The sequence below is a fragment of the Camarhynchus parvulus genome, chromosome 8 (assembly GCF_901933205.1).
Source record: "Camarhynchus parvulus chromosome 8, STF_HiC, whole genome shotgun sequence".
NCBI classification, from domain to species: Eukaryota; Metazoa; Chordata; class Aves; order Passeriformes; family Thraupidae; genus Camarhynchus; species Camarhynchus parvulus.
Genome location: NC_044578.1, coordinates 18547545 through 18619633, shown reverse-complemented (window position 1 = coordinate 18619633; position 72089 = coordinate 18547545). Strand labels below are relative to the sequence as shown.

The 72089-nt window shown below is 36.6% G+C and overlaps 3 protein-coding genes across 3 annotated transcripts; all 3 read right to left on the bottom strand.

Annotated features, from left to right (window-relative positions):
* Positions 1-5895: 5895 nt before the first annotated feature.
* On the bottom strand, positions 5896-23689 carry SLC35A3 (solute carrier family 35 member A3). Its single transcript, XM_030953792.1, has 8 exons — positions 23604-23689; positions 13587-13791; positions 12591-12745; positions 12376-12498; positions 11088-11259; positions 8924-9042; positions 8308-8441; positions 5896-6225 (listed from the first exon to the last, which is right to left on the bottom strand). Exons 2-8 carry the CDS (start codon positions 13771-13773, stop codon positions 6135-6137), a joined length of 981 nt encoding a protein of 326 aa, XP_030809652.1. The 5' UTR covers positions 13774-13791; positions 23604-23689; the 3' UTR covers positions 5896-6134.
* A 1613-nt stretch (positions 23690-25302) lies between these two features.
* Positions 25303-41533, bottom strand: LOC115906429. The gene is made up of 24 exons (XM_030953587.1): positions 41508-41533; positions 40988-41029; positions 40321-40359; positions 39276-39314; positions 38557-38595; positions 38270-38308; positions 37955-37993; positions 37653-37691; positions 36934-36963; positions 35031-35069; positions 34220-34258; positions 33926-33964; positions 33525-33563; positions 33122-33160; positions 32514-32552; positions 30910-30972; positions 29896-29931; positions 29329-29428; positions 28326-28364; positions 27869-27907; positions 26644-26682; positions 26068-26106; positions 25779-25808; positions 25303-25401 (listed from the first exon to the last, which is right to left on the bottom strand). Exons 1-24 carry the CDS (start codon positions 41531-41533, stop codon positions 25303-25305), a joined length of 1050 nt encoding a protein of 349 aa, XP_030809447.1.
* A 120-nt stretch (positions 41534-41653) lies between these two features.
* Positions 41654-71679, bottom strand: LOC115906426 (loricrin-like). Its single transcript, XM_030953585.1, has 44 exons — positions 71641-71679; positions 68923-69118; positions 67897-68033; positions 67509-67603; positions 66369-66477; positions 65709-65735; positions 65310-65345; positions 64504-64548; positions 63476-63517; positions 63275-63316; positions 62732-62770; positions 62018-62053; positions 61337-61375; positions 60686-60703; positions 60097-60132; positions 58641-58682; positions 57568-57597; positions 57305-57340; positions 56945-56995; positions 56310-56345; positions 55060-55095; positions 54689-54739; positions 54044-54079; positions 53612-53653; positions 52825-52857; positions 51324-51356; positions 50831-50872; positions 50615-50650; positions 50455-50490; positions 50081-50128; positions 49466-49495; positions 48313-48348; positions 47640-47681; positions 47394-47435; positions 46468-46506; positions 45920-45961; positions 43503-43544; positions 43362-43400; positions 42921-42962; positions 42780-42821; positions 42400-42441; positions 42259-42297; positions 41818-41859; positions 41654-41719 (listed from the first exon to the last, which is right to left on the bottom strand). Exons 1-44 carry the CDS (start codon positions 71677-71679, stop codon positions 41654-41656), a joined length of 2109 nt encoding a protein of 702 aa, XP_030809445.1.
* Positions 71680-72089: the final 410 nt, after the last annotated feature.

Here is a 72089-nt window from a genome sequence, read left to right as displayed (position 1 = left end):
CAATTCTGTCCCACTTCTACATGAAAAGGAGAGGGGTCCGAAGATGCTGGCATAGTTTCAAGTCTGTTCATCAGAGTGCTGTTAGATTTTGGTGGGAAAGCCACACACAGACATGTAGGTGATGTGTAAGGGATTACATAAAAAGCCAACACAACTACAACGTCAGCAAAGCCATTTAGTAACTAGGCTGACAAGATGGTTTTCTATCCACAACTTCATATTAGACCAACACCTGTTACTGATGTCATTATCTCAAAATGCATTTAAGTATCAAGTTTGCTCATGTAGACAAAGCAGATGATTCAAATAATGAGAATGTAGAATAAACTCAAATAATGAGAATGTAGAATAAATTTGCTGTTGCTGTCATGAAATTAAGCCAGCTACATATTTTCAAATATTAAACTCCACTCACCTACACAAGTCCCGACATAATCTGCTCATTATTTAATTTATATATTAACATTAACCTTCATCTTTAACATTATTTAACACAGACTCCTGAGGAAGAGAAACATGAATTGTCTGTAACACCTAAACACCCACAGTGTTCAACCCTCTCTACTAAGTAAATACTACTACCTGCTAGCTGTAGAAGTCATTACCATCATTTTGGAAGAGGGATGAAAAAGGACAGAGTACTTATCTCCCTAGGGGTATTCCAAGGCACAGGCAGATGATGGTTTCACTATTTTCAGGTAAGATTCCTCAGGGAGTGCCTTTACACCAAGCTTGAAGAACAATGTCCCTAGATAAGGAATCATTAATTTGTTACCTAATAGCATAAAACTTTCAGTTTAAATCGTGTTGCATGTTAACATTCAAAGCAGGGCAAAATTGACAAAAGAAAGTGATAGAAATGAGATGTCCTGAAAACTGCTGGTGAAATGACCCAGTTTTATTATATGAGTCTGCAGACCAGGCAGAGAAACATGTTACCCATCATCTATAGAAACTGCTTGTGAACTCTGTTCAGGCCTTTGATATATTGCAAATTACAGCTATTCATGGCTCTTACAGTGTTTTACAGCCACACCCCACACTATAACTTGGTACGGATACTCAGGTGCTTCCTACCATCCCGGTTCAGGGCACATCTGGGGTTTCAAACCAGAAGAACATTGCAAGAAGTCATGACACAATGGTCAAAAAGAAGCATGTGCATAAGGCAAGCCTCTCCTTTTAACAAAGCTCTCAAACAGTTTTTAATCATATTCTTAATAAAGCCAACGCTTAATTTCAATCAGTTTATTACTGTAGTGGCATTATCTACTTATATAGAAGAAAAAAAATACCTCAACATGGATTAAAAGAAGGACTGTGTTAGGTCACGTAAGATGCATTCCAGTGCTCAGCAGTGTTAGACCAAAAAAAAAATAACCTTTTCCAAATTGCCTGGAAACACCATATATTAGAACTGTATTCAGTGTAATCACGCACAAATACCAACAAATAAAAAACTAAGACTACCTTAAAAATTTTGATACAATGTTTGAATAATATATTTGGGCTCATATATTCACAACAAGGAGAAAGTTTAAAAAAATCTAAAAAAATAATGGCAGCAAATACAAACATATGCTTAGCATATAAGCAATTCTTAATGAGCTATAAATCACTAATGAAATGAATATGGCTAATTACAGTCAGAATGATGATGGGAGACTGCAGACAAATTAATGTGTCACGTCTACTCTTGGATGCAAATGTGCAGCAGACATTCAAGAGCAAGAACAAGCACTGAATGGCAAGTCACGACACTATTTTTTCTTCTAGAAAGAGTTATAAATTCAGCTGAGAAATACTTACAAAAAGCTAAGAATTCAGCTGAACAGAACTTTGGATAGTAACTGAAGCAGAAGATACGATCTAATCAATTCCACATATTTTGTTGCATTTTGCCCCAAATTTTTCTTTATAAAATGTCTTAATTCTAGATACCTAAAAACATACAATGAGCTTACCTGGAAAGAACAGGACTCTCTTCCTATGGAAATTAATCAGCATTAAAAATGAAAAGAACAATTAAAACACAGGCAAGGAAACAATATTTGGACTTTCTCACAGTAACGCACCATCTTAGGTAATGACACATTACACATATATGGTATAATACCATGTTATACATAACTGTTACCTTTCTAATACACAAAAAACCCCCTTTTACTGGTTTTTAATAACTCATTCTCACAAACATAGATTTCAGATACGAAAGGAATGCATAATCCTCCTCAACACAATATCCAGCAAGAAACATTGTCACCAGGAGGAAGTGAGCAACAAATTCAAATTCAGAAAATGACAATTTCTTAAATACAACAGAACATGCAGGGCTGATCAGGAAATACATTCAAATATGAAAGTTAATGACAACAAAAACCAGAAGAAATGCAATGTTTCATGTATCAATTTAAAAAAATGAACAAAATCTATTACAGTATTTTGAATTACAGCCACAAAAATAAGTTAGAAACACACACAAAAGAATTATGTACTACTAAGAGCCTGTGAGAGGCCTGTATGCACATGAAACACAAGCAAAATGAGATTGTTTTGTCTTTTTGAGGAAAAATAACACAATAGTTACTAAAACATTGTAGTAAAAACCAAAGGTGTTACACTATAGAAGTCTAATCTAGAACATTAATCTACCCTTTACTGAAACAAATAGGGAGGTTTTCTTAAAGTTTGTCTAAAACAATGAAGTTGAATAAAACTGTACAATTATCTGAATTCTTTGAGAAAATACATTTTTGGGCACTTGTGGATTGCTTAGAAACACAATGTTGAAAGAAAAGTTTATCTTATTTTATTAGACTCAAGTTTTTTCACCACTGAACTGATCTATTTTGCTTTGAAGATAGTCCTAAGTTTATCATTATTTGACCATTTATCATGTATCCCAGAGATTCTCAAACAAAACTACCAAATATCCAAGTATTCAATAAATACTAGTACACCCAATATATAAGTCCGGAAAGAAAAATCACATAATTCAAGTTATTGCAAATAAATACGTAGCTATAACTTCTATAACTTTATAAATATTTAAACAAAATTCTGCTCTAGGTATAGGTTAGCCTCCTAAATATACAACTAAACTAACAAAACCATTGTCTAAAAGTCAGAAAATGGTTCAGAAAGACAAGTTTATTTTTGGGAAGTTAAGACTCCTACACCATTTGCTTTTAGGGCAAACTCAAAGCACATTATCCACTACCTCCCAAAACTCTGTGCTAGCTATTCCTCTTTGGTTAGTTAATGAGTTATAGACTTAAAGCTACTTAAAAAAAATAAAAATCCAAATACAGAAGTATCTCAGTGAGAAAATGTGCACGTTTCCCGATGCGAAGGTTACAGGAATCACTAAGCCCTCCTGAAATCCCTTCTGTTCTTACAAAGCAAGTGCTGCCTCCCCTTGTCCAGAGTCACACCTCAGAGAAGAGCCTTTCTGTGAGGAAACACAGATAAAAATGCAAATTCATTTTTCCTTTTCAGCAACAAGTCTGTGACGAGATCTATCCTTCTGCTGGAAAACTGAATTGGGCTGTCAAGTGAAAGCATGGAAGTCATTGATTTACAGACAGGAGCTACTTCCTTTACAGAAAGGAGCTATTTTCCTCAGTACAGCAGGCAGTTTTCCAAAGCTGCAGGGCATTCTATTCCAAAGCAAAGAGGGAAAAGGAAAGACCAGGACATACGTCTGGTCCTTCCTTTAAACATCCTGGCAAATATTGACAGGTGCACCTGAAACATTAAAACCAGGCTACATGTCACTGAGCTCCAGCCACACGTTAATTATTTGGCTTTTTTGGTCCCTTCCAGTACAACTGGCTTTAAAGTGTTCTCAACCTGCTTTTTATGTTTTTTGGAGACTTTTCTTAAGAAAGTAACCAATTATATCACTTGAACACTCCCATTACTGTGATTCACGAAATCAAAAGTATTACTGTGTAGGGCCCAACTCCAGTTGAGAGATTACTACCAACACTTCCCATCTCATTCCAGAGCCGTGCAGGTCCCATTCTGTGCTTGGCACCGCCATGAGCTGCTGCTCTACGCACACATCTTACCTCAGGCTGCACTGCAGGGGGCAATGCCTAAATGTGACTTTTCAAAGATTGTGCCACATTGAATGTTATGTGTAAAAGATTTAATATTAACACAGAATACCCATTTAGACAGCTTTGATTGCAAAGTAGCAAAGCTACTGCAATTACAACATGCTGGGACAGATTCACAGTTCAAAAAGCTTAACAAGCCCTAGGCAGAGCTCTGATATTTCTTTAATGTCTTGCTCTGATAAGACAAACAAACAAAACGTTGATAAAACATGTAATTGCCAACAGAAGAAAGAAACCATTTTTACTTGACTGACATAAGTGGAATTCTTCCTTTCCCATTTACAATACTTCACTAAGACACCTCAGAGCACTCCTACAGAATCTCCTTGTCAATCAGATGAGGTACTTTGGTAAACATTTGAAAACACCTTTCTATTACACATTTCTTTAGTACAAGACAGATGTGAGAAAGAACATGGAGGGGGTGGTGCCAGGGAACAAAGGAATAAAGACATTTTTACCACTTGCCAATCTACTGGTAAGGGACTCCCAAAATGCTTTTATATAAATGCACCATCACAGGTGTCACACAAGTCACCCGACATTAACATCCATTGTGAACCTGAAAACCAATGATTTTTAAGACAGTTTTTTTGTTTATTAGTTCCAGATTTTTTTAGTGTTTCTGACTATATGCAGATACTTCAAGTGTTCATAACAGTCTAATTAATCTAATTGCAGCACGGTTTCTTTGTGAAGTTTTTTTTTTTTGCTTTAAACAGAATAACAGCATGCTTTTATATTTACCTATTGCACAATTAATTGCTTTTTAATTATATTTCCTATTAAAGTAATTCCACTACTAGAACAAATTAGTCCAGAGAACCCATTTTGGTCTGTTGGCTCAAGGACTCTCAGAACAAAATAATAATTTAAAAAACCCCACCAAAACTCTAATTAAACCATTACATAGAAATATACAGAAAAAGCCTGGAAGAGTTCATGAGTAAACAACACTTGTTTAAAAAACACCTCTGTAATAAAGTACAGTACAGTATACAGATGCCATACCATAATATCTCCAGATGGAGCTGTTACAGACCATGATAATGCCTTTAAAATGCTTATTATGAGCTCTTTGTTTTTTTGAAATAATTGTTTAAAAAAAATCTTCAGAGGCTATTTAAAGCACAAAAACTACTTTTAAGGTTCTACCAAAAAGCTGATTTATAATCAGTAAAAAAAAAAAAAAGAATGAACATCACATCTGAGCAAGCAGCCATCACAACCCTACTGCTGCTCCCAGGTTAGCACAGTAACCTCCAGCCTGTGTTCCCAGAGTTATTCCATCTGCTCTAACACTACAGGCTGATGAAGGCTGGAGTATTCCTCCCTTTGTATTTCAGTGAGAATGTTAACATTCTTACAACAGTTTTATAGAAGCAACAGAATTAAAATACTATCATTTAATAACAGATTTCTGTTATTAAATCAGCTTTCTAAAAATATAAAAATATTTGATATTGTGAAAGTGTCTTTCAATCATACTTCAATTTTCAGTTTTAATAAGGAGTACCTAATTAGAACCATGACATTAGAACTATGACTTTCTGCTCGTTTCACGTAAATAGACAAACAGTTAAAAACATATTTACTAAGATTAAATAGAATTGAATAGCAAAAACATACAATCTGACAATGTTATCGTGTGCTCTTTCAAAGAGTGCATAGGACATATTTCTGCAGCAGTCAATACAGTAATTCTTGTGATGCAATCTCAGTCAAAGCTGTAAACATTCCTAATTGTAGTTTCTTGGAAACTTTTGGTTCCTTTCAAGTTTTTATTAGCAAGTTGCACTGGGCATTCCCCTGACATCTCCCCCCCACCAGTTGCAGACAGCTTCACCCTCCACCTGTAACCCCTCTGGCTGTTCAGAACTACTCTTCATTTCTTCAATATATGCAGGGCAGCCATCCTTCCCTTGCAGTGCACAGTGACACTTCCCACATGCCAGTGCTAGCAAGGCCCCCAGTGCATGATCTCGAGAAGCAGGTTGATGAGGAAGTCTGCTATGCCTTAATGGGATTTCCTGCAGGTTTGGGATCATAACCATATAGAAAAGTAGCTGCTATTACAAGGATGGCTCCGAGGAAAAAGACACTGAATAGAACAGGGATGAAAAAAAAAGTTTTAGTTGATGCAAATTTATTTATGCAATACAAGCAAAAGAAAGGACATTTTTCCATGAGAAAAACAGAAAGATAAATTATATTTGTCCAATTTATAAAGAACAAAATAACTTGTATGTATTTATTTTAGAGGGATGCAGAAAGTTGTTGAGGTAAGAAACCTGTAACCACAAATTAATGTATCATTATACTAACATATTCTGAAAATTAAAATTACACTTTCATGGAATTTCCAAAAGCAATCAGATCAATCCTTTTTTTCTTAAACTTTTACCTAAAGATGTATAAAAATTGGAATCAGGAGCTGAAGAAAAACAGCTTCTGTGGTTACCCACCCATTCTTATATTACATACATCAAGTTGTTGGAGCTGTGTTTGCCTTGAAGTCCAAAGCTTATGTCAAAACAAATTACTGCTGCCCAAGAACCAGTTTGCAAGTCAGTATAATCTAATTTTTGTCAGATACAGAAAGATCTCGTGAAAACACAATAAAAGCATCTTTTCTGTTGTGACATTTTGGTCTTTCAAGTTTTTTTGATGGTTAAAGTCTGATACAAAATAACCGAAGCCAGCAGACAATCAGTACATATTTTAGAAAAGAATCTCCTCACACACATGACAACATCAACAATTTCATCTTCTGAAGCAAATGCTAAATAAACTGTGGCATATGATATGATATGATTGATATGATAATCCTTCAGAGAATACTTTTAACCTGTTTTGAGACATGGCCCCTTGCAACACATTCAAGCATTTAAGTACTTTACATCTATTACCCCTATCAAAACTGTTTGTGGATGTGACAGAAACAATTACACAGTTTCAGTTCAAATGCATTGTTAGCATAAGCAAGGTACTAAAGATTAAGTTTGATTAACTCAAGTTAGTCAAGTTTTATTAAATGGGATCGCCTCAAGTTCTACATTCTGCTACTTGGCTGTATTTAATTTTCAACGTTTGCAGAAGCTGTTAAGTTACTTATTAATTTTCCATTTGAGTACACAGAAATTCTTAAAACACTTTCTACATTTGTTTTAATGGGACAAATATAATCTACTTATAATTTAAGTTCAATGTCTTCCACTTTTTAAGACTAAACAGCTATTCAATTTCCTTTTTTGAATGCTTAAGTCCTGATAATACAGAATCACAGAAAGGGTAGGGATAGAAGGGATCACAATATTGCAAATATATATTTTTAGATAAAAATATGTTTCTTTGTACCAGACACAAAAGTCGTAAATACTATTCAAAATATTTTTGTTACGAGTACATGTAACATATGCAGAGAGTGTTGGTCAGTCATAACTAAAATCCTCTTCCTACACCTGGAAGTGGGATTATTCATTCTACACTCCATACAGGAACATGCACTGCCAAGACAAGCAGTGTTCTCAACCTACCCGTGTACAAAACCCATGGCACACAGAGCCACCACAGTCTGATCCCCAAAGCATCAGGACACTGTACGGGGCCTAGAAGAACGGAGCAAGCACTTCTTTTTCTTTCTCAGCTGTTCTCACTTATACCAAATGCGGCATTGCCTCCAGAAACAGCTCTGCCTTTGGGGTTCTGGGCACCCTTGGGCAACTCAGTGCTGCAGCGTCACCTCCATGGGTGAGTGACTGCAGCCACCTGTGTCAGAGCCTGTGCTGCAGGTGATGAAAGGCAGCACAGAGGGGATGTCCCTGTGCCGGGCCCTGCAGTGCGGGACACGGAGCGGCCGCAGCCCCTGGTCCCGGGCCCGCAGCGCCAGGGGCGCGGTGCCCGCAGGGGGCGCGCCCGGCCCGAAGAGCGGCCCCGGGCAGCGGCAGCAGCCGCAAGGAGCGCTGCCCCGAGCCGCGAGACCCCGAGCCAGCGGCTGCTCGCCCACCTGAGAAACTCCCTGTTAGCTACGGGATGGGGCTAAACTTTGATGTGCAAGCTGGACCTAGACATTCCGAAAGTGTGGCTTGGATGGGGTTTATTTTTATTTATTTTCGCATTTATATCTGGTAAGCCGTAAGTTTTAAACTATTTTTTTTTAGTATACGTGGAAAATAATTCTTACCTTGTAGGGACAAAATCTTGCAGCCAGAAATAGGAGATCAATGTTGACAGTATAATGGAGAGAGAAGTTGCAAATCCCTTTAAAATGTTGTCGGCATATTTTATAACAGCAGCAATCACCAGCCCTCCAAGTGCCTGGAAAAATAGCAGGTCTGGATTCACAAACTAATAATTTGACTGAGAGCATTTGTTTTGACACCATGCACCTACTTTAGGAAAAGCATTTATTTTAGATTAGGAATATGTACAGTTGACAATAAATATTGAAGGAGTAGTTCTTTCCCCATTAAAGAAATTGTTGATCACATTACCACCACTAAATGAGTGGAAATGCTTGTACTGTACATTTTTAACCACATGAGGAAGGGCATATAGAGAGATAATTTTAAACATCACAAAATAAATAATGCTTACATGCTTTTAATTTGCACAATACTTAATCACATACTTGCTATATACTTTCCAGATTTTCATTTCGATTATGATAATAATGATAAATCAGAGTTTCAACTGTAGAATTCTCAGCACCTTCAAGGACACCCATTAGTTTCCCCAGTTATTTATAGAAGAGTAAATCTCTGAGTGCCTTCACAGAAACATGCAACATGAGGTCTCACCTGTAGAACAACCACCACCCAAGTAAGTTTATTGTATCCTTGAAAAAATCCATTCTTTGACAGTTGTTCTCCATCATAAATGTAAACACCCATCAGTCCAAATATGCTACCAAAAAACCCTGAAAGTACAAGATTGGTTTAAAAGCTTCAGGTGAAAAACATGCAAACAGGTTCCTTTGTCCTTAAAGGCTGCTCATGCATTTCTGATTTTAAAACTGGACTGTCACTTGCAATACCATCACATCCAAATGCAATCAGTTTGCTGTTCTCTTTCAAAAGCTATTCTCCACATTTGAAACAAGTTTTGATTGTTTCCATAAAGATATCCTTATATACTTATCTTCCATTACTTTCTACTGGAATGGAGAGGTTTTTGTTTATGGCATATAGCAAAATTCACTTAAATGCAATTTCAGTTTTCCTGAAACTAGTCATGACTGAAGGCTGAAGTCACCCTATATAACCTGGAGAGAAAAACAGGGAAAACACTCAGTGGAATAGAAGGTCGCTGGCACACCAGGAGCAGCAATTAGCAGTTTGCTGATTCAGATAAGGATCTTTGAAATGGGATTCTCCTGAGCCAGTCTCAAACACAATGAATTTTTACTAGTAGAGACTTAATGTCAAAAGCAGAATCTGAGGTGAGACTATGGAGTTTTTAATTTGGTGAGTCCATTGTTCTTCTATCAAATGGGAACCTTTTCCTAATTCCTCGAGCATGTAAGCTGCTACTCTGTGACTGATGTCTGCTCTAGTCCCGAGCAGGAAAGGGGCAACACTTTTTTCTATTGCTTCTCTGTGAAAAGGTGATTTTCATCACATTTCTCAGCATCTGAAAAAGCCAGAATTGTTTTGAACAAAATAACACCTTCTGTTTGACAAGAAATCATTCTTTTTGTAGGCAAAATTAAAAATGTAGTTATCATTCAGATTAAACCATTTACCTGTATTTTCCAATTAATCTGTAAGATAAAGAAATACAATAACCTATTCATACATCCTTATTATAGTATTGGTGTGCATTAAAAACTGATTTTGAAAACAATTCTAATTTATTTTCCCATTACTTTCTACAGTTTTAATAATTGTCTATGGATATGAAAATGAAAACCTGGTTGGACATGCAGGTTTTTTGCTTGTGTTTTAAGAAAAGCTTTATTTCAGAGCTCTTGCTTATGAATGTCTGGCTAACACTTATGGTCATGTAAAAATGTTTTAATGTATTCAAAATTAACTTCTGCTTTTTTAACCGAAACCATTTATAATTAAAATACAGTAGTAGGAAAATAAAGGAAAAAAAGATGGCTTATTGACCAACTAACTAATTACAAAAGAAGCCACACCATCTCCTGTTCTTATAGTACTGTGCTACATTCTACCAGACTCACCACACAGCTCTGATCCACTGAAACATCTCATGACTTAACTTAACACTGTGGATTTGATCCCTAGTCCATCCTAAGGTGCTGGGAAGGTCAAATTCTGCTCAGAGCACTCATTCAAATATGCCATAAATAGTTTTTGCCTACAAAAGGTAGGTGAAGACTAGAGTGGTTAATATATAGTTAATATATGTTAATATAGGTGATGTGAATATAAGGTGATGCACACTGATAGGTGCACTGTAGGTACAGCTGTACAAATAGTTAAGATGAACTGGTCTTTTCCATATGCCTCTCCTCAATGATTATGCACACAAAAGAAACTGACCTTTGGTATTGAAACAACAGTAAATAATTACTTCCACTTTGTTCACAAACAAAGCAGATTTTATAGCTTGCACTTTTAATACAAAAAGCTGCCTACCCAGGCATGAGAGAAAAAAATACGTTAATTTTAAAACATCTCAAAACACTGACTTGGAAATGTATTTTTTTTAATATTCCTATATTCTCTAAAAAATAGTAAAAATATTTCAATTAACAGTTTCTGCACAAAATGTACATTATCTTGATCTATTAACAAAGTAAATCAAGAACTAGACTGAAATCAGAAAGTAATGGCTATAATCCCCTCTAGCAGAATTTGACTTTTGGTTTTAAAATAACATATATGCAGCATACTAAAATGTTGGTGGTATTTTTTATTAATACATTTATTTTGCACAATTGTCATAATGCTTCAGAATGCAATATCTCTAACAGATGATTAAAATTAAACTTACCAAGCTGAATGTTTCTGATCCACACAGACTGCTTAGTTTCCTTTAAAATTTTCTCAAAATAAACTCCAGCAAATCCACTAGAAAAGCACGCTATGAGAACTGCAATCAGGCCTACAAACTGTGATCCTGCTGAGTGCTCCTTAGCAGGTGTTGCTTGAGAGTCTGAAGGCCACTGGATGTAAAAACAATTACATAAAATTCACTGATAAAATCAAGTCATGAGAATCTACAAAATGCAAATTTGTTTTCCACCAACAGCAACAGTTACTAAATACAGACAATCACATACTTGAAAAGTTTTGTATTTTGCACCATAAATACTTTTAAAGGACTGCAAAGCTACAATTATTTTCCTATGTATCTGTAAGGAGTAAAATTGTGCCAGAACTGGGAGAATACTCATTAATTTAAACAGCTGCAGGATTTATATTTTATAAGCAAGAACTGTTTTTGAATCCCAGCATGACTTATCATAGTCATTCTCTGCCACCACCTTGTGCCATCCAACAGTTGTTTACCTTACAAATATAAGCACAGTTAGGAAACTACTTACACCAGCTGTCTTTAAGGTAGGATGAATTGTCTTTTTCATATGCCCCTCTTTGGTGATTGTGCAGACCAGTTAAATCTTGCAATGTGTCTAAGTCTAACTGAATAAAATGCAATGCCATGGACAAAAACTTTCTGAGGAGTCTGTTAAATACTGTCAGAGTATTTTGTTCTCATTTTTCATTATTGAATTTAATCACCGTATCTTTTTTCCAAATCTTTAAATTTTAAAATAAAAGATTTCCAGGTATACTAAAATCTGCTAAAAATTCTTAGAATAGTCTCTCCTATGATCCTGTCCTCTGAAAACTGTGAACTCTGATACCTGCACTATTGAGAACTGAGGCCAATTTAAGTTTTTTAAATTAGTCCAAAGTAAATTTGCCATGCTGAATCCATATGACAAAGTGAACACAGCCTGTACTGGCAAGAAGATCTCTGAATTCCTAATGCCTGAAGAAATGTGCTAATAAAATGGCTATCATTATTACTTGCAGGTTGCTCCAGAGGCCCTGTCACATTCTATAGTAGAGCACTGGGTTGCAAAAGAGGTGTTATCTTCTGCCTTTGAACCACTTCTGGTGTCCTCCAGACCTGGCCAGCTGTGATTCGTAGCTCCTGACTATACTCTGGTGCTCGTGTGCAGCTGGTAGAATCAGAAAGCTGGATAATCAGTATAGAAATCCATGCTTCTTGAATAAACACATTAAAACCCCACAAATCACCTGCTAATATTTACCTGCACAAATGCCACTCCTGTCATCAATATTACTAGTGACAGCCACTGGTATACACCCAGTTTCTTGCTCAACATGGACACAGAAAACAATGCTGTGGTGAGAATTTTCAGTTGATATGTAACCTAGAAGAACCAGAACAGTTACTACTACCATGCCACAATTCATGGGTTGTTTTTTTTTTTTAAACTTACAGAGAATTCCAAATATGCAATACCTGGTATGTGGCTGCATCTAGGTTCGACAATGCTACATATAGCAAGTTGTTCTGAAGAGTGTAAATTCCTGAAGGAATAGCAAGTTTAAGGGTTTCCATGGGTTTGTTAAGGATTTCATCACGTAGCACTCTGTTCAGAGTCCGTAAATTGCATTCTACCCAAAGAAACAATAAAAGAAATAGACATTCACTAAAAGGAAAGTAATGGAAAAAAGAGAAACAGCAATATTCTGTTCTTAAACTGTTGCCCCTTTTCATAGCTATCACTACACCAAGACCTGAAAATACCATCTATGCTTGTTTCACAGGCCTTGTATATTTCCTTATGGAAATATGCCTGCAAGTGTCTTCCTGCAGCCTGGAATATCAGAATGAAAACAATTATTCAAAATAATTTGAGTTAAACTTATTGAAACTCTATGAATAACTTAATATATCAAAGAGTACCACCTAAAAAGTGCACATTTAGAACCCTACAGAGTCATCAATATTTATGAATAGACAATGACATTTTTAAGCTGTTGAAAATCAAATGGAAACCAGATAAATTCAGTTTTAAATATACAAAATAAAAACTAGAGTAAATGTGAATATAGTTTTCTTTTTTTTAGCTTTAAACTATGATTCTTCCTGTAACAATGAAATTGCTTCTTCCCTTCTGCATCTGCTGTTTATCACCAGTTTCTAAATTATCATTCATCCTTTGGACACACTTGAAGCTTTTCATTTTTTCCTACTTCTACATACAGATTTCTTAAAATGCCTGAGAAAACACAAACTTTGAGATGTTAACATAAAATTCATTCCTGCCCTCTTCAGTATCCATTCTCTCAAGCAAATACGCAGTATGATTACTGTCTTTCCAAGACTATTTCTTATACAAGGAGAAGGGAAATGCTTTGTTGTATGCCTGTACTCACATGGCTGCTTTGCAGTTGCCACTACAATACAGCATATTGATTAGGAAAATTACTTGGTGCAAAATTTGACACATACTGCTGTCTTTGTAGACTAATAGAACACAGGCCAAAATCTTCAGAAGTTCAGCAATAACTACTGCAGTAGAGGATAAGTAACGAGGTCCTTCTTCTTTCAGCGTCCGAGAATAGCGCATGGTCAACACTAAACTTGTGGTCTGAAAAACCAGGATGCCCAAGGAAAGGTACTTTAAATTGGCAGACATTTCTTGACCTTTTCCTTTCTGAAACAGAAAAAAAGAAACAAACCCAAAGGTAATATTGCAGATATTGGGAGTCACTGATTTCTTTATGTAGGTGAAGGCTCAGAAGGTATTTTCAAGGTGAAATGTTTTCTGCTGGGGTACAGCAGAATGCCCAGTGTTCCTGCTGCAGTGAGCTGTTCCCAGACTGAAGAGATTTTCCCACTCTTCCAGCTCTCCCAAGGCTGTCAGGTTGCAGCCTCTGCCTTGCCAGGTGGCACCGTGCCAGCAAAAGAAGGGTGAGGGTTGGGCTGCTTTAAATGAGAATGAGAGGTATGGCTGGCAGTGAAGGGAAGGGAGAGTTGTGGGAAAGCAGAGTTGGAGAGGAAGACATGGGATGGAGAAGCTTTAGGGGAGGCAGCACTAAACCTGTCCTGCTGATTATCCTGCCCAGAAAAAAATTCATTGAATATAGATGACTAGGTGACTGCAACTGCTTTCTCAGGCTGCACTGACTACCACAAACTTCATGTTGGTACAGCTGTACCATCCTCATCTCTACCATGTTGATGCAGTTTTCTTTGCAATTTGTCACCAGTTTAAAGGATTTTATTTTGCAAGCACAATATATGACAAGGAGATATAAAAAAAGCTTGCTGCTACTCAGACTATCATATAATTTTTGTTATGCTTCATATAAAGAACTTTCATACACAGAAACTAATGCTTTCTATAAAAGATTAACTTCTACTCCCTTCATTGCCCATTTATTCAAAAACAGAGCCATTTTTTATAATGTCAAAGCTAAATCAATAACTAGAAGTTAACAACTATGTTTACAAGCAAAGGAAGAGTAACAAGCCAAGACAATGCATGTAGTTCTCAATTTCAGAAGTCAAGACACAGCCCAGCTGCTGGGTGCATATGGCAGAGCTGTCCTCATGTTTTACACCAGCAGGCACACAACTTCTGACTCATTAACTACAGCTTTGTCCACACTGCTCAAGGATGTGCTGGTACCTCTAAGTATTTGTGGCTAGAACTGAAGCAGTTTCTTGCTAACTGCATTTCTCTAGCTTGAGATGCATTTCATTGCTGGTTTTGTAGACATTTGGAGAGCTAAACACTTCAAATATTTCTGATTTGTCCTTATCTTGTCTCTAAGCATTTATAGATTTTCTCCGGTCAAATATTCAAAGTCAAATTATTACCTATGCAACACTTCAAAGACATTGCAGTAACCTGCAAACAGGAGTGAATTATCAACAGCCACAAAGATATGAAGTACACACTTGTATCCTACACAATAAAATTGTTCATCTCAAAAATCATGCCTTTGTAAAAATATTTGTAAAAGCATACTGGCAAGTAAAGAAGAAAAAGATGCCAGGATGCCAAAACTAAGGAAGAAACACACAAGGCTTCATTACGGAATCTTAATAGGAGATACTTTTGTATGAACTATAATCTCATTTAACTCCTGAAGAAACAAATACTAAAGATGCAACTGCACTGGAGCAATATGAATCAGACAGAAATATAAACTATGAAGGAGAAGAAAGCTGCAGACAATACTCAAGATTTGCTGTTTTCCACTGGTTCTGGTGAAATAATCCATTACATGAGGGTGTTAACTGTGGAATCATGCATCCTAAACAACAAAACTGAGATGATCTGCTAGTTGAAGAACAACAACTCTGATGCATAAATTTGCTACAGCTGAGAAGAACTAGGAGAAGAAGAACAGTTCCTGCAAAGTGATGAAGTGACATGCACATTCAGAGACCATGCTTTCTGGAGAGGTACCAGCAACACAGAGGGAAAAAAAGGTAAAGAAAAAAAAACCTACTGAGAGAAGACACAGAACTGAATGTTACTAAAAGGCTTGCCTATGATACCAGAGAAAACTGACATTTATGTGAGCCAACTTGAACAAACAATTTCTTTCACTGTTCCCATCTACCTCATTTTTTAGTATTCAAACCTGAAAAACTGGAAATAAAGAGCAACATATTGTTAAGACAAAAATTTCATGAAAGCATATATACAGAGAAGTCCTTAGAACTTTAAGTTGTAGGTTTTTAAACTTGTTTCTGGTTGTTTTTGTTTGTTTGTTTTCAGTTGTCAAAATGCTTTTGAACACACATATCCCTCCTGACTCGAACCCAAATTTCTGCATTCTGTCAGCCTGTGAAATGACAAAGGGTTTTACCAATGTTAAAAATCATCAGATATCAATTCTGTAACCTTCAAAACAGATAGTAATATTAAAAATAACGTTCACATTAATTTCTTTGTAAAATACAATCATCTATTTATGAAGCAGCGTAAAATGTAATTTTAAAAGTAAATCACAAGTATGCTAGTGAGCAAGTACTAGAGCATTCAGCATGAAAATAAACCAACAAGCACAACACTTTGATAAGCCCATAAACAAAGCCATAAAGAATGCATACCACATCATTATTTTTAACTTCTGTCTTCTCTTCCTTGGAAGTCATGATAGAAAAAGGGAACTTTCTCCAAACAATGTATCTCCAAAAGGCACCAGTAGCAGGAAATATTTCCTGCTAATGCAAGGAAATCACAAATGCATTTCAGAGTTCCAAAAGTGCACACAGAAGGGAACCTAAGTGTCCAGCATGATAGCTGAAATAAGGGTATTTTTTAAAAGTTGTCCTGTCAGTGGTCAACAAGACAGGCTTGTAGACAGCAAGTCTGTGAAGTTTCATGCTGCACTTACAAGCTGGTTCACCAAGCAGGAACTAGAGTTCTGAAACGTACACATGCCAATAATATAATCACTCCTAAGCACACAGAACACCTCATCACCTCTCCTGGTCCCTTCTCTTTTAAAAGAGAAACTTATCAGCTCACAGACCTCTCCCGCAATATGGGAACAATCCACAAAAGGAGCAAGATATTGAACTTTAAAGAGTTGGGCTGCCTTCAACGGCAGTCTCATAGCACCTTTAGATTTACAGGTGACTATCAGAGGTGTAAGAGCTCACTTGTAGCCAGGAGTTCCTGCTACCCTCCCAGCAGCAGCCTGTGCAGTCACAGAACAAATGAACTATTGCCTTCAGTAACAGCCCACATCTGGATTGTCTTAAACCAACAATGGTATCGAAGTTCCCACTGAATTTCCTGTACAGAGCTACAATTCAGGTTTCTCACTGGACTTTGGATGCACTGCTCAGTACTCTGCAGGATAAATCTGGTTGAAAACTGAGATTTAGGTTTGCTCATTCAAAGACTGGAAGTTGAGTGATGACATGAACTCTGTCTTTTGAACTGCACCTTACACTGGGATGTGCAAAGGACCTGCAGTTCCCTGACTATAATACTAAATAACTCATCTCAGGGACTGGGCTCGTTACTCTTCTCTTCTGTTAGTCTGTGTTAAAAAATCAGTTCTTTCTGCGTCATTTCTTAGGTGTGCCAGAGCCACACCCTGCAGCCACGAGGAAGGCAGCCCACACAGGAGCCAGTACACAGGAAGCCAAGGTGGCATTTACAGCCACGGAACATTTGGATTCAGTACTCACAGCTGCATAAAATTTGGATTCTATGTGAAGAGCTGTTCTCCTTGAAAGTAAAAAGGAGAAGGATGCTGGAAAGGTTTTCAGAACACAAACCAAAGCAAAGCAATCTATACAGGAAGTAATACCTTCAGCTCAAAGTACCATACTGCCCAAAGTCTGAAGAATAACTCTTCAAAAGAAGCAGTTTTTTTAAAGTGGAAAATCATATATTTCCATCTCATAATATTAATTCAAAAATGAATACATTTCTGACTTGCAGATTTTCATCTCCCTTTGTAATACCACCAACCCAGGCTAAAACTCAATATTTTACATTTTATTTTTATTTCATCCCTACACTTTCCCTCCTAAAGTAATGGCAAATTCTAATATTTGCAGATGAAACTAGGCCATAATCAATTTGACTTAATGAACAGCACACCAAAACTCCTTGATATTATTCAGTGTTTACTACAGAGCACTAAGATTATGGGACTTTTCTTAACCTTAAGATTTTGACTTTTAAAGATCTGATGGTATAAACTTCTGAAGTTTTCAGCTGTAGAAGTATCTACTGTTGCAAAATTTTGCACAAAATTAAGGATTAGTTTATGAACTAATTCTATTCTTAACTTTGTAGAAGGACTCAAAATCTTTGTAGAAGGACTCAAAATCAGAATTACAGGGAGTATCAGAGAAACTTAGAGGAAAAACTCTGAGCCCCCAACATTATTGGAAGAAGTAGATTAAAGACAAGAAAAAAACTAACAGTAAATTCCAGCAAGTCTCACAACAAAAAAGTAAGTTAAATTCACCAAAAGATTTGACAAAAATAACCTCTACTGGCAACTACTTCTTTACTTCTCCATACCCCATCACAAGTAAAGTTTAATTTAAAAAAAGAAAAATAAACTAATTATTATCATGCTCCAAATCTTCACAGTGATGTCATTAGATGAATTAAATTCCTTCCAGCCTAGCTGTGAAATGTTTTTACTGCTGACAGTTTTTTAGAGTAAAAAGGCCAAGTTACAGGAGTTATTTTTCTCAGGTCTTATTCCATTTTATGACTAATCAGTTTAACATTGCTCAACCAATAAAAGGCATTTATTGGTTGAGCAGTGAATCAGTTAAAATGCAAAGCCCAACACAGAAGTAGACAACCAGCCTCTCAAAACTGCCAAAGGCAAAGTTTAAATTTTCTGTGCTACTACAACAAATTCTCCATATGGGGTCTGCTGAAAAATAAACACTGATTGAATCTGCCTCTGTGTCATTCCAATGGTACGTGTATGGACACACTTCCTGAGCATTTGCTTTAAAGTTAGCATAAGAGATTTAAGAAACAGGATGGTGTTCTCATATTTCTCCAGTGAAATATGAACCTAGTGCTAACACCACACCTATACAAATACAATAAGCTGTCAACAAAGGAAAAGCCCAACTAGAAAGTGGAGTAAGAGAGAACTCACAGAACCTGAAAAAACTATCTTTATCAAAATTCCTTCTATGCTTTACTTACTTTCTACACACATTGCCCTCTTCCCTGTGCTGGATAACACACAAGTAACATCATTTTCTGCAACACAACTACATTCCTCAGAGAAAGTTCTATTCCATAAAGATTTTTTGAGTGAATATAGCTTTGTATTTATCAGAAGTGGTATAAAATACAACATATACTTTAAGTATAGAAATAAATGGAAGGAAGAAACCTCTTGAAGTTCAGCAAGGCCAAGTGCAAGGGCCTGGGTGTGGGCTGGGCTAATTCAGGAACAGGCTGCCCAGAGAACTGGAGAAACTGGAGAAACTCCATTACTCATAAGTGTTCAAGGCCAGGTTGGATGGGCTTTGAGCAACCTGGTCTATGGAAGGTGTCCCTGCTCAGGGCAGGGAGTCAGAAACAAATGATTTAAAGGTCCCTTCCAACCCAGACCATTCTGTGATTTTATGACAAATATCCCACATGGTACAGAGGGTGCATAGACCTCTCCAAATCTAGTTAAGTGCTGCTGAACTGCATTCTGAAGTAGATTTTACAGACACACAAATAATTTAACTGCCATATTTGGACTGCTAAAATTTGACAATACATTTCTTTCACCCCACACCACCACAAGACGAAATCTGTCATGTCACTGTAATTGTAGTAATGCATGTCCTAAATATTTTGTATTTCTCATTTTAAAATGTCACTACTAGGTTTTCCATTTTCCTCATACTGTGAACAGGTTTCTTATTTGATCCCTCCCATAAGTTATCTACAATTGTCAGCTGTTCCTCCCCAAATACCTGGCATTTTGCAACTAAATCACTGCAAATAACTTCATCATTTTAAAACTTACCTTACTCTTTCTTTTGTTTTCCAGTTTGTTACTTATTTTTCTTGCTGGAGACATTATAAAGTGCACTAAGTACACTATGAAAAAACCAAAACTGTGCTTCTCTTGGAGTTTGTACAATTCTTCAGAAGTGTGGTTAAAAGCAAATCCTCTGTTCCTTACTCTTTGACAGAAACTGAGGAACAAAGTTTTTTTGTCATATGAAAGTTTCCTTAAGGCAGTATTTCCAATTTCTCAATTTACATTAAAAAAAAATCTTTACTGAAAAGAAGTAAAAACATAACTGCATTCAAATGGTATTTTAAAGACAAGGTGATCAAGTAGAACACAGCAGATCACTGCAGGACCTTGCTCCTGCAACGTCACCTTGCTCCCTAGGCACAACCGTATCTCGTGTGCTGCTTTGGCTGGGGTAGAGTTCACTTTCTTCACAGTAGCTGGCAGGGAGATGTGTTAGGGATTTGTGCTGAGAAGTGCTGACAACACAGGGACGTTTTTACTATTGTTGAGCAGGAATTACACTTTTCTGCCTCCCCCCACCAGTGAGGAGGCTGGGAATGCACAAGAAGTTGGGAGGAGCACAGCCAGGAAAGCTGACCTCGAGAGACTGCAGGGATATATCCCAGACCATATGGAGTCATGCTCACTACATAAAGCTGGAAGAAACAACGAGGGACAAGGTTCAGAATATGCTGTTTGTCTTCCTATGTCACTGTTCCACATGCTGGAGCCCTGCTTTTCTGGAGATGGCTGAACACATTCCCATGCAATGTGGTAAAAAAATGCTTTGGTTTGCTTTGCTTGCATGTGCAGCTTTGGCTTTACCTACTAAACTGTCTATGTCTCAACTCACAGGTTTTCTCACTTTTACCTTTCTGATTGTCTGCCCCATCCCACCAGGGGGAGTGAGAAAGTGTCTGTGGGGTGCTTAGCTGCCAGCTGGGGTCAAACCACTACTCGTGGCCATTTTAAAACCGTGCAGATGGTTTTCAAAACTGGCAAGTGCACCTAGGTTCAGAACAGTTACACATTAAATGGTAACTGTTAAAGATCAACCAATGATTTCTTCTCAACTTTGCTCCAAAACCTTGGCTTCTGCCAAAGATAGTGGAGGCTGGATCAGTAATTCACTGGCCATTTGTATCACTCAACCAGGAAATTCCATCACTGCCAAGTTTAACAAAGGGAATGCAATTCCATATTAACTATAAACTAAAGTCTCATTTCAGAGAATGCTATAAATTCCTTGGGACTCAGGCAAGGTTTTCTTACGTGACAGAAAACTGAGCAGAAAGGGAACGTGGGCGAGTTGTTTTATGAGCTCCCAAAAGTTTCCTGTTTGTTTCTTTCTTTTGTGGGGAAAAAAACAGCATTCTAATCTATGTATCACGCAGGAAGAGTAAAGCATTGTGAATCTTAAAATGTGGAATCTGTGGCTAAGTGCTCTTTAAGCCCACCACCCTTATCCTTTACACCAGACATAAGAATCCAGAGATCACACTTTTTTGGCTGATGAAAATTTGGTTTGATGAATATTATACAAATCACATATTGAGTACAAATATTCTGCGTTCCAGAAATTCAGGCCCTCATTGAACTAAATGTTAACACCAGCATTTTTTGTAAGATAAAGACTTCAACTCTGCCCAGTAGTGCAATAGTTTTATATTGACATAACAGTCATTAAGCCAAACTGCCTGCCAGCACAGAAATTTGATACAAGCTGCCTGAACTGCATCTCATTTTCACACAGTACATACACTGTGCTCATTATATAGATCACAGCACAGATAGATCCCAGCAGCCACACTCAGCCTCTGCAAGCAAGGGGCCATTCAGTTCTCAGTTTCAGTGCAAATGCCCACCCCTCTTCAAGCACACAGGGGTGCAATGCCACGAACCAAGGGACTGCTGGAATGCAGCTCCTGCAGACGTATCAAGCCAATGAAGGAGCTTGATTTAAGGTGCTGAAAGACTGAACATTGAATCCAGCTGGGGTTCAGCTGCAGCTCACACTTATGCTATTTATGAATTACAAATCAAGTCTGGGTGCTCAAGGCAACACAGTGTGTCAAACACCTCAGTCAAGGTGACCTACTTGGAGTAGAATAACACAAACTAGATCCTCCAGGGAAAACCAATCTGTAGGCATTGCAGCATGCTAGTGATTACAAATAAAATGAGACAACTGAACTGCACTGAATGTAAGACAAGGTTCAGAAATCCAGTGGCAAATGTAAGACAATGTTCAGAAATCCAGTGAACTCCTAACTCAGAACCATCTGACATTATCATGCTGGATCCTGAGAAGTTCAGAGGTTAAGAATCTCTCCTCCCATCTAGAGACACCCTCCATTGATGTGATCCAGCTGTGCAGCCTCCTGAGCTCCAGCAAAGGCACGCAGCCCACACAGGAGCTTCAATACGATGGGAACTGAAGTAACCAGTGAAGAATAAGCCCAGGCAGCGAGCAATTCAAGAACAGTCTGGGAGGAATAACTGTGTCTAGCAAGCCTGTTCCAAAGATAAGTATGTGTTGTGCTCCCTGAACACTGCCAAATCCAGAACTGGTTTAAGGGGACATGTGACTTGAATTCCACAGGTAATTGGCACAGATGATCCCTGCCTTTTTCTCGTTGTTGCAAACAATAGCATTACCTGAATAAGGAATTAGGCTGTGCAGGCAGCCTGTGGGATTGTTGGAGGCAGAGTTACTCCTAACAATACATTGCTCTAAAGAAAGCAAATTTATACTTATTAAAACCAGTCCTTCCCCAAACCAGTACTTTTGCTACACATACTACTTCTACCAACCAGAACATCATGCATCCCAACCAACGGATACTTATCGCCCAGAACTGTGATTTTCAACCACAAGTTCTTCTCACAATGCCTAACAATGTACAAGGGAATAATGAACAACAGTTTCCAGAGGGAGAGACTATTGTAAATCACTTTCTTCACAACTGTCACCTACCTCAAACTCACCCAGCAGTCTGTAGCTCAACTCGGTGAGCACATTGGAAAGTCAAGTGCAGTGTCTGTGGAGAGAGTGCCTATGGAGAGAGGCAACCCCACAGATTTCAAGAAAAGCAGTCCATCACCTAATGTTAATTCCAAGGCCCACTTTGTCATTCTGCACATATGGTCTTTAAAAAGCAAACGTTGTCTTAGATCCCAATCCTCCTATGTAGAAACCACCATGAAAAATAAAATTTCCCACTGTGGTGCTCACTCAGATTTAGAAAGGTTTGTTGCATACATTCTTTATGTCCCAAATAACACACCCCTCTTTTGCTCAAAGCTATGTCAGTCTTCTTCACACAATCATTACCTTAAAATATTTTATCTGGAATCCAAGTCTTCCTCTCTCTGGTTTAAAACACAGTTTATAGGATTTAATAAAACAAAACAACTTCGGGTACCTTCTGATATTTATCTTTTATCTTTCAATTTATTCCATTATATGCACTATTACATTTGTTATCTTTCTATCCTCTGAGTTTCCGCTTAATTCCTAAGTGCTGTACCACTAGAGCGTTTCTCATTTCAAAAACTTGGTATAAAATTATGATAACCATGCAAATACTTGTAAAATGTGCATTTCTGTGAACTTTACATGGAGCACCACATCGCGCATAGTGAGCATCTCCTCAGCGGAGCACCAGCAAGGCAGTCACAACCTCAGCAGCACTGACACAGCTCCGGGCAGATCCTGCGCCTTCCCAACTTCACACACGGCCGCTTCCCCACAGCAACTCCAACTTCACCCTCTCCTCCCTCTTGCCCAAACCGCTCCATTTCCAACCATTTCTCTCGGTGTCCCTTCAATCCCACGCTTTCCCTCCCGTGCCTGCTCCCACAGCCCTGCTCCCCGCCCCATCCACTAACCCCAAAGGTCCCCCCCCCGCAGGCCTCCCTCAGGCTCCCCCTCACGCACAGCCCCGCACCGCTCCGCGGGGGCGGCCCGGCCGGGCTCCGCTCTCACCTGCGCGCCCGCTCGGCGGCCACGCTCGCCGCTCACTGCCGGCCCAGCTCGGCTCGCTCCGGCTCCCGGTGCTTCCGGGAGCCGCGGTCCCGTCCCGCAAAGGCTCCGGCTGCAGCCGAGCCCCGCCCGCTCGGTTCCCAGGGCCGCGGCTGCAGCGAGAGCCGGGAGCGGCCGGGCGGGCGCGGGGCCGGGGGCCCGGCCGTGTGAGGGCAGCGGCGCGGGGCACGGGCGGCTCCCGGAGCCCGCGGTCCCTGCGGCCCGGGCAGCGGCCGTGATCCGCCCCAACCGTGAGCGGGGCACTTCGGCAGCCACTGACACCCGCGTTTTCTATGAAACCCATCACAAATTTATTAGAGAATGGTAGGGCTGGTTCGAATTAAGGTACAGGCCTCTCAAAGAGAACATTACTGTGTTGTCCAAGAAACAAATTGTCCACCGAATTTTGAAGATTGTAAGCAGGCATAACTTTGTGCATCAATTGCAGGTTGATTTAGCGATGGCTGGCAAAGGGTAGTGCTGCACATCAAAACCGGGTGAAATCCTGGCCCCACGGAAGGTGGTAGGAGAACCTGGATGGAAACCTCTCCCACCAATTACAATTGTAAACCGTGACAGAAAAGCACGCTATTAACAATGGTCATTTTAATAGCAGGCACATGCTCAATAACACATTCATTAGAAGTATGCTTTAGGAGAATGCGCTTTGTTAAGACCAAACAGAAGGTGGCTCTGAGAGCTGCAGAAGAGTTTGCTGCAAGGTGTGGAACTGCTGCTGAACTCAAAAACAGGCCCTGGTATTTCAGCGAGCACACTCATCTACCTGCTTGTAGATGCATTCACGAAATTAACCTTTCAGATACACAGTGTATCACAGGTTAAACTAAATAGTTGAAAAAGGGAGCCAAGATTGTATTCGTTTTAAGAATTTAATTATTTTTCTATTCCTTCCAAGGAAAAAGGCTTTATTTTTCAGCACATTTTAGTTCATCAGGCTAATCTGGGGTTCATGTGCCTCATATGCTTCTTTACAGAACTCTAGGTATTTGCAGTTGGTTTGAATGGAGTTCATAATGTCTTTGATCTGTTTCATTTTTCTAATGAATAAACTTTTATTAACCCAAAAAATTCAGTCCTGTGAAGTTTTTGGTTTTTGTTTTTTTTCGCTTTGCAATCTCCATATTGAATTTGCATTTGATTACAAAATACTAAAACCAATACTCTGATACTACTTCAGTATCTTTTCTTCTGTCCCATGGAGAACTGCTTATCAAAAGTTTACATTAGCCTTACCTTATGCCATGATTACCAGGCACAGTGCTCAGTTTCCATATACAACAATTTACTTCACCTTGTCCACTTTGGTTAATAACCAAATATTTCCCTAAGTATTCATTTGTCACACCGATCATTTCATGTAGGTGTTCATCGCATTCCCTATTGGAAATAAAAACATATCCTATAGGTAGGGTACCATATGCTCTCGTAAAATGATGCCTAAAACACTGACACAACTAATGATAACTACTAATGACTAAACCCAGAGGTAAACTAATGAGGGACATGACATACCAGCTAGACATGCAACATAACAGCCAAGTAGCATCTGCCAACTTGACTTAATGGTATTTTTTTATACATTAAGTAATTAATAATACAGATTATAATCAGTGTTTAGGATGCCAAGTAACACTACAGAAGTTCATATAGACCATTTTGATACAGCCGCAGAGAGAGCAAAGGCACTCAAAACACTGAATAACATCAGGAGTTGGGGAGTTGAGTGTTTCCCAGCAGAGCTCTATAAAAAACAACAGAGAGAGAGAGAGAGAAATTTGATAAACCCATTCCTAAATAGTTCTCTTTATTGCTATTATAAAAGCATGGACATTTTCAGAGAAATCTTTTTCTATTAGCCCTGTCTATTACATGGACAATTCTGATGTCAAAAGATCATGTGCCACATTTATATCAACACATATTTTTCAGTGATAGGCTCAAAAGTATAAAGCACCTATGTGGTCCCACTTTTCGTCATTTTTGTTAAGACTATTTCATTTATTATGTTGCACATGTGTTCTCCAACATTTATTCAGATGTAGGAAATTTGACAGCTTTCAGTTTTCTGTGACATTTATAGGCAGAGACCAGTAGAAACTACAGAGGAAAAGTTCTTACCACTTGACTGCCGCCTGAGTAAGGTGATTGCTGAAAACAAACAAACAAACAAATTTATAGAGGTGTTCCCAGCCAATGGTTTCTAACACAGTTTTTTCCCTGTAATCAACAAGATTTTATTAGCTTAACCCACAGCGTGGTTATTAGTTGTTCTAGAGGAAGGTTGAACTAATATTAACAGAGCATGTTCTCTTCAGACCAAGTCATCCCAAAATTTCTCTACACACCACCCAGGTTCTTTGTTTACTGAGAAAAGAAGATTTAAGTGCTGTGATGAAAGTATTCTTACCGGTTTCCCAGAGTAAGTGCTTCCTGAGCCAGAGCCACCCTGCGAAATAATTATGAACCATTTAATTTTGTCATACAAGGCTGCAGTGGACCATGTCCAAAGAGCACACAGCAGTCTTGAAAATGCCCTGGATATTAGAGGGTCTGATAGTGATTTTGGATTTACCATTTTCACTACACTTTTCCCCCCTATTTGAATTGAATGGTCTCAAATAAGCACAGCTATGTCCTTTTTATTCCAGGAAGAGTTTCAGAGGAATGGGTCAAAGCAATGTGTCTTGTCCAAACTACAGAGTTGGAAACTGAAACAATTACCCTGATATTTAAATGCATCATTCTTAACAGAATGACCCAACCATGTTCCTATGAGTAAAAAACTTTGCTGTGGGAGGAATAAATGCTGCCTCATCCTAAGGTTCAAGCTTCAGCAAAATATTCCAATTTTCATTGATAATTTTTCTCATACATTTACTATTGTAACATAATTTAAAATTTTACCCTCATTGTTACCTATCTTAAAACCCAATATCCCCATTTCTAATTTGGTTGCAGAATACTGAAAGAAGAATATCCTTACTGGCTTTCCTTGTTGACTGCCTCCTGAGGAAGAGGAACCCTGAAAAAAGATACCTGTTTTTGCCTCTAAATCTATTTGTGCTTAAATAGTCTTTCTATCTGTAATTAAAGACCAGAGAAGAATGAACATTGTTTTGTATCCAGTCATCCAAAAATCCCAGGCAAAATCTTATCTGAAATACATATATTTAACATTTTCTGTGATGTGTGTTCTTTCAAATGTTGTATTGGAAAATTTTATGCAAAATTCTCAAGAAAAAAGAACTGGTTTATAGTTGTCTTTAATATATGGAATAGAAAAAATAATAAGGTCCAATTAAACCATAATTCTCCTGGTATCAGTCTATGGTTACATTTGGGGAAAAAAAAAGCACCAACAAAAAAAAGGCAAATTATAAGAGGCCTTTACTATATAGCCCCTACTTAAAGGAAACTCTAATAAGAAAGGTAGGTGAAAATAAAAGTAGGTACAGAAAAATTAGATGTTCTGAAAGCATCTTATTCAGTTTTCTCATGAAGTGGCTCTGCTTATTTGAATGGCATTGCCAACATGAAATGTTACAATCATTAAGTCTTTAAGAAATGCCATCAAATACATACCGAAAATGTTTCACCTTTAGGATTCATGTATTAGAAAATGTAACATTTATGATCACTTTTTAATAACAAGTACATCTTTTCTATAAGAGATAAGCTAAAACATTTGTATGAACTGCCATTGAATGGCAAGAGTGAGGTCCAAATTACACAGTAAAAAGAGTAGTTTGAAATGGTAGAAGTTGAAAATATGCATAGTTAAATGGCAAGTATTATTTCCTTTGAAAAGAGAAAGTGTTTTCTTCAAAGCATGACAGAAATACTTAAGACAAATGCATACAAAATCAATGGAAAACTGATCTCTGAGCACAAAGTGTATTATTATGATGAATTTAAACAGAAATAGCTGTTCAGAATTTCCTTACACATGCACACACACACACACACACAAATCCAGTGGTTTCATTCTGTGATTACTAGTTCAGCTACACAGTAAAGTGCTGTCTCAAAATGGTGCGAAAATAAACATCATGTTTGCATTTGTTGAGAGTATCCCAGATAAGTAAATCATGTGCCACTCTTTGCATATTAAAGTAATTCTCTAACTGTCTAGTCCATAACTAACTTGATACAGGTTTTTTCAGCAGGCATATAAAAAAGAGAAAGGTAAATGAATGTTTTGTACTTACTGGTTTACCATGTTGTTTGCCTCCAGAAGGATATGAGCCCTGTAAGTCAATCAAACTTGTATTAATTGAATGTAAAATCATCTATCACTGTCTTGAAATAATTTCTGCAGTACTTAGGACAAGTTTATTTGGGTGTTCTTTGAACAAAAAAGGGTAAATGGGATGCTTAAAATTTACACTCTGTACTACACACCACAAGAATCAAGAAAGCACTGTTATAAAAGTACAGCCTGGCAACTATAGTATGTTCAAAAGAATATTTTACTCTGAGCAGTAACTCATTGTAACCAAACCTTTTATTCACCTTACTGAAACAACTTAGATCTGTATTACCTCCACTGTTAAAAATTAATAAAATGGCCAAATTAATGTATCAGTCAGCATCAAGTAACTGACCTGATCTAGAAAGTGTGTTAGGAAAGAGCTTGAAGTGATGGGATGGGAAGAGAATACTCACCTGCCCACCATATTGGCTGCCTCCTGAGGGGTAAGATCCCTATTTAAAAAAAGTGAAGAAAATTAACAGTGGTTATTTTTGTTATTCTGTGCAAAATGAAACATCACAGGACTTCTTACAGGATATCTCAGTCATAATCTGGAAAGTACATTAGTCTAAAAAGATGCAGTGAAAGACTTCTGATCTAATGCCTCCAAGTTCTTCAACAGCTGAAAGTAATAAATTGGGCAAACAGTCACAAAACACCTGCTGAGACTGTTCTGTTCCATAAATAAATTGATCAAAAGTGTCTTACATATGGCTCTATTGAAGAGAAAAAAAATAGACTTTATTTGTGATTTTCTACTATGTCAGGCATGTTTAGAGAGCACCATGTGTATTATTATAGAAACATTGTTAATATTACCAAATAGGTAGTTTGGGAAAAAAAAATTTGCAGTGTTAAGAATCCTCTCCATTCTACATGAGCTTATCTTTTTAATAGAGTGATACTGAACACCAATGCTTGCCAGTGGAGTAAAAAGCAATTAATATTTTTACTATGGTAAAGTGAGACATTGCAAACACAGTAATACTAAGGAAAAGTAGGCTCCATCTTTTGAGTTTGTCATGCATTTAATCTGTCAGCTATTTGCACTAGTAACATTTCTGAATCAATGGCAAACAGTCTGTATAAGGTGAATGCTTAAGGGGAAGTCTTCAGGTGATTTGAAAAGGAAAGTGGTGTTATTGTGTGCAACACACCTGAATTTATATTTTTAAGCAGTATCTATTGGTTTATTCTGTACCAAATTTTCCAAGTATTTAGTGTAAATATTAAAATAATTACTTGAGATAAGAGGCATTCTGAGGTAAAACAACTAAAATAATGATCTATGGAATTTCTTTGCATGGAAATTTGTTCATGCTACTCCATTTTGAGTAGACTCCAGCTACTGACAGTCCCTGTTTTCAAATATTTATTAGGTGTAAAATGACCCTAAAAAACTGGCAGTATGTGTACTGTATATTTTTTCAGCTGATAAATTGCAAATAGAAGATCTTGAAAACAAAGAAAATTTGCTTGCCTGTCCACCATACTGATTACTTCCAGGATATGAACCCTATAAAAAGAATGCAATTTTTTTATAAACATTTTTTTTAATAGCAACAAATTTTTAAATGGCAAAAAAAGATCCTGGACCTAATATAATATAAACAATACTCATGACACTGATTAACTGGAAGAACTTTACACAGTTACTAATGCAGTGGCAAATGACTAATTATGCACACATCATATTGTTGGTTTATGCAGTGAGATGAACCCTGTGAATGATTCTTCAGTAACTTTTAAGGCAAGAAAGCTTCTATAACTACAAAGTAAAAACTTGGCTCTTGTATATAGAAGGATATAACTGAAATGTCAAGTGTGATTGAATAAAAGCCCCATGCACTCTCTGGAATTATTGTACCTATCTCTGTGACTAAACTGAGCTCAATATTTAATGGCTGCTGGCACATATAATAACTGAGCCATGTTTATTTCTGAGGAACTAATCTGTGTAAATGTTAGAGACAAACTGCCTACCTGTCCACCATGGTAGCTGGTTCCTGCGAAAGAGCCCTGCATTCAACAGAAACAGCAATGTTTACTCTGTGTTAACTTCAGTGTCACACAGAGGAAATCCAAGAGAACAAACTGACCTATTGCAGTGATCAAGTAATTTACACTGCTTACTATTATTCTGATTCATCTTGATTTATATGACAAGGAATATATGTGTATATATATAATGTGTATATAAGTGATGATGATGATGATTATTATTATTATATAATTTCTATTTATATAAACTCTAATTTATGTCTTGTTTTCAACACTTTTGATTCTCAGCATGGCATATATACCATGGGTTATATACTTGGGCGTGTCATTTTGCTTGATTACATAGACCAATAAAGAGAAGCAATTTTTGACTACTGAAAAAAACCAAGGTAACTGAACCCTCCTTCAGAAATTAACTTGATCTCAGCAAAACAGTAGAGGGGATTTTATATGTTTGGGGTTTTTTGGCTTTTCTTTTTTCAGGAATTTACAAAGAAATAGGAAATATACTAATTAGAAGAAAAATGGAAACAGCTTTAACTTTTCCAAATGTGTTTCTCTGCCCCATTCTGAAAGCACCTGAAGCCAAGGTTTTAATCTAAGTTTCACTAGTTCAATCATACTGTTAATAACTATTATAAGAGCAAAGTCCAAAACCCAACAGGTACACTATGAGATATTTGTGAAACAGATTCTTAGAAAAGTCCCAGGCCTCTGTTACAAACTGAGTAGCTCATTTTGAATACAATACTATGGTTGCAAGTCACTTATTATTTTTGCCTTTAGCAGGTTCAAAATTGCTCATTTTAGCATAATGTGGAAAAAGATTTCATCATACATAGAACTTGACAGACAGAATTATTTCAAGAAGTGTAGCTCCTTGGGAATTTTCCAGTATGTGTACATACTATGAAAAATATATAAAGACAAAAAATACTTACTGAACCTCCACCGGGGCACACACACCCACCCTGTACAAAACACAACCAAACTTACTTTCCTGGGTCTGTGATTGGAATAGGCCTCTGAATTAGTAAATCAAACTCATATTCTGCTACTCTAAGAAAATGGATTATAAAATACTGCTCATCAGCTTATCAAGCTCCATTTAAAAAGGCAGGTTTTTTATCTCTTCCCCACCCTTTTAGGCTAGCTGTGCACTTACTAATCAAATTTTAAAATAGAATCTTCTAACTTCTCATTTAAAATTTACAGTAAAAATTTACTCACAATAGGATAAGTAAAACATTCTGAATAGTAATACTGCTTATGTTTTGTTTTTCCTTGAGGATACCAGAGCAATTAGAATTTCCCCAGGGAAGTGATCACAGCACCAAGCCTGTCAGAATTCAAGAAGCATTTTGACAATGCTCTCAGGGACATGGTGTCATTCTTGGTCTGTCCTGCACAGGGCCAGCAGTTGGACTGGATGATCCTGATGGATCCTTCCAGCTCAGTGTACTCTATGATCTTATGGATACATGCAGTGCTCTTTGGATGACTTCCAGTGGAGGCCTATTAGGTAACTTCTACTGTGGTAAAACTCAGAGGTGGCCAGATGTTCACTATCCAGTGTCTCACTTTCCACATCCAATCTGGATTAAATGTGTGACTGGAAACAGTTTTTGTGAAGGAAAGTTACACAAAGCAATTTGTGAGTATATGACACTAGCAGAACCAAACAGTGCAGAGAAAGAAAACATACCTGTCCACCAGACTGTCTGACCCCTGAAGAAAAGCCCTGGAAGAAATGAGCAACTTAATTACTTCTGTGTTACTGAGTAACATTCTCACTTGTTCTCTGTGGTTCTCAGAATTTCAAATTGCTTCCATTTAAACATAACACAAAAAATTATCTTAAACCATGATATGTTGAAGAAACATTTCCATGCTGTGACATTTCCCATGTCATAGGCCCCTGTGTCATTTGGTCTTAACGTGATCCGATATTCTAGACTCATACTTAGCAATCCGGCTTCAGTCTGGCTTAAAGCTATTCTACCTCAGAATTTTCCTTTTTTGAAAAAAATACCAGTCTGTTTTCTTGATGAGCTGTGCACCCAAACTGCAAGTACCATGAAAGTAGAGGTTTTACCTGTCCACTATACTGGCTGCTTCCTGAAGAAGCTATACCCTAAAGAAATGAAAAAGTATTTGTATTTGTTGCACATCCTTTAGCTCATGACCTGTCACAGAAAACCACATTTTTGTCTTCCTTGGATTTAAGTGCCACAGAGACATGACCATTTACTTTATAACCATACTGAAATCCACTGAAAGCCTTTACAGCGGCTGCTGTTTAAACAGAACAATGAAGTTTGAATCAAAGTCAGCTTCAGGCAGGTGTGAGTAGTGCTGCTGCCCTGGACTGTGTGCTCACAGTAGCCTTCCATACTTTGCTTATGTGGCCTGATACAGCAGAGTCAGATATTCAGCTATTCTGCCTAAACACTCTTTTGCTGTAAGACACTCCTTTAAAAAATAATCTGATTTTCACAAACAAACAAACAAACAAACAAACAAACAAAACAAAAAACCAAAACAACAAGAAAAGGCAAACAATAGAGAAAACAACCCATAAACAGAAAAACAATTCTCACCTGTCCTCCATAAGGTCTGCCACCTGAGAAAGGTGGACCCTGTAGGAAAGGTGCCAATTATTTCTCAAATCAAAAAGCTTCTTTAAGAGCTTTTTAAAGAAACACTATTTTTTTCTTCTGTTGCACAATGAAAAATGTCAGGAAGATAAACACTCAGCCTACTGCTTTATATGTCACTCCGTATTAGAGGCTATACCTCCAGGCAGCACTAGGAGCTCTATCTGTCATCTTTCATTTCACAGGGGCATGAGGAGTCTTAGTAACTCCTCACCTTCTCCCCTCTTCCTATTTTTAACCATACTGCTTTTCAGATATCAACTCTGATACTGCATTTTTCTGAAGGTAATGAGGTAGAGGAGGGAGAAATCTGCTTCCTTACTGTTAGAGATAAGAAACCTTAACAGCAACAGGTCAGGTTGGAGGGTAGAACAAGGCCAGAACTGCATTTAATACAACACAGGCAGCAGATCTCCACAGTTTTTGTATTGCTTCAAAGCATATATCTTTAGATACCCAACTTTTATCAGATAAACAGATTTTTCACGAAGTAATTTATCAGTCAATATAAAAGTACCAAGTTTTGGTGTTGAACAAGCAGAGATTCTCACCTGTCCTCCATACTGGCTGCCTCCTGAAGAAGGTGAACCCTGAACAAAAAAGAATTGAATAATCTCTATATCCATGCCATTGTGCTCCTTTAAGCCATGCTCCATGTGAAGGAGTACCCAGTTTCCTTCACTCCAGAACTGTGAGTGGACTGAACCAGCCTGTGCCAAAATGGCTGAGGCTCATCTGCATTTACCATGGTGCATCAGAAACGCCATCTTAAAAACTTTGCTGTGGCCTGGGATCCCATGCATTTACAACCATTATATACTTAGCAACAAATTAGATAAAAAATGGACAGAACCTCCCAAACCAAACCCCAACCTCCTTAAAATATTCTTTTACTCAGAGAACTGCCAAATCTTTTTGATAAAGTAGTAAATCCTACAAGGGAAGAATATTCACCTGTCCACCATATTGGCTGCCTCCTGGGGAACGTGAGCCCTGAAAAGAAACAAAAAATGGAAACTGAAACGTTGTTACACCTGCTTCATAAATGCATAGAATCATTTCATGAGGCTTTAAAAGTTATGGTTAGCTTCATAAAGTACTGATTTATTTCAGAGAGACATGATATCTAGTCCTGTAAATTTCAAGGGTCAATTGAGTCAGCCAAGTATTTCACATTCTATTTTTTCTTAGTCGTAGATAATTATCTTCATCTGAACTTGTTTTGTTTAATGACAGTAGCATCAGAACACTACAGAGAATGATTTACTGAAAAGATTTTAGATTAAATTAAAGCTAAGATAGTCAGTCAGGTGGACAGTAAATGAACTACAAAAATGGGGACTGTTAATGCTTACTTGTCCACCATACTGGCTGCCTCCATAAGAAGATGACTCCTGGAAAAAAATTGATAATTAGTTATTTCTGCATATCTAATTCATGGAAAGAAGTGACAGAGACACCTGTAATTTTTTATTTGACTGGTTGTGTGTAATTATCCCAAAATAAACTCTAGTTTTTTGTCTTCCTTGAATTCACAATATTACCACAGAGTATAGACCATTGCCAATTTTCTTGATATATTAAATTGAGGTCCTTAATATGAGTCAAATATTTATTAAAAATATAAAATATTAAAAGTAAGAACTTACATGTCCTCCATACTGGCTAGCTCCAGAGGAATGTGAATCCTGTAAAGAATACCAGATGAGTGAATTAGGATTTAAAACATGGAAATAAAAACATGACTCTGCCAGGACAACATGGGCAAGAGAGCAAGGTAAGAGGGAAGACAGGTGAGCAGGGCTTTCAGAATGCTTTAATAATTAGGATTTCAGTTGAGCAAACTAATTTGGGAAAATACCTGAGATCCTTAACAAGGGTGGAAGGCAAAGATGTAGTGCTTTGTTTGTGTGACATGTTGGGAAGGTTAAAGTGACATTCTTTCCTGTTCTTTCTCTGCTCACTTCTGGAGAATGAGGTTTTTTAATTTGGAAAGCAGAATGCTGGGCCAGAGCTAGCAGTAAAATATTAGCTACCTAACAGGACTCTGAAAACCAAACTAAGAAAATTTGCTGAAACCTCATACAACAAAAGGTCTCTTTGAAGAGGGGAAATTGGATTTTTTTTTCTTTGTAATGGAATTAGGTCAAATAGGAATTCAAAATGATGCAGTTTGATTCATTCTTTCTCCGCACTTGTTTGGTTGGTTTATTTGGGTTTGTTTTTTTGTTTTGTTTTGTTTATTTTTAGCTTCATTTTGCAAGTTTCACAAAGCCAGGGCACTTTTGGTGAAAAAATCCATTGTTATAATTTTTAGGACATATCTAAGTCAGCGATGAATTTCACTTGCTGGGCTTCTGTTCTTTTTAACCACTTCCTATATAAAAATTGAATTTAACTGAATGAATTAACAATCATTTTCAGCAGTGGTAAATTATTCTTTTTGGAATGAATGCTTACCTGGCTGTTGTACTGGCTGCCTCCAGAAGAAGTTGTGCCCTAGGGAAAATAGAGCAATAAAATCACATAAATCCATATCCTTGGGGGATATTTTTGTATAATTTCAAGGAAGCCAATAGAATTGACTCCCAAAGTAAATATTTGCACTGTTATCTACCCGTGTTTGTAACAACATTTTTCATTGTAAGACTTCTCTTTGAGTGAAAACTATTTCAAATGGAAAGGGAAACTGGGAGCGCTGCATGAAAGTTCTGTGTGCATTTTTTAGTTACAATTAAAAAGAATGTCCTGTGTGTATTTTTAATTGTAACCAAAGTAGGTTATTTTCACAAGTGTATGACTCCTATTAGGCACTGACTCTTTTTATCCTCTCTAGCCATTATATTGATAAAGCAAACAGAGGACACGCTTAAAAGCTGATGGACATTTCTTACATTTGCAGAGGAATCACTTCTGACTAAAGTAGGGGATCCACCCTATAAAGTAAAACAAGAAAAGAAAAATTAGCCTTTGTCTTTGGTCATAAACTATAAATGAAACAAAACCTTAGAATGTCTGTTTCATGGCATTTTAAAGGAAGAATATCACAGCCTGAAATTAGTTACACTTCTACTTCACTTACTTTTATCAATTTGCCAATAGATAAAATAGCCCTTTTTTGGTCCAGAAGACCACAAATCATGAAGTATCATATTGTATCTACCTATAATTCATTGCCTAGGAAATAAGAGTATTTCCAAGGTGCAGGAATGTCCTTTACATGCTACATGTTGATTGTCCACATATGATTTGCTTTGAAAATAGGGATTACCCTATTTCATAGTCCTTAAATAATTTCATATGGACTTAAAAGCACAAGTGAGATGTTGCTCCATTTTTTGTTTTGTTTATGTTTTAAATTTTGTAAACATTGACTTTTGATACAAATTTTTACGATTGGCAATTTTATAGACTGGATAGTATTTTAGGTTTCTTTCATGATAGGTCTTCTGTCAATTAATTCTGCTATTTAATGCAATCTTTTTTGGGCTTTTTGAGAAGAGATACACATCTCTGTAAACACTGTATAGCAACTGACATCGCTGCTCAGAGATGCAGCTCACTGCCAGCTTTGGAGCTTCCTGGCTTTTATCAGAAATAATGCGGCCAGCAAGCAGTACTAGGGAAGGGATTGTCCCCCTACACTGATTGGGCACTGATGAAGCTACCACCTTGAATCTTTGCTCACTTTTGGGCCCCTCAGTAAAAGAAGGGCCTTGAGTTGTGGGATTGGGTCCAAAAATGAGAAAGGGGCTGGGGAAGGGTCTGGAGCACAAGCTTTGTGAGGAGCAGCTGAAGGTGCTGGGGTTGTTCAGCCTGGACAAAAGGAGGCTCAGGTGGGTCCTTATTGCTCTCTATGACTCCCTGAAAGGATGTTGTAGCCAGGTGGGGGCTGGTCCCTTCTCTCAAGCTACAAGCAATAGAACAAGGGGAAATGGCCTCTAGCTGCTCCAGGGGAGGCTCACATTGGATTTTAGGAAACAATTTCTTCACTGAAAGGATTATCAAGCACTGGAGAGGTTGCTGGGGAAGGGGCTGAGTCACCAGCCCCAGAGGTATTGAAAAGACTTGTACATGGGACACCTAGAGACATGGCTAAGTGGTGACCTTGGCAGTGCTGAGTTAATGGTTGGACCTGAGGCATTCTCCAACCTAAATGTTTCAATGATTCTGTAACACTGAATCTTGGCATGATAAGAAATAACTCGCACCCTATCAGAACCATCTAAGTCACCAAAGGAACAATTAATGTAAAATTTAGACTACATTAAAATAATTAAGTTGGAAATAAATAGGATCTCACATATTTTTCCAGTTAAATAGTTTAGTAAAAGAAAATGTATAATGAACAAGTAGCACTTACAGAATTTGTCCCAGAACAATCACATCCACCCTGTAAAGAATGCAGAAAGTGTTTAAAATGTCAAGAGCACAGGACTGAAATGGGTCCTAGTTACAACTCGAATTACTTCTACCATCCCAGGCACACAAACCATAAAGCTACGTTTTAACTGCCCAGCTTCTAGCACTGAGTCTGTTTCATCCTATACAACTGTTCCTGCACTTATTCTTCTGATGGGGCAACAAAATGCTCATTTTTTTATCTTCAAATTTTCTTACCTACAATTTTTACCTTAAAAATAACATGCAGCAAAAGGATGAATACAAAAATCTGAGTAGTACCACAGAAAGCATTTTTTTTTTCTAAACAGGCCAGAGCACCTGGAGTACATGCAGTACTGTTTCATGTTACAGATGACAGAGAAAACAGGTGATTTCTACTCTGATAAAACTAACTGAGAGGTGGGCAGGAGTTCACCATTCAGTGTCTCAGTCTACACTTTCAATATACATGAACTTTGTTTAGTACCAAAGCAAGCACAGGAGCTGGCATGCATGTGCCAAACAATTACTGCTGGCTACTCTGGCTTGCAGGATGTCCAAATAACAAATGGCAAAAGAAAACTATGTGTTGCTGAGGCTTGGGCAAGAAGGACAGTTCTTGTAAAGGAAAGATGAGAGAAATAAATTAGAATCCCTGACACAAGCCCGGCTGAAGACTGTGGAGAAAGAAGTTCATACCTGTCCACCAGACTGGCTGCCTCCTGAGGAAGATGAACCCTGAAAACATAACATTCTTGTTTAAAGATTTTTCTGTGACACATGCATTTAAATACAAAATATTGTCTTTTACTCTTTTAACTGTTTGAAAAGTTGATATTAGTTGAGAACATAATTTTATCTATAGAAAGATCAATGAGGATAAAATAAACCACAGAGTAGTCTGGAAACTTGGGTATTGCCAATCTGGTAATATTTTCTTGAAATATTTGCATTGAGGGTAGAACCCCTCACAATAACAGCGAAGAAGAAAAATTTCCCACCTGTCCACCATACTGGCTGCTTCCAGATGAGGATGAGTCCTGAAAATATAAAAATCACTTACTTTATATTTAAAATATATAAATTAATGCCAAATATTTATTACTTTCATTTTTCCTTATGTTAAAACATCAGTTAATACAGTAATTGTATTTTGATTACTCTGCTTGCATTTGGAATTTTACATAGAGCTATGTAAGGAAGAATGAACAAGTATTTTTCATTCACAGATTAAAAATTGCTGTAATACAATATGAGGCCTGAAACTTTTGTATGACTGATACTTCAGGTCAAAAATACAAAGATTTAGTATTTACCTGTCCACTGGAGTAGCTGCCACTTTGAGAAGATGACCCCTGCAAAAAGAAGACTCAATTTATTTTTGTTTGAAATGGCTTATGGAGAACAAGACAGTTCTATGCACACAATTTTTAATTTTTTTATTCAAACAGTTTTCAATTTGATTTCACAAGACATGATGCCAGATGTCATGAGAAATTCTAGGAAATTAATGGTTTGGTGTCATTTACTCATTGGGATAATTTTTAAATAGTACAGCCATTTTGAAAGAGAACTGCAAATAATAAATAAAATAGATGCTTACATGTCCACCTGACTGGCTGCCTCCTGGGGAATAAAAATCCTGGAAAAATGTATTTAAAATGAAATTACATGGAAAAACCAAACCCCAAAAACTGGAAAGATCAGAGTGGAAGAAAAGCACTCCTCCTTCCTTCTCCACATGCCTTAATTTTCTGTCATGGATTGTTCAAGAAAAAAAAAATCTACTGTCTTTATATATAAAACAGCACATGCCTTTCATGACTATTGATAATTGCTCTTTTGGTGGAAGATATTCTCTAGGATACAACAGCTGAAAGAGTTAAATGTCCAACAAAATAATTTCTCAGTCTGTGTCATTAGAATAAATACAATATGTGCCATGTAAAAATGATAGGAAAATAGAAGCCTTCATAAGTAAGTCATACAGCACAACAAGCAAAGGGTTGCATTTAGAATAAGTGCTGGAAAAATCATGGTATTGAAGCTCTTTGCAGTCAATCAATTATTTAAAAAGTGCAAGGACCTGAACAAGTGAATTGTGCTATCACATTTGTGATGTGAGTTTGAGATTCAAGAGCACACCTCAGCATCAGCTGGGATTTCTGGCAGTACTTAAACTCTTTAACCATATCCTCATTCCTGCTGTGCTTGAGGGCTTTCTGTCCCACACTGGAACTGCCTCAGGCTTTCCACAGGAGATGTAGTTTAGGTTTAGCACTGGGCTTGCACCTGGCACTACATACAGGAGGGATTGCTTACCCGTTCACTCTGGCGGCCACCAGACACTGAGGAGGAATCCTAAAAAAGATAAGAATCTAGTTATTGCCATGGCAAATATTACTGTTTCTTTCTAAGCAAGGGGGGGAAACAAAGAGAGGTACTGCTTGTGGGAAGGTTGAAGATGTAGGCTGTAGGACAAACAGTCTGCAAATTCTTTCTCAGCTCATTTCTGGAGAATGGCATTTCTTTCTTTTGAAAGCTGAATCCTGATATAGTGAAATAAAGGAATGAGATCACATCTAAATCTATTTTATTTCCTCCAGAATGTTTCAGAGGAAAACATCAGCATTTGCAAAGCTGTCTTGATTTTTCAAAGACCAAGATGGGGTACACATCTGTTGTTGCACTTAGTTTCTTTTAAGGGCTTATTGGACCCTCTGTAGTATCATATTTTAGCTTTCTTGAATATCCATAAGAAGATTTGGTTCAGAAACTACATTGAAGCTATTGACACAGTATACTTGTGACTAAAGTGCACAGCTGAATTTGTAATTATTTGCAGAGAGCAATTCCTTACTAACCAGGACCCTGGAAAATACTTAAAAATTGTAAAGTTTTATAACAGGCTTCAGCAGAGTGAATAGAACATATACTTTAGTCAGGAGAAAAGGCATCTTTTTAAGAAAAGCAGGCAGTTTTCACCACACTACATGAAAACAGACCATTCCTATGCAATATGTAGTTGAAGGAACTTGAATCATGTGTCTGGCATTGGAAAACAAACAAAATGTAGTGTAAATTTGGGATGGAAAGAAGGAAGTAGTATTATAAAAAATATTGAGTTTTTATGGAAATTGTGAAATAAAAAGAACTTTCTTTGTAATTGCTACTTCTAACAGCAAATTAAAAAAATGTTTGATTGTTAGAAGTTGGAACTGTTGTAAGTGCAATTTTAATTTGTGAAATTCTTGTCATGTATAGCAAAATCACATGACATCAGATAAGGTAAAGGTTCATGTAAGCACCTAGATACTTTAAAAGGTAGTGAATGAAGATATTGATATTTTTGAGAAGAAATGCTTACACTATCTTCAGTTTCACTGGCTCCCATGGCAGGTGAATCCTGTAAAATAATGCAAAAATATTTATTTTCATGTAATAATGTCTCTTACATGCTCTTAAATGTGGGGTACATAAAATAGCAGAATAAAACTAGCCAAGTGCTTAGAATCTCAAATTTTACCTAAACTAGGGCATGTGCAAGAAAAAAAAAAATATTTAACTTTACCTGAGAAGAGGCTTAAGCAGAAGAGGCTGGGAAAAAACCCTCCTTGCAAACATGCATTTTTATAGGGGAGAAACTTTTCAGTGAAGTTAAATTGCAAAGTTATCATTCTTAATATTAGAAAATCCCATTATTTAAACTTTCAACAGCTTCTGCATAAGTAAGGTATGTAAAGTAAATGCATGAAGTATTTTCCTTTTGAATGAGCTAACATATGAGCAATAAAGTTGTTAAAGCACTGAATAGTCACAGGGCTAGTCACAGTTAAAAACAGCCTGCATAGTGCATCATGTTCTCTACATTATGAAAACATTTTGAGTTGTTACAAAGGTAAAGAGAAAAAAAAGTTAAAATGGCATTTTCATGGTAATGGTCACTTAAAAATAACTAAAGCATAGAACTCAGTACACATAAAAACCAACACAGCAAGCTTAAGCTTTTGATGTAGGAGACAAATAACATTTACCTGGCCATAAGTCTCAGAACCACTATATACAGAAGATCCACCCTGTTCAGAAAACATAAATAATTTTCATATTGCAAACAGGTGCTGCCTTTTTTTTTTTTTTCTCTCTCTCCTTACTGTAGGGATCTTCTTCTGGCAGATTAAAGAAATATGATTATTTACTTGGCTATCAGAACTGTTAAGCAACTCAGAGTTATGTGCCTGTAAAATACTAATGTTACATATTTTTAAACTCAAATTCTAATTCCTCTTTTAAAGAGACCTCCATCTTGCAGATAACTCAAAGCTAGCATTGTTGAGAAGAATAACCCTTAAAGGTTGGAGGCAACCCACCTTTTACTACCCTATAAACTTTCAGGCTGCTTAGGTAAAAGTATATACAAATTCACTCATTCCTCAAATAAAAGATCACTTTCATTAGTATAGTGAGAGCTGAAATACAGATACAGCTGTATATTTACTTCACCCAGGGTATTGGCCCTCAGCAACATTTACACAAAGTGGAAAAAAGAGTATTTACCTGACCATAGGATTCACTGCCGCCATCATAAGAAGAAGACCCTCCCTGCTAAGAAAATTTTAAAAAGCTGATTAATTTGATTCTCCCAAGAAAGTGTCTTCCATCTTTCAAGGACAGAACAGAAGGAAAATAAAAGCCTGTCATCTCTACAAAGAAGAAAGAGCACCTACCTGCCCGTAAGATCCACCAGATCCATAGTAGGAAGGCCCTCCCTGCAGAGAAAACAGAAATTTACTGCTTTGTAGCAAATGTTTTCTCAAAGAATACTTTTAGGTTGCTCCTGAGCAGGCACAGTGACCAGAATATTTACCTGGTTACCAGAGTAAGAACTGTGGGAAGAACCTGGGCCACCCTGAAAGAAAAACACAGACCAGCTATTTTCTTGCAGATGACAGTTTAAATACCTGCACATCTGGTTCTCACTATACCCTTTCTCCCAATTTTAAGCTGATTTTTATGTGCCTAAGTAAAACTCAAGACCATTGTTTTAAAGTGGAAGAAATCTTCAGGCAGCAATTTTCTTGACCTGCTGAAATTTGAATTCTGCAAAGAAACTGCAGAGACCATTCTGTACTGTTCTCTGTCAAGCTTCACACCACCAGGTTACATCAGGGTTGATTCAGTTTTTCTGCTCTGAGGGGTAGCAGTCGGGTCTGAAATTTAATATGTCATAGCACCCACAATACTGGGAGTGAAGGAACCAGGAGGATGGGAGTCTGTATTATCCTGGTGAGGGAGGAAGAGCTACTACCTGTCCATAGGATCCTCCAGGATAGTAGTAAGGCCCTCCCTGTGCAGAAGACAGAATGGGTTACTGGTTTATATCTGGCTACTCCTTCAGGGAAGATTTCAGATGGAGTTTGTGAATAGGGCATTTTATCTGAATGTTTACCTGGTTACCAGAATATGTGTTGTATGAAGAACCTGGGGCTCCCTGAAATGAAAACACAGACTAGCTATTTGCTTGCAAACAGGATGGTGTAAATACCAATGGATCTAAATCTCAGTCCAGGGCAGTACTCTTAAACAAGAAGGGGCTTCTTATCACTAATTTTTTAGTCAGATGAAAGATCATTCCATGGAAGCTGGAAGCACAATTGAGTCTTTTTCTCTGACAGATTTTATGTTGTAAGGTACAGACAACTGATAGAATTATTAGGTGTTGTGATAGACTCAACTCTTGGGTCTTATATTTCACAGCAGCCACTACATTGAAAATATAGGAAAGAAGATAAAAGTCTGTTATCTCTACAAAGAAGAAAGAGCACCTACCTGCCCGTAAGATCCACCAGATCCATAGTAGGAAGGCTCTCCCTGCAGAGAAAACAGAAATTTACTGCTTTGTAGTTAAATGTTCTCTCAAAGAATACTTTCAGGCTGCTCCTATGCAGGCACAGTGACCAGAATATTTACCTGGTTACCAGAGTAAGAACTGTGGGAAGAACCTGGGCCACCCTGAAAGAAAAACACAGACCAGCTATTTTCTTGCAGATGACAGTTTAAATACCTGCACATCTGGTTCTCACTATACCCTTTCTCCCAATTTTAAGCTGATTTTTATGTGCCTAAGTAAAACTCAAGACCATTGTTTTAAAGTGGAAGAAATCTTCAGGCAGCAATTTTCTTGACCTGCTGAAATTTGAATTCTGCAAAGAAACTGCAGAGACCATTCTGTACTGTTCTCTGTCAAGCTTCACACCACCAGGTTACATCAGGGTTGATTCAGTTTTTCTGCTCTGAGGGGTAGCAGTCGGGTCTGAAATTTAATATGTCATAGCACCCACAATACTGGGAGTGAAGGAACCAGGAGGATGGGAGTCTGTATTATCCTGGTGAGGGAGGAAGAGCTACTACCTGTCCATAGGATCCTCCAGGATAGTAGTAAGGCCCTCCCTGTGCAGAAGACAGAATGGGTTACTGGTTTATATCTGGCTACTCCTTCAGGGAAGATTTCAGATGGAGTTTGTGAATAGGGCATTTTATCTGAATGTTTACCTGGTTACCAGAATATGTGTTGTATGAAGAACCTGGGGCTCCCTGAAATGAAAACACAGACTAGCTATTTGCTTGCAAACAGACATTTACATAAGTGAGTCTACTGTGAACTTCTATTCTTTTAAATAAAACTTTACAGCAGCCACTAGAAGAGAATGTTGGTTCGTACTTTTTTTAGAGATAAGGAAACCTGTAGCAGGTTCTGTAATTTCTTGCTCCGGTTAAAAGATTTTAAAGTACTACTAGCATTTAGTTTTACTTTTCTAGTCTCAGAATCCTATGTCATACCTTGCAGGCTCCATGTTTTTATAGATGATCATTACCTTGATGGCCTTTATAAAAACTGCCAGAATACTGGACTTTCAAAGTGTAAAGAGTATTTAGGACAGCATGTCTTTCAGCTCATCACTGAAAGGGGAAGACTATTTACCAGTTCCTGACATTCACTATAACTGCCATTTCCCCCTTCTATGAAAACAGGGGAAGCGTTATTCTATGGTTATACTGCTTCCTCTGAGACCATTTGTAGACTAAGATCTTGTTTTTAAATGAAGCTTGGAGAAAAAGCAGGATAATTGCAATGTGAGGAATCTGGGGATCTTTGGGGATCCACATACATTTTTCCTTTGAAACAAGATGGTTTAAACATGTGTAGCTCTGACTCTTAATTTATAATATTCTCCAGCTTTGAAGAGACTTTTGTGTAACTCACAGCTTTTAAATCTAGAAGAAAGATTTTGCAAGAATTTTTCTCTTCTGCTGAAGATTCTTCAAGGAATCAGAATAAACTGAGTCGGAAGGGACCCAAGAGGATTATCAGGTTAAACTGCTGGTCCTGCACAGGACCAGCCCCAAGAGTCACACTATGTGCCTGAGAGCATTGTCCAAATGCTTCTTGAACTCTGTCAGGCTTGGTGCTGTGACCACTGCCCTAGGAAGAAGATCACTCTCTCTTTTCTGTAAGATTTATGAGTGGTAGTTTATGTGTACGTATACATCTACCCAGAGCTTGCTTTTTTAATGTTATTAGAATGTAACCTCTCCTGGCCAATCTGTTTACATGCTACTGTGAGAACTGTAGCTGCCACGTGTGGAGGGCCCTGGACAGAAAATGAAGATAAGACCATGAAAGCAAAGGTCAAATCTACTGCTACATAATTTATCATAAATTAATTTGATCAGCTGATACGATTGCAAATTGGAAAATAAGTCTCTTGTGTATCAAAGTTGACACAACTGCATTGAGAACTGGTTTTCTAATCTGTCCTATTTTGACGTCTTATTTTCTTCATGTTGAAAATTTCCTTTAGTTGATAGCAACTAAATACACTTTCCTCAACCAAGCTGTGCTAGATTTCTGTTAAAAACTTTTTTTTGGCGAGAATTAAAGCATGTAAAGAAAAATGCTTGTTAGAATGAAAAAAACTTGCCTAAAGGTCTCCACCTTCCTTATAAATATATTTTTGTACAATCATGCAACAAATAAAAAGATTTTTTTCTCAATGAAGTTTCATTATTACTTATTTTAATGGACTAGTTTATATTTTAAAGCATGTAAACCATGATTACTGCTTAGCCTCAATTAGATGAAAGAGGTGGTATTGCGTCTAACCAAAATTGCTGTTGCTATATTTTAAGTTAATAAGTTCAGAAAACAGTAATTTCTTTATACAATTAGTTTGTTTAAATAGTGTGGGGGTTTTTTACAGAAAGAATAATTAACAAAATGCTTCTTGTTGAAATTGAAAACTCTACCCCATTCAAATGGGTTTATGTAAATACAGCTTCAATAAAAGATTCAGAAATACATATCCTAATAGAAGACAGGTTACTTTAAAATCCAAGGTGACTTTAAAAGCCAGGAGCCTGGTAGAGCTAGTCTATAATGTCCACATAAAAACATTCCTTGGCCTTTTTCCTGGACCAGAGGCATTGCCTAAGAGAAAAGTTTATCCAGTGCAACTGACATTGAAATTTCAATTACTCTCTTTATAGGAAGGAACAGTTTAAATGTTGATTTAAGAGATTATATCTTGAAATACGTATCAAATTTTGAAAATTTTTCACAGTATTTTATTGCATCAGTGAGAAAGACAAGGAAACTAAGCTGGATGCAGCTAAGTACTGTGGTTACTGCAAAGTATATTGACTGGTTTTTGAACACAATGAATAATTGGCACATAATAGTTAAGTGACAGAGCTTGTGGATTACCAAGAACAGTTACAGAAAATTAATGGTCAAATGGTAATTATGAAGTTAAATGGAACTTATTCTTTCATTTAATTGTATATAGTTCTACCCATATTAAGGAAATCACCATTAATATTTAGTGTTAACCAACTGGCCATATTTACAGGCAATTGATTCAAAGTACTCCATTATGTAGAAGGAAGTATAAACTCAGAAATATAGTTACCGGTCTATGACCACTGCTTCCATCAGGACAAATGCAACCACCCTACAAATAAAAAAAAAAAAAAGGAAACAATTTTTGCTTTGTGGAAATTTAAAATAAAATCTTATTTCAGATGCAAAACTGTTTAGGGGAAGAAAGTCTGTGAGACTACAAGGAAGGTATGACCTTTGCTGGACCTAGAACAAATGAGGGGACAGCACAGATGTGTACTGTTAACATTTGCTTTGGAAGTCAGACTGATAATGCATCTCCCAGTGGGATGTCCCAATGACAGATGACCCAGCAAGAGAGAAGTCTAAGGTAGTCAGGAGAATCCCATAATGCTATCACCAGTAAAACACATTATGTTGAAACAGCGCTAAAAAGTGATTTCAGAGAGCCATTTCTGATAAATTTAATAAGAATAGGGCCACTTCATTTACAAATTAATGCATATCATCACCAATCTTCCATGTAAAACTACTTAAACTCTGATTTCTGAATTTAATTAGTTTAATTAATAGGAAGCTATCTGAACAAGACCAATTAAAAATAAGGAAAATCCTGACCTGATTACTTGATCCACTGGTTGCAATAAATGATCCGCCCTGTGAAAAAAAAATATATTTTATTAAAGCATTTTATTAGAATCTAAAGTACAAAACTATGTGGAGAGAAACACTATTACAAACTCTATTACTTCCTGCACTAATTAACATAACCTGTTGAATTTTTGTGAAAATATAAATTAGGATGAAACCTAATTAAGCGACTTGACACAATTCACAGGGAATGAGCATTAGGGAAACTAATTAAGAAAACTCTTACCTTCCAGAGCTCAGAGATCTGTCTGCAATACTGAATCAAACTCCAAACTCTCTGAGACAGAGGACTATTAATCTACTATTAAATCTACATAATGCTGGTACAGCAGGATTTCAGACCTCTGGGATGGGGTACCAATCCAAGATGTTAAGAAAAACAGAACAAGGTGCCACTCTGAATCAGTTAAATTTCACATAATTCTCTAATACAAACACTGCTGCAGCATATATTCTGTATATCCTACAGAATGTGAAAGTCGGACCTACTTTTGTAACAGAATTACATAATCCCTAAAATGTACCTTCTTACCAAATGCAAAATGAAACAATTATATGTATGACCATTGCAATGAAGAATGCAAGCATGTTTCTAAAATAAGAATCCAAAAATATATAGTTTGTGTTTTTCAAATTAATTTTACAAAATGTTATGTAAAGAAACACCTGCAATTCTTACCTGCTTAGTGGGGTGAAGGAACAGAAGAAACTGTATTCTCTGAGCCTAATATCACTATTTACAACTGTGCAAATTAATAACATTATAGGGAAAATGCTGTCAAATCAAAATAGCATCCTTCAGCACAAAAAAATTACTGGAACCTAACTTTCAAAATTATCTATAATTTATCAGAAATCCCCTTGATATCATGCAGTTGACACTACATTATTACCTGCATGTCAGAGTGGCTGCTATTTGAAGGAGAAGAGGCATTCTGTGAAGAAAAAAAAAGACTCATATCTGTAAGGGTAATAAAATAACATACATAGTTCTACTTGGGAAGAAATACCTAACCCTAAAGAGAATTTGTTGTTTTTTTGGGGACATTAGATCCTTCTTTTTTTGTAGGTAATACACGAGGAGCTACAAGCTTACTACTACCAGCAGTTGTTCAGAAAAAGGGACAGGAATGGTTTACCTGTACATCATAGGCTCTTCTGCTTAAAACATGTGATGTGTCCTGTAAAAAAATAATAACATTTACAATGAGGAGATGAAAATTCTCTGATCAGTGATAAATCTTTTTTCTTTCAATATTATTTTTATAAGAGCACCAGCCCCATTGTTGTGTACATTGAGTAGGAATGCATTATTATAAAACAAAAGGCTATTTGCTCATAAATTTTATAAGGCTACTACTGAGTCTGACTTGCAACTATACAGTACAGATATCTGTATCTCCTATTATGAGCATAATAAAATAGGAAACGTTATTATTCCTTACTTATTATTCTATCTTTCTTCAGCTAAAATGTTAGCTCTCCTTTGCTTGTATGGTACTCATTTAATTTTGACTTTAGCTTGTACAAACTCTGTATGTGCTTAATGAAGAACAGGAATTTGAGCTAACCCTGTGCTTCAATGCATGATTTTAATGTCTTATTTTTTTCATATATATACTTACTTTAAAGAGATTCATTCAAAGAACAAATACCCAAGTAATTTTATTTTACTTTTCCCTTATGTAGGAGGATATTGACTATTATAAGCATGATTAGGGAAAAGTTAGGTACAATTAAGACAGATTAGGTATAGTTAGGACTAAAATCCTACAAGCAGGCAAAAAGTAAAAGAAAAAAAGTGTTACTTACTCGGGCAACAACTTTCTTCTTTGCACAACCAGAACGCTGCAAAGGAGCCACAAGCCTGTTAGTACTTTATAGCTGTAGTTGTCTACATTAAATATTTTAACTAAAATCTACTACTTGTCAGAGTGATGTTTGGAAAAGGAAGATGTCCAGAGATTTTGTTCTATTAGCAGTAAGATTCTTAAAAAGTATATTCTTTGTCTGTTTTCAGTTTATCTCTTTCAACAGAAGTTCCTGCTTAGGGGAGTCTCCCTCAGCTGAACCACTGTAGTTTAGTACACAATCTGTATAAGGATCCTTTCTCTTTTTTTTTTTTAGCATTTGCCATCCTTCTTTGTGAGAGACTTTAGATGCCAACTCTTTTACAAAGCAGTCCAGCCATACAGACTGGATAGAGATAACCAAGGGAATACTAACATATTTCATGTACTAAGGAGGAAGTGAGGAGGCTCCTAAACAGGGCTTGCTGATGAAGGAATTTTTTTTCAGAACATTTTGAATTGAACCTAATGCAATGAATTCAAGAGGAAAAATAGGGAAAGCAATGAAGCAGAATATTGAATGGCTGAGAACTGAAGAGGCAAGTAGCTGATGACAGAAGATTACTCTAGATGGCAGTAAAACAAAAAGAGGCTGTGACAGATGGAAACAGCTTTTCTGTGAACAGAAGCGAGTAGAGAAAATGTAATTTATTTACACATAAATTATTTACACAACACTGTATTTGCTTGGTCACAATCTATTCATGGTAATCACTGTTTCTGCTTGTAGGACAGAAGGAAAGTCTTGACAGAGAGAGTAATAATGGGTAATAGCAGGCAGAAATGTTACTTTACAACAGCAGCATGTAAGTGACATTAAATCTGAATGAGTGAGAAAGCTTGACATGGTTACATGCCTCGTACACAGGTGATTTAATTCCCAAATTATCCAGTCAAAGTGGACATATTATGAAAAAATGTATTAGTATATATTTTTAGAAGTATTGTGCCATTTGAAGTGTGCAGCAGCCTTGAGTACAGAGAAATAATTAACTTTTGAAGGGTAGTATAAAGCAATCATATACTAAAGGTGCACAGGTCTAATATAGAAGTGTTTAGTTACTAACATTGTCATTAATCATTAGGATTTGAACACTACAGAACAAAGTACTTACCTGACTATTGGCACTGTAGGTAGTGTCATTCTGGAAAAGAACACATAATTTCCTTTTTTAAAGAATTATTTAAATAAAGCAAGCTTAAAGAAAACTAATTGTTTCTGATATTGCATACAGACATAACAAAAATCACTTATTGCTCCCATTCTCCACAGCATTGTCTAAATTAGTTTGAGATTCTACCATTGCAGAAAAACATTGTAATAACAACCTTAGATTAGCACAAATGTAACATGAAAAACAGTGGAATATCTGGCCCTTCTTCTTGCATTCATTGTATGTACTTAAAGATTTTCTTGCAGTTTTTTTTTAATTAATGTAAAATGTACCCTTAGATTTTGAGAAAAATATCTGTTTCTGCAAAGCCATTAAATTATTTTTTTCATATTTCATTTCATCCAGATAAATGCATTTAAAAGCATTAACTGTATCTGTAAACATATATATGACAATTTTCAGCAAGAGAAGAGGCAGTTGCTGAAACAGCTGTTAGTGTGGAAACAGCATTCTTTCTGGATCATTCTGCTCCAAAGACTGCATCTAGCAGAGCAATATTTTCTTATCTACATGAAAAATGTTGTGATGAAAATATATTAGAGAAAGCATACTCACATCATCACAGGCATTGGGATTACTATCATCTGAGAAATCTTGTGACTCCTAGAAGGACATCAGATACCAGTTATTTCCTCACAAAAATCACTTGCTAAGAATACACTTTTATGTTTACTTCAGAAGACAGAAGAGATGCTCATGCAAAGAAAAAGCTGAGTTAAATTAAATTAGGATTTTTATAAGAAAAAAAGGAGCCAAATCGATAGCTCAGTAGTGGCTGACAGGGAATGTTCCAATCCTCAGTAAAGAAAAAAAAAACCCAGCAAAACAAACCCAAATCACAAAGAGCACAGAAACAATTATGTTTTATTAGATCTTTTAGTTGAGGTAGGGACTATAATATTACGTAACTAGGAGAAAGAACTACTTACTTGATTATCATAATAGGTGTCTGAGGATGATCCACCCTTTAAAACAAACAAAAAACTCAATCAAAATTCGAGAAAGCTACAATATAGAAAACCTGATTTTGAGCAGAGGCTAAAGTTTATATGAAGTGATGAATAAGTAGTGAAATAAAGTATTACTTACTTGGCCACCACCATAATTTTGTGAATAGGATCCATCCTATAAAAAAAACAAATACAAGCTCTACTTCAGAAGAAACTGTGATTTGGTTCAGAGGCTGTAAAGCTGGAATAAACAATTGCCTAGAATTCCTTTGAACAAATACAATTTTCAAGATATTTGGATAAATTATCAAACATTATAAAAATTCTTACCAGGAGAAAATCAAGGTCTGCCTACCTGGTTGTCACCATAATTTTGGGAGGATGATGATCCACTCTGCTAAAAAAATCAACAACAAAATAATTAGAATTTACATCATTTACATCACCATATTGCCGATCAGATATTGATCAGTCATCATAGAAGTTAAAACCATCATAAAACTTTGGTGGGAGGCAATACTTACTTGGCTACCACCATAGTTTTGTGAGTATGAATCACCCTGGGAAAACAAAACAGCAGCAGTCATAATGAGAGAGAGCTGAATTTTATCTGAGTGAATACAACTGTCCTAGGTTGCTGAGTTCTATGGAAATTCTACGTAACTTCCAATTTTATGTAAGTGGAATTTCAGGACTGATAAGAAGTATGTTTGCAGAGAACGAGTTACAGATTGGACATGAGATGGAGAGACTCTGCAAGAGTCTATATCCCCATGTGTAAGAAAAGTGTACTGTGGATTAGAATTGTTTTAAACATTTTTACCAATGGATAATAAAGATCTGCCTACCTGACCACCCTGTGATCCACCCTGTGATCCACCCTGTAAATCAGACAAAAAGGCTTTAGACCCTCACTCTTTGGCCATGGAATATTTTTGATGAAAGCTATGATACTTGCTTAGGAAGAGTAAGAAGCAGAGGTAGACATTCAATATGGATATAATTTCTAAAGTAACGAGCACAGATTGCCAGTAATGCAATGGTAAATACTAGATGAGACATAAATCGAGGAACCTCAAACATTTAACTTTAAGTAATGTCTAGTATAGAGAGGAGCTCCATTCTGAACACTTTCTACAGAATATATTTTTTTTCTCCTATAGAAAACCTAATTTATACAAATGGAATGAATTTATACAAATTCTCCTGGCAGCATTATCATACAGCAAGCTGTGACCTGTGAGATACAGTGGCCTTGAGGAAAAGGTTTTAAATAAAACACTCAGTATGTTTCAATGCGCCCTCCTTAGAAGAGGAATGTAACTCCTTCCAGTGAAATCAGAAGAGACATTTGTAGAAGTATTAGTGTCAAAAGTGCATAATACCAACAGTGAAATACTGAATTATTTAGGTGACTGGGATATTTGCTATTCACTAAAATGAGACTGAGGCTTCATTCAGAACAGTCAGAGAAAAATGAAATTAAAAGTATGCTCTTTCAATATTCTAGAAGATTTCAGAACAAAATTTGACAATTTTCTTAAGTCTTAAAAAGAAATAGGTCCCCTAAAAAAAAAGCTATTATAAAATATATACCCATTAAATATATAATTCTATCAAGTTATAATAATAAATTACATAAAATGCATTGTATATCTTGTACCACATAATAATAATACATTGTATCAACATCTATTTTGTTTGCATATTTATAAAAATAGTATAGATTTATATTGCTAAAACACAGTACTTGTTGAAGCAATCTATCCAATTTTTCTGTTTCTTGTGACAACTCAGTAAGAATCAAAAGAAATATTGTGAATAAAAAGGAAATAATCTGCTGCCATTTTCTGCCTAATTTTTAACATCACAGGGATGACTTCTTTAAACATAGATGACATCTTTTAGGCTAGTGGTTTGTAGAGCTCCAACACTTGAACTTGCAACATATACACATGTAGATACACATCTATAGTTCACTGCACAATCTTTTTTTCAGGGACTTCAAGGGAAGTCATAAAATATTTTCTGGCTTTTGATAGGAAAAGAGAGGCTGGTGAGCTCCAGCCCTGATTTAAGTCATGCCAGTTAAGTAACTCTGAGGCAGACTTCTTTCCAAAATCTGGCCTTAATGTCCTATTTAATTAGACATTTGAAAACATAATGCTAGAAAAAGGGGCAACAAAGTCCCTGTGATACTCCTGTGTATAGGACGACAGTGAGTTCTAATCTCAAAATTTGTAAGATTACATGGATTTGTGCAATATGAATCTGAATTTGGGACTAATTGAGTTAGTGACAAAACTAATTTTGGATGCATCTTAAAATAAGAGAAGAAAGCCCATTTACCTGGTGGCAGGGATTGCTATCATAGGAGACACCCTGTCAAAAACCAACCAGACAAAAAAGTAAATGCCATTTTTCTTGCAAAGTAATTAATTTCCTTAAAATTTCCCATGCAAAAATTAGTGTAACAATTTTTAACTTTACAGAGGGTGAGTTTAATTTTACTTAACCTTTTAAGAGTGTGGCTTATGATGCTTTCAGAGGCATTTCCATTCATGCCTAACTTACATTAATCCTAATATTTCTGCTAAATACTGCTTAAAATGTCTGAATGTATGATTATCTTTCATTCTGGTTGCTTTTCTCAATACATTTATTTAAATGAAGATTTACTATTGGCCTCATCCATGATCCTTTCCCCGGGATCTCATCACTGAATACATTGTTTTTACACCATTGTAGACATAGACAAGTTGAAATGGAACCAGGATGAAAACTACTGATGTAATTATTGCTCCATTTGAGCCACTCTCTATTCCTGTTCTTTTCTACAGAAAATAAATGGAGCAACATCCAAAAATTCCCAAGCAAAGACTTTCTATATTTAATGAGTAGACAGATTAATCACTTGTTTGTTTTCCCTGCGTAACTCTGAATGGGATCAGCCACTTGATATTGGTTACAATGCCCAACAATACCAGCCTTTCTTGACCTCTGTGATAGTCAAGTTCATGCAACAATGAAAACAATAGATTTCAAAATACAAAAATTATAAAAATTATTAAAAACATGTTAGTATTGCAAAGAAAGCTGAGTATAGTTTTCAAACAGCTTGGAGAAAAAGTCTTACTTGTCCACAACCACTGCTGCCAAAATAAGCTGCAGATCCACCCTGCTGGGGAAAAGAAAAAGAACAGCTCATGATCCAAATATTCTCATTCTCTCTTCTCATTTCCAACATTTTCAAGGGCTTTAGCTGCAGGGCTGCTTCAAAGGTAGAAGACCAGCTATATCCAACTGTGAATTATTTGGTAAAATACTGAGCATGTTGAATACTAAAGTGCATCAGAAAGCTGAGAGCTGAATGCACTCCTTTCTACCGGGAAAAGTGCAGCTCAGTGAGCCTATTGTTGCCAGAGCCACATGAAGAAAACTTCACAGGACTTAATTCTAAAGAGATACTTACTATATTATTTCAAATTAGGAACCACTGGATTCTCAATACATATATGGGAACATCACATACATGCTGTATAAAGACTAATGACTGACTGATGCTTACCTGTCCATAGGAGCTGCCACCTTGAGGCTGAGAACCCTGTAAGAAAGGCATGGAGTCAGTTGTAAAAAGAGCTGTGTAGGTGTAGTTCCAGCACAGCAGAAGCAGAATCACAGAATACCAGAGAGAAAAGCCCATTTCCATTAAAGATTCCTCTCTACTATGTTACTTTTTTCCTCATGGTATTTCAGTGGCACAAACCAAATCAAGGACCACTCAGAAACACTGAGAAGGAAGAAACCACCCACGTCCCAAAGCCCATTTACAGGACAGGCTCCTACAGAAAAGCTCAACACATTTCAGCAACAAACTCTCACTTGGCCATAGGACTGGCTGCCTTGGGAACCCTTTAAATAAAGAGAAAATAATTACCACCTTGACAAGGAAGCTTCTTTACAGAGCCTGGTATCTATGGCAATAACAGCTGCTTGTGGGATTCCCTAAAAGGCTCTTCCTATGCCAGAGGACACAGAGCAGTGTGCTAACAGCTGTGTATCTGTGCAGCACATTGTCTTATTCCCAGCAGAAGCTGTGGCCCAAATTGAGGCACAGACTGCCAAGGGAAACATCACTCTCAAAAGTCTTCCAGTCATGCCAGTCATAGAAAGACCAGTGAAGAACTTTCTACAGAGCAGCCAGTTTGCTTACCTGGCCATAGGAGCTGCTGCTGCTGCTGCCACCTGAGAAACCTGATCCACCCTAAGACAAGGACACCATCTGGTTATTTCCCTTTCAGTAAGGGATCCAGCCTGCATTAGCAACAGCAAGCAACTACATCCTAAAGCCATGGAGGGCAGAGTGCAGAGCCAGGCATCTCCTGGCTCTCCTGAGGATGCTGAGTGATGATTTCACACACTGGGATTCCAGATCAATGAGTAGCACTTGCACAGATATTGAGTGTGAATTGACACTTTCAGAGTAAATGTCCTTTAAAGTTCAGATTCTGAGGGTTTGCTAAGTGCCTTTATAGTGCCAATTCTGAAGTGCTGTATTCTGACTGGTGACGGACTGATGCTTACCTGGCCATAGGAACTGCCACCTTGAGGCTGGTACCCCTGTGTGAAATTAATGATTGATTCACAGTTACTCTATTTGTGAAGTAGTTGCCTCTCTAATGTCTATTTTTTGGGGTAAGAAAACAGAATTAGAGAATGTACAGACTCTACTGCTTAACTAGACTTATTTTGATATTTCTTATTCTGGAGAAATAGCTGATCATACTGGGATTATTGAATGACAATCTTAGAGTAGTTTTATGTCTGTCTCAGACAGTACTCTGATCTTATGAGAGTTTTTCAGTAAGGGACAAAAGATTTTCTTATTATGTTTACTTTTCCTTCTTTTTTTCAGATACTGGGCTTGGATGGCTAATGCTGAATACTAGGTGAATATTGATTTCATATATTAGTATTTTCCATTGTCAACAGTTGCATAATTCCCTTCATCTGAGAGAAAATTAAGGTGAAAAATATTTTTTAAAAATTAAGACAATCTTAGAAAAAATATAGCTTCATAAAATGGAAACAAAACAATGCAATGCAAAGTAGCAGGTCAAATGAATTAACCAGGAATGACTGTATTTTTTAAAAAAATTCTCATTAATATAAAATTACTGTGGTTATAATTTGCTGTCGCAATCTGCCTTTAATATAATCTCAAAAAAGTGCAGTTATTTCATGTACATGCAGACCTCTGCCACAGCTGCCTGGCAGGATTATGAAGACAGGAATTACCAAAAAGTATTTGAAGTATGCTGTCTATTTTTGCTGTCTGACATAGAGATCCTGACAAAACTCATAGCTATCTTAGGGCTGCTTTATTGTACATAAAAAATGTGAAGGGAGGTAGACATTCATTAGTTGCAGGCTCCAAAATAAATTCTTCATTCAGCTGAGAATCTGATCCAAGGTTCTTTAATTTCTCAATGCTACTCCACTGCTGACAGCAAAGCAGGCAGCAAAGAACTGACAATAAATTTGTATTATACCATCAACTGGATAGAGAACAGCATCAAATAGACTATTTCTACCATAATTTTATAAAGTTCCACACCTGTGGAAAAGATAAGATAGCAGCAGAAATCTAGGATTCTTGTATATATCTATGAAAAACACAATGGTCATGTTCAAAAAAACCCATTGAAATGGATTCAGAGATACATTGGTTAAGAATTCAATGTGAATTGAAGAAAGAATATTTTAAAATTAGTTAACTTGTCAGGGCAATGGCAATTCACTTTCTCAAATGTTCTATTCCAACTAACATTTACCTGTCCATAGGAGCTGCCACCTTGAGGCTGAGAACCCTGTAAGAAAGGCATGGAGTCAGTTGTAAAAAGAGCTGTGTAGGTGTAGTTCCAGCACAGCAGAAGCAGAATCACAGAATACCAGAGAGAAAAGCCCATTTCCATTAAAGATTCCTCTCTACTATGTTACTTTTTTCCTCATGGTATTTCAGTGGCACAAACCAAATCAAGGACCACTCAGAAACACTGAGAAGGAAGAAACCACCCACGTCCCAAAGCCCATTTACAGGACAGGCTCCTACAGAAAAGCTCAACACATTTCAGCAACAAACTCTCACTTGGCCATAGGACTGGCTGCCTTGGGAACCCTTTAAATAAAGAGAAAATAATTACCACCTTGACAAAGGAAGCTTCTTTACAGAGCCTGGTATCTATGGCAATAACAGCTGCTTGTGGGATTCCCTAAAAGGCTCTTCCTATGCCAGAGGACACAGAGCAGCTGTGTATCTGTGCAGCACATTGTCTTATTCCCAGCAGAAGCTGTGGCCCAAATTGAGGTACAGACTGCCAAGGGAAACATCACTCTCAAAAGTCTTCCAGTCATGCCAGTCATAGAAAGACCAGTGAAGAACTTTCTACAGAGCAGCCAGTTTGCTTACCTGGCCATAGGAGCTGCTGCTGCTGCTGCCACCTGAGAAACTTGGTCCACCCTAAGACAAGGACACCATCTGGTTATTTCCCTTTCAGTAAGGGATCCAGCCTGCATTAGCAACAGCAAGCAACTACATCCTAAAGCCATGGAGGGCAGAGTGCAGAGCCAGGCATCTCCTGGCTCTCCTGAGGATGCTGAGTGATGATTTCACACACTGGGATTCCAGATCAATGAGTAGCACTTGCACAGATATTGAGTGTGAATTGACACTTTCAGAGTAAATGTCCTTTAAAGTTCAGATTCTGAGGGCTTGCTAAGTGCCTTCATAGAGCCATTTCTGACATGCTCTATTCTGACTGATGCTTACCTGGCCATAGGAACTGCCACCTTGAGGTCTGTAGCCCTGTAAGGAAGGTAAGAAGTCATTTGTAAACAAAGCTATTTTGTCTTAGTGCAGCAGCAACACAAAAGTCCATTTCCTCTTAAAGCTCCTCTGTATTATGTTATTTTTCCTTCATGGTATTTCAGTGGTACAAATGAAACTCATGGACCACTCAAAAACATCAGTAAGGTAAAAAAACAAGAGGGTCCTACAGAAAAGCTCAACACATTTCAGCAACAAAGTCTCACCTGGCCATAGATCTGGCTGCCTTGGGAACCCTTTAAATAAAGAGAAGATAATTACCACTGGGACAAGGAGCCTTTTTAAAAGAGCATAATGTTTATAGAAATGCAGCTCTGTGGGGATTTCTCAAAAAGCACAAAGGAGACAGAGCAATATGCTAACAGCCCTGCAACAGGGTGTCCTATTTCCATCAGAAGCCATGACTGCCAACCTTGTGCATATTGAATACTCTTGATGTTGAGTAGTGGCCTCCCTGTGGCCCTAATCCCTAAATCCCATAGCTACCCTTTTGAAACAGTTTTCTGGTTGCATGTAGTGCTACAAAGAATATTGATGTACTTTTGCATCCCTCCTATCCCCAGCCCCCAAGAGGAGGAAGACCTACAGAGCCTTCATACTGGAGTTCATACTATGAATATTCTCAAGTTTTAGTTTGCAATAATTTATTATGTCATTGTGTGAGTATTTTCTAGAATTCCCTCAATTTTCTTTTTTTTTACACAAGCAGCTTTATCTTCATGGCTTTAAGCAGTGCTGGAAGGCATTGCACATAGTTCCATGATTTTGATTTTTCATCATTCTTGATATGGCTCAGCAACTATCCTTTACAACTTTACAAATTCCAAAAAACTTTTGGAATTTGAGGTCTAATATACATGGGCTCTGAATCTAGCAGTACGGGGCTAGTGGTGTGGTAATGAGCATAGAATTGCTTCCTCTCAGGGCCTTGACCCTTATGCTCTGAGTGGAATACACTCATTTCATGCCAATCCATCACACATGGAAATGCATTTGTGAACATCAAAACCAAAATTATTTGAATACCAATATCAGATGGCAAAGTGTTAAAAATATTTATACATCTTGACATGGAAATGCATTTGTGAGCATCAAAACCAAAATCATTTGAATACCAATATCAGATGGCATTTTCATGAACAAAAGCCTGGAAAATAGAAATATCTGCACCTGTGAAATCCATTTTTAAATGCAGAAAATAATCTATTCATAAGTTGTGCTGGCCCTGTTTTTAGGGAAGTATATAGGAATATTTATGACACTTTTGAAGTTTACTTACCTGAATATAAGTACTGCTGCTGGTTTGCTGTTTTTGTCCACTCTACACAGGAACAAAAAAAAAGGTTATTTATTTTTAAGGAGGATTGCTTATGCACTAAGCCATTTCAAGAACCAATTCTGTCCTTCTATCTACTAGACAGTTTGAAAGCTACAAAGAATTCATTACACCTTTTCTTACTTTATGCCATCTCCATGTGCTACAAAATGCATATGAAAATCCTACACAAATGAAGTGTTAAAAGTATTTATATATGTTGATATGATTTTCTTAAGAAAATTAATTTATAATGTATAGATGTAGAATACCTTTGTGTCATATTGTGTTATTTGAAGTGAGTTAATAATTCTGCCTTTCAAATGTACCTCACAAATTGCCTTAAACCCATCTCTATTTGTATTCACATTATCAATTATTTTTTCATTAATAAGCGCAACAAGGTTTTGACAAAGGCTTTGCCAAGACAAAAATTAAAAATTAATTTTTTAGTTAAAGTTCAACATAAGGAAAAGCCACTGCAAAAAATATTTTGATTTCCAGAAAAATTGTAGATTATGAGAGGAACAAAAAGTTTTTTATATTTCCACATTGAAAACAGTTAACCTGCATAATCAAAACACTGTACATTTTAAGTCAGAAATAAAATAACAAGGAAATCTTATTCCTTTCTTTGCCAGCATTAACCACAAGTCATGGAAGAAAATAATGCTGTACATTTTGAAAGCAATGGTTTTGGAAAGACAAATTTCAGCTGGGGTAACCTGCTACTGCTCTTTCAATGAAAGTGAGAATTTGTTTTTGTAGTCTGATGGACTGGCATCTAATGGACTGACTAACAGTGGGATGGATGCTAAAATGACAAAGAACACAGAAAAATATGTCTGAATGATATTCATAACACTTTATAATAATGCTTGTAATAAGATTAGACTGCAATCAATTTTCCAAGTGCCTGGTTATCAAGAAGCAACATTACAAAAACAACAGTTCATCTTAGGCATTAAAAGTGGGATTTGAAAAATGTAATCCTGAACTGGGTATTTCTATTAAAAAATGGACTGTTTAAATGAAAATGAAACTGTGCAGGTTGCAATTTATATTTGATTTGATACTGAGTAACATGTAAGCTTTAGTTCTGGAATTCCATCCTCCTTCCTGAGCAGATCGAGATGGTGAAATTTTGCCAAGTTTGAAAGTACAATGATATTTGCATACAGAGGTTTTAAAATTTTTATGTGTAGAAAACAGCTGCAATAGTCTTTATTCAGCAACCAGCTAAGATATGCCCTTTGCTGTAGTCACGGAAATGCCCTACTCCACCACTGTAGTTTGTGGACATCTAAGATATCTCTAAGTTATCCACACTTATGTGTTCGCTAAGAGAGGAATTATTACTTAGTTTACTAAGGCAAATCTTCATTAAAAATTCAAGTGTAATTGAGAAAAAAATGTCTACCTGTACTATGATCCTTGTAGCAGAGCTTCCCAAACTCTGAAAAAAAAATCCAGAAACAAAGAAACATAATATAGCACATTTAATTGACTTGTTTAATGCAATACACTTAAACAGATAATATTAATTTGAAGTATTTTGTTTGTGAGACTAGAGGGAAAGGTTGTATGTGTGATGTACTTTGTAACAGTTCTAAACACCCAGCATTAAACTAGTTCATTCTGAGTTCTGAAGGTTTGGGGAGGCAGACTGACCCTACTAAGTAATTTTCTACTTTTACATCTTCTGTGGAGAGCAGCAGAGCACAGGTTATGTGCATGACTTTTCTGCACTAGTAGTCAGCTTGGGGTTTCCAAAGGTGGGGAAGGAAGCTGAGACATGATCAGCCCTCCAGTCTGTCTCACTGTCACCTGCATTGCACATATATCAATACACACAGATCCACTTCCTCATCCAGGCTTTTTTTTTTTGCTGAATTCTGAGGCATGGGGGACAAACGTGCAAGAGTAGCACATGCCATCCTGAGACAACTGATTTGATCCCATAAGAACTATCATGATCCTATAGGAATCAAAAGAAAAAGTATTCTTACCTGAGGGAAGGTGTGACGCTGCAAAGAAACAGAAAAATCTCTCATTATTTTGCACAAGGGCTTGCCCAAACAGAATATTGCAACAGAGAAAGGGGAAAGGGGCCCTCATATTTCAGATGCAATACATAGTGGAATGTGAAAGAATGATATAAAAAGGATGGCATAGAATAAATGCATCTTAACTTTTATTCAAGTTAGAATAACATGTTCTATTAGAAATTCAACATATATAAAATATTACATTATAAAAGTTCACTTCAAGTACCTGAAGGCTAAACTTACTTTTCGTTCCAAGTAAGTAGAGTGGAAATGTAATAATTTAAAAGTGAGAATGGGAGTAAACTTAGAGAAGAAAATTGCAATAGAAACAGAAAATCAAAATTATGTGGGAACAAGAGGCTGCATAGATGGAGAGACCTGGTGTTTGCAGCTAGTCCATTGTCTCTGCAAGTATTAACAGCAATCACAGAACTATGAGGTTTGTACCTATCTTGTAACAAACCTTCCCTGAAGATAGCTATACAATAGGGTAAATCCTGCCTGCCAAAAAATTGTCTCCAGGAATATTTCTTAAAATTAAAAATATTAATATTTGAAAGCTTTTTGGGTCAAAGATATTGTAGGGGAAATGTGTAGAGAAGAACAGCTTACCACAGGTGGGAAAGGGTTGCTGTTGGCAACGACCACTACCTATGGAGAAACCAGAGGAAGCTATTTACTTACCATAAAGATTATTTATATACTGCTAAATATGTCAGAAAAATGAAGAATACTAAAATGTGTAAATTTACAAACTCTGATAATAATGCTACGGAAGGTCCCTTTTATAAAATGGCATTTTTATAAAAAAAATTGAGGCAGATCACCAAGCAAAGAATGACTATTCAAACTATTTATACATAGTTTACACAAGAGTATAAGCAGATAAACAATTTTCTCCAAACCACATAATGACACAGGTGTAGAGGCAGAAGCAGGATTTCCTGCCCTATACCATATCTACTTGCCTGTACTGTGCGCCCTTTTTTGATCCTCAACTTTCTACCCCAAACTAGAATATAAATTTATTTTGTCTCTATTCAGTATTATGCTGTAAAATAAAAAAACCTTGATACTGAGTTAATTCAAAAAACCCCAAAATAAGCCAAATGCAATAATTGTATCTTCTGCTGTGTTAATGTTCTCTCATTAGAAGCTCTCTCAGACTCTAAGAACCAAACCAAATCATATGAATCAATCTGGATTAAAGCCTTGACAACTCTCGACTGAAATAACAGGAGTCATGCCAAGTTATAACTGTAAGAATTTTTCCCTTTGAACAGGAGTGCTTACCTTCTTACTGGAATCTGAACTGCTTGAAGGGACAGACTGTAAAAAATACAGAATTCATTTGTTGCTTAGGTAAATGTATGGCAAATTAACTACAGCACTATTCTCCACAAGAATATTATACTAACATGATACTTGTGAAGTACCAAAAGAAGTAAAATCTGAAGAAAATTAATGTATTGGCAGTTAATAAATGAATAGCTGCAATGAATCAACTAGTTTACATTGTTTTAAAAAGTCCAATTATTTTGCTAATTTTACAGAGTAAGTACTGTATAAAAGCTGCAAATATTTTATCAAATTGAAAGTTGGTTTGCAGGAAAAAAAATTTATCGGTAAGAAAAAAAAATTAAGCTCTTCTACCTTCATCCAAAACACTAACCCAAAACCAAAAAAAAACCCCAACCTTTTAATTCTTAGTAACCATCAAACAAAGCACTGACTTTTGAAAAAGTGTAGTAAAAGTAATGGGTGTCCACTTATAGAATAAATATAATTGATTTTGATGGAAAATAGAAGTAAGGATACAGCAACAAACACCAAATATGTAATTCATCTGATGAAGTTATATCCAGATATGATCATTACTAAATCATTTGAAGAGAGTTTTCCTTTCTCCCCCTCCACAAATTTAATTATTGTTTGATAAATTTGGGCATAACTACTTAGCTTTTGAATACCTTAGAAAGCTAAAAACATGTTGGAAAATACAGTTACCTGGCCATAAGTAAGACCACTGCTGGATAAGGATGCACTCTGAAATAAAAATATAAATCAGGTATTTATTTATACAATAATTTGCTAATTATTAATTTGTTTTCATGTGAAAAAGCAATAAATGAGACAGACAGTAGAAACTAATTAAAGAATTAATATGCAAAGATTGTAAAGAATCCCTAATAATATTCCAAAATATCCAAAGAAAATAATTTTACCTGATAAAAAGCATTACACAGTAAGAATTCTGACATTTTAGTAGGGAAACAAATTAATGGTTTCTACTAGGTGATATTGTGTATCACCTATGTGTACATATACACCTTAAAACATAAATTATTAGGCTTTGAACTGGCAGTGTAACATCGTTTAATTTTGGGATTTCGGTTCAGAATAATACCTCAAGCTAACAGTATTATTCTGAATATATTTAGGAAGATTTCAATAACTCTACAGAACCGAATCACATGCAATTTTCAATAAAGAGATGAGTTAAGAAGCCTAGTAGGAGACAATCAGTAAAAACATATATAACCAGCTTACATCTCTGCAGGCGTGTAGGCCATATGCACCAGCAGCACCTCCCTAAGACAAAAAATAAACCAGTTATTTCTCATCAGTATTTTCCATTTGTAGCAGAGACTCCCACATGAACAGTCATTAAATAATGCCATTGAAAGCTAGGAGTTACTATGAATATAGTTATGCTGGGGACAAAAAAGAAAATGTAAAAATAGTGCTTACAGGGCCACATCCACTCTTGCTTATTGTGTAGACTACTCCACCCTGAAATAAAACCAGAAGTCAATTATTTCCATATAAAAAACTCAAATGGGCAAGAGAGAAAAAACCCAATGCCATGCTATTTACAGCATGAAAAGCTGTGTAGCTGACAATGTGCATATGCAAGCAAGGGATAAGCAAGTAAAGAGGTTACCAGTTCACTGGCACTGCCTATATAATAATTCTAATTTAGTGTGAGACATCATCTCTATTTCATATAGGTTTCACCGGCTTTGTCACTGGTCATGAAATCTTTCAAAATATTACTGGAAAAAACCAAACTTCAAGTAGTTATACAACAAGATGAGAAACTCAACTCTTAGAAAAGAATATGTATTATATATTTTAAAAATACAAGGAAGAAAACCAGATTTTAGCATATGTATCAAAATAATTTGTATTTCTCTGTATCTGGTAATTCATTACAAGCAGTAAATATTGAAGAAATGGAATATTACCAGATAGTTCACTAATTTATATAACCACTAGTAAGTAGTAAGAAATATGTTCTTGATAATCTCAATTCAAGAAACTGGAGACTCACCCAAAAGTATCTAAGAGTTAAAGAGAAAATAGGCATATTAATGGTAGTGGAGATAGTCAACTAAAAACCAATATACATTGGTTTTATACACATACATTGCTGTGATGAATGAAGTGAAAGTGGTGACAATGCAGACATGCATACCCCAGAAGTTTCAAAAGGCTAACTAGACAGTGATAGCCCCACATGTTCAACTGCAAATATAGTCCAGTACTAAAAGCAATACAGACATTAAACTGGAGCAAGCTATTGAGTTAAAGAGAGTGGAGGTAGTTGAATTTAGCCCAGGTACAAACACACTGTTTGCTGGATAAACACCTCTGCCATCCTGGGTTAACTAGCAAAGAAGATATTTCAGCACAGTAAATCACCTCATGTTACAGAATTTTAGTCATTCAAGGTTACTGAAGGAAAACATGCAAATGCTGGAATTTGGGACTCATACCTGACTGCCTGAATAGCTGCTCTGAGAGGAACTGGAAGGTCCAACCTGAAAAGAAGCCAGACTGGTATTTAATATCTTGCTGAAAAATTATTTTAAAAAAGTGATTTTCAGAAAAGAAAGTTCTACTTGGTGGGAAAAGGAAGAGCAAAAGTAGTTTTCTATTACTTCATTCCACTGATATTAATAAAATTATTTCAGAGATCTTTCAAGACAAATAATCAACACTGTGCCAATCCAGCTGCTATAAATAACATAATTCTTCTGCTTGCATCCTTTTTATTTGACCTCACACACTTGATGTCCATCATTGAGGAGGAGATCCACACCACCACAATCATTAAAAAGCAGATGAAAGCTTTTTACTAATATGACTATGTAATCATGAGCATATTTGCTGTAAAAAAGCAAAGAAGGAAAAGAGACTTCTTCACTGAGCTGCCAGTGAAAGTTTTCAAAGGGGAAAAATCAAATAGCTATATTTTATATCTAGATCATGATTTGCAGAAGGCAAGTAAATAAGTGATCTTGAAGAGCAAGAAAACACTAAGAATAAAGAGTGAAAAAAGAAAACTTCTATTATAGAGCTACTACAGATTAGCAGAGAGAATCTGCAGAAGGAAATGGTAACAAGGCTGACAACCCTTTATACAGTTTTGGATTTTTAATCAAAAAAGATAAACAAACAAAAAGAAAATTAAATTGAGTTACAAGGGGGATAAAGACATATCTAGAAGCAGCTTTTGACTAGGCCTTGGGATCTTGGGCAGCTAGCAGCATGTCAGTGTCTTTGGAGAAGGAATATTTACCATGATGCATCGGCCTGTTGAGTAAGTCCCTCCACGCTGCAAGAGAATACAGCTTCCAGTTACTGTTTATTGATTGGTATAAAAATATCAAATTACTTTAAACAGGAAATCAACTGAATTCACATTGATGGTCTGAGTAAAGAAATCAAGTGTTTAATTGCTGACTATATATTACACATTTTAACAATCTCATCTGCAAACTGATGTTAACTAACTCAAAATAAAAATACATTCAAAACTGAATAAAAAAATGAAAGCATAAATGACATCTTGCTAGGAAAGTAATTTGAATGGTACAATAGAATCTTCATGCTACAAGCATGAAACAACTGGATCAGTAGAAGAACTCTAAAACTGAAGTAACTGGAAGTTGGGAAATTGAAGAAAAATTGTTCTTACCTTGTTACATTCTAATTCTATCATAAGCTGTGGGGAAAAAAAACAAAAGAGGAAGCGTTACCAAATTATTCACTGGGAAAAAAAAAGCAGCTTATTGTAGGAAACAGATAATACATTTGGTGAACAGAGAGATTTAAGACAGGTGTTCACTCTTGGTTACATCACAAGTTCATATAAATCACTGCTGCTGCAGTCCAATACAGTAGATTTGAGGAGACTTTCTTTACTTGAGCTGCCAATGTTTATATGTTTCATAGAAGCATAATTCTTGGCAAAAAAAATGTAACCAACTCCTTTCAAGAAGATGCTGCAGTTATAGCTCCCAGGGGCTGAGGCAGCAGTTAAGAACAGCACTGTACACAGAAGTACAGTACAGTTCTATAACCAATTCTATTTTTTTTTTTTTTTTTGCTTTAAGACATGGATTGTTTTGACAGATAGATTATTACTTTCCTCATTTCTGTAGGAGAAAAAGAGTATTAACTTTATTTTTTCATCATTTTTATAAGAGGATTAGGCAGTTAAATTAAAATTATTGAAAACATCTAATGACTTTGTCTCAGTTAATAAATAAATGACAACAAGTGTATATTTTGTATCAAGCCAAAGATACTTTAATTACTGAATTAATTTGTATCATTCAAATACACTAAAACTTACCTTCCTTTTACTTTTTCCTGTCGCATTAACTGACTCAGAATGTGTAGGTGTGAGAGTTTTGCTTTGAATTCCAACCCAAAAGTTCTCTAGATTTTGAACAACAGTTGCACTAGAAGAAACAAAATAATTTATTTTCTGTCAGTGTATTTAATTATAAAATACTAATAAACTCTTGTCCCTCTTTGCCCCCAGCCAAGAATATCCACTGTGCTCTGGTTTTAAGTGTATATGGTACAAGTTTCACAGAATACTTTTCCTTGTAGGGGCTTGTATTATCATCCAGAATAACTTTGAAGATAACTCAAACGGATGCTGGGAACAAGCAGAAGAGGGATAGACACTGTTTGAAGAAGCACTGACACCAGTGAGGAGCATTGGCTCAAATGTCCGTAAGAATTGTCCCAGACGCTCTGACAATCTGCCTCTATGATGGCGAACTGATTCTCATGGCAATAATGAGTGGAAGCAATTGTGGTTTTGTATTGTTTTGCCTGCTTTTGGTATTCCTCAAGATTTAATGAAGCAAGGGAAAGGCGGCCCTATCATAAATCTGCACTTCAAACAATACAAGCTATTGAATGTTTAGGTATTTTCCAATGTACTTCAAGCATGCATTTGTTAGAGTAGGTGGAGTTTTTACAAGGTTCACATCTGCAAGTAATGTAGCATTAGAAGTAGGCTAAATACGTCTTCTCATGTTTTCAGAAGTTAGTTCATAGGTCATAGATGTATTTTAAAATTTATATCAGAAGAATTTACATCAAATTACTATTCTACCACTGTTCAAAATGAAGAAAGATAAAAGTGAATAGGTCGGAATTTCATTTTTTCAGGGAAGGAGTTACATTCATATATTTTTGCTGTTGTAATTAAAGAATTCAAAGTGTAAAAAATGGCTACTTGAAGATCCATTAATAACATTATGCTTAATGGAATTATTTACATATATTAAGATCTTTAGGACATTAACTTTTATAACAACTATATCTTGAAATGGAAATAATTTAATGAACATAGTGTGAAGTTATGGCAAACTATGAAAAAAAATAAGTTGTACAAGAATATCTCAAACAGCAGCACAGGTCTATCTCAATATAGAAAGAAAATTTCAAGGCAAAGAAAAAAAAACCAACTATTTACATAAATTGAAGCTCTCCTCTAACGTCATGTGGAGCAATCCATGTTGTTGTAACCTTCTGTTTCACATCTGAATTGGCATTACTCACTGCTGAATTCTGCAATTAAAAAGAAGTACATATGATTATGTAAGATGTAAGAGTGATTTTTAGCTATATTATTACAGAAACTGTCTCTACTACAATAGGTAACACTGACGTCCTGCTACAAAGAGCCAGTGAATTTCTATATCAGGTTCATATCACATATAAAGGATAGATGAAGTTCTTGAGAAAACCTAATCTTTTAAACTCTACTGAAGAAATAGCTTTGCTGTATAAAAAAGATCCTTACTTCTATTATTTTAAAGAAACCCAAGCTCCAGTAAGTATTCCAAAGACCACACACATACCGTCATGTTATGACATTCCAAGCCTTTAGTGTTTGGATCTGTAATTTTAAAAGTACCAATAGGAACATCTCCATCTATTTCTCGAGCTTGTAGATTAAATCCTTTAAACCCAGCATCTCCAAGTGCTTCTAGAGTTACTGTGAAAAGAGGCATTTTGAGAAATGTAAATTTCATACACCACCAAAACTGCCTAAATGTTTACCATGCAATTTGCTTCACTCCAAGGCACAAGATTGCATTGTGCAGAATTCTGCGCAGTGCAGAAATTACTTTAAGTCCTGTACAATTCTAAAAAGAAAACCATTTAAAACACCTTTCTTAATTATCAGGGGAATGACAATAAAGGTAAAGGAAAAAATTTGGAAAGGTGCTTCTCTTTAAAGTAACATGGAATTTATGATTTACTGACAATTTCAAAAGGAATTCTGCTCTACCAAAAGAGCAGTGGCCCTGCTGTGAAGGTGCTCCATTCAGAGAGCAATTTGGGATTAGGGAAACAAAAAGGGGGTTTAAGCCACAATAGCTCCACCTCCTGCAATGTGATAAAATCTGGGATGCAGCTCTTAGAAGAGTGACTCAAAATGCATCACTCTTAAGTAGTCCCATACTGCGTCCTGAATGTCTATTTTGCTGTAGGATGACAGCATGTGAAGAACTAATCAGTAGGATCCCTTTGTATTGCAGAGGCCTGATTCAACAGCAAATAATCAAAGTTAACGAGCAACTAATTATTAGTCCAGTTTGGCTAGCTGTCCCACTCAGTTTTAATTTTGTCACAAAAAATTACAGCATAAAGTTAAGATCTATTTATTAGATAAAGAAAAAAGAAAGAAAAAATGCATTTTCAGTTATACAAGTATGTCCATACAGATATAAAACATAAAATATAATATCTCAGGTATATATGAATAAGATTGAAGTTAAAAAATAAATTATCTAGACTGAGAGGGAAATGGGGGGATTTTTATGAAGATTGGTAATTCTGGAAGTCATGGACAAAGATTTTATATCATTCAGATTGTTTACCTTGGACTTCATTTCCTGGCTCAAAGTTATCAAAAGACACAGCAATAATATATGGCGGTGCAGATGTCTGTGGTTCAACTTCATAGTTTGGCAACAGAGAATCACAATCAATTGAGGTATTTGTCTGTGGAAAACCAAGGATTCCAGGCAAAAATATCCCACAGAACAAAAAAGCAAAGCAGGAGTGTCTCCTCATCTGTGGAACAAAAAGACAATTCAGGTCATAGTAACTTCTTTAAGTAGTTGCCATATTTGGCAAATATCAGCTTTTCTCCAGAACAAGAAACAAAGTAAGCCTTGAAAGCTGCTCTTTCTTTGCACTCATGTATTTTGAAGAAAAAAAATTACAATAAAATACTTATATACACTGGCAGAAAAGTGCAGTAAGCGACACAAATATTATAATTTAAAAATACAGAATTATTAAAGGGAGTTTAAATTTTCAGGTCAGCAATCCATTAACAGCCATGTCTGCTGCATTACACCTTTGATGTAGCTAGAAAAGTCCTTAAAGCAAAGTTCCTCCTTGTTGCACTGGCAGATTTAGCTCAGTTCCTTGGCTATGCAAGAACTCAGGGAATCCTTGCTCTCTCAAACTGTAGATATAGAGCATGTGATTAGCATGCTCTTCTTTGACTGCTTTCCGTACTCTCACTTTCAAGGGACAAGAAATCTAGTTAAATGCCCTGGAGTACTCTTAAAGATTTTCAAATATTTGTTTCCCGAAGGACTTAACAAAAGATTTCTGCAAAGTCCTCTGGAACTTCTAAACATTTTAAAATATTAACTAGCTACTGCATGCTTCCTATTAGTAAAGAATGACTATAACCAGTAAAGAAACTATAACCAGTACAGAAATTCACAAAAAATAACTTAGGGACAAGATGAAAGTCCAATTTTCCAGGACTGTCCAGGAAGACAAAATGTATTTTCTTTATAGTCCACTTGCAATGATGGTAAACCGCTTCCAAGAAAGAAAGGAAACATTTCCCAAAAGTATTCTCAGGTGTTTAATATAGATTTTTCAGCCCATGTTCAAAATCTAAATATTCAACTGGCACTGAATAATAAGCACTACATACTTAAAAGGCTTTGAACAACTCACTCTTATGAACAACTCACTCTTCCAGCTACAAAATTGCTGATACAGCTGTTCAATCTCCAGAAGTCTTTAATAATGCTATTTTACATGCTGTCTGCTACAGGATTGCCTCATGTGACACAACAGACAGTAACAGAAAGAATGGAGATATTTACTTGAGATTTTTTAAAACATTTCAAACACAATGTAAGAGATATGTTCAATTTGTACCATCTGCCTGTGTATCTTAATCCATGCATAACTGTGTAAGATCATTTGGTTTTGTATGTGCTAAAGAAATAAGTAACAGAAGCATCTAGAAGTAGGGGAAAAATACACAACTCTGAACATTCATGAATTTAACTCTGAACTTTAACAACTTTTAAAAAGCCACTGAGTCAACAAATAATGAAACAGGTGACTGTGAAATGCTGAAAGCTTTCCAAGTAGGATGACGAAGGTTTACAAGGTGTCACAACTACTCAGAGCACCAACCAGGAAAGTGATAGATGCAAGTTATCACGTCTCTAAAGAAGATGAAGACTGCACCTCTCCAAAGCCTCATCAAGTGTCACTCTAATGGGATCCCGGTGAGCATCATGTTTTGGTATCAGCACGCTGGGCGCGGTTATCCGATCTCTTGTGACGATTTTGACGTGGCCCACCTCTAATTAAGTTTTAAATACAGCATGTGGGTGCTATTATATCAACAGATGCGGTAAACAGTGATTTAATATGAACCAGTCTGTGTGTTGTTGAAATCTCTGTCTGACTCATGGAGAGATGGAAAAAAAAAGTCTGTTTCTAATTAGATGTTCCATTTCAAAGCGCAAAGTCCTAGTTTAGCTAGGATTGGAAAATTGTCTGGAACTGCACTCTGCCATGAAAGAAAGCCAGTCTGAAATATTTCCTCTTTTTCTTGCTAGAAAAGAGCCAGAAATACAAGTACAGCAAGTTGAAACATGGCTGAGATGCCTTCTCTTTGCATCAGCTCTCTGATTTAATAATTCAAGAGGTATTCTAAGAGCCTCATCATGTCATCTTTTGGAACTAGCTTTTAGATGAGAAAGAGAGATATTAGCATCTTAAAAATTTCCAAGTCCAGACTTGAGGCAGAAAACTTCCATGGGCTCTGAGTTCCAATACATAATCCATGCAATCATGTTACCTTGCATTACATATTTTATATTCTCTTAGTGAAAAATGTAAAAAACCAAAAATTAAATATTTATAAAATAGAAACATAGAGAATTCTGGCAAATAAATGTTATTTGCAAACTTCTAATTGGATATAACAATGAAAAATTAACTATGTCCTCAGTTCCTTCATCTGATGGAAAAATTATATTTTTTTTTAATCACAGATTCAAACCTTTCTCCCTATGAGCCTATGTGGCCCTCACCTTTCCAACACCTGAGCTGCTACCTTAAGAATCCTATTCCATATTTATTCTAATATGTCTTCAGGCCACCAATTAAATCCCTGCTAGTTAGCTACTGCATTCAAAGTCTACTGGACTTGGGAAGAGTCACTTTGGTGGTTTGCTCCTCCAAAGCCTTGGGCAAACTTCTGAGTAGAGACAAAATCTGTTTTAAAAGCTTTTAAATATAGAGCATTTAATGAATATGATAAATACCTCTCCATAATTTGAAAAACACAGTCCTTGCAAGTCCATCCTGCCAACAGTTTAAGACTAGCTCCTGTATACCCCTTTCTATTCCCATTCTTTATGAGCATTTTTCTCCTCCTAGATGCTCCTGATGAGCCACAGACACAATTCTTTAGCCCTTGAGAATAAGCATCACCAGTTAGTGTGCACCCTGTCCACCACATCCCCAGCAACACACCTTATCGACCAAGTGCTGATGCGTGGGCATCCTCTGGTGGCTCTGTGGTCAGTGCGGAGGAGCTGCAGCCGGGCAGTGCTGGTGCCCAGGAAGATGAGACAGAGGAGGAGGAGGGCTCGGCCAATCCGTGCCGAGGCGGGAGCCAGCGCAGCCAATCAGGGCCGGCTGTGCATCCTACCTGGAAATTGGGACACCACAGGTGGGACTGTCCTGGCCAGAGCTGGCGGTGACAACACCC

Bases quoted from the DNA above. Each gene is read 5' to 3' on its own strand.
- SLC35A3 (XM_030953792.1), bottom strand. From the start codon at position 13,773: ATGTCTGCCAATTTAAAGTACCTTTCCTTGGGCATCCTGGTTTTTCAG. The intron at 11,260-12,375 runs GTAAATATTAGC...TTTTACATCCAG, and splicing joins CAGGAGTGGCATTTGTGCAG to TGGCCTTCAGACTCTCAAGC. The intron at 8,442-8,923 runs GTGAGACCTCAT...CTATTTTTCCAG, and splicing joins GGGTGGTGGTTGTTCTACAG to GCACTTGGAGGGCTGGTGAT.
- LOC115906429 (XM_030953587.1), bottom strand. From the start codon at position 41,533: ATGGCGGCAGTGAATCCTATGGTCAG. The intron at 34,259-35,030 runs GTAAGCATTCAT...TATTCTTTACAG, and splicing joins GCAGCCAGTACAACAGCCAG to GATTCACATTCCTCTGGAGC. The intron at 33,564-33,925 runs GTAAGCATTAAC...GTTTCTTTTCAG, and splicing joins GCAGCCAGTATGGTGGACAA to GGCTCACGTTCCCCAGGAGG.
- LOC115906426 (XM_030953585.1), bottom strand. From the start codon at position 71,679: ATGGACTTGCAAGGACTGTGTTTTTCAAATTATGGAGAG. The intron at 67,604-67,896 runs GTATGTGTGTGG...TTTTAATTGCAG, and splicing joins TGGAATGTCATAACATGACG to AATTCAGCAGTGAGTAATGC. The intron at 62,054-62,731 runs GTAACTGTATTT...TATTTTTTACAG, and splicing joins GTGGTCTTACTTATGGCCAG to TCTGTCCCTTCAAGCAGTTC.